This window comes from Ptychodera flava, chromosome 3 (genome assembly GCF_041260155.1).
Source record: "Ptychodera flava strain L36383 chromosome 3, AS_Pfla_20210202, whole genome shotgun sequence".
NCBI lineage: Eukaryota > Metazoa > Hemichordata > Enteropneusta > Ptychoderidae > Ptychodera > Ptychodera flava.
In genome coordinates, this window is record NC_091930.1 from 3,331,224 (window position 1) to 3,403,312 (window position 72,089).

At 38.7% G+C, this 72,089-nt stretch overlaps 3 protein-coding genes across 3 annotated transcripts; 1 reads left to right on the forward strand and 2 right to left on the reverse strand.

The window, feature by feature from the left end:
- Positions 1-1,210: 1,210 nt before the first annotated feature.
- Positions 1,211-5,041, reverse strand: LOC139129435 (uncharacterized). The gene is made up of 2 exons (XM_070695067.1): positions 4,863-5,041; positions 1,211-3,422 (listed from the first exon to the last, which is right to left on the reverse strand). The coding sequence occupies exon 2, from the start codon at positions 3,413-3,415 to the stop codon at positions 1,976-1,978; it is 1,440 nt and encodes a 479-aa protein (XP_070551168.1). The 5' UTR covers positions 3,416-3,422; positions 4,863-5,041; the 3' UTR covers positions 1,211-1,975.
- Positions 5,042-15,841: 10,800 nt separating this feature from the next.
- LOC139130286 (uncharacterized) lies at positions 15,842-20,422 on the forward strand. Its single transcript, XM_070696039.1, has 5 exons — positions 15,842-15,912; positions 16,073-16,459; positions 17,731-18,018; positions 18,297-18,689; positions 19,438-20,422. Exons 2-5 carry the CDS (start codon positions 16,078-16,080, stop codon positions 20,232-20,234), a joined length of 1,860 nt encoding a protein of 619 aa, XP_070552140.1. The 5' UTR covers positions 15,842-15,912; positions 16,073-16,077; the 3' UTR covers positions 20,235-20,422.
- A 9,965-nt stretch (positions 20,423-30,387) lies between these two features.
- On the reverse strand, positions 30,388-42,255 carry LOC139129436 (zinc finger and SCAN domain-containing protein 2-like). Its single transcript, XM_070695068.1, has 2 exons — positions 42,137-42,255; positions 30,388-33,992 (listed from the first exon to the last, which is right to left on the reverse strand). The coding sequence occupies exon 2, from the start codon at positions 33,969-33,971 to the stop codon at positions 32,727-32,729; it is 1,245 nt and encodes a 414-aa protein (XP_070551169.1). The 5' UTR covers positions 33,972-33,992; positions 42,137-42,255; the 3' UTR covers positions 30,388-32,726.
- Between the last annotated feature and the right edge of the window lie 29,834 nt (positions 42,256-72,089).

Consider the following 72,089-nt stretch of genomic DNA (forward strand, 5'->3'; position numbering starts at 1 on the left):
GTTTTACGAACAACAAAACGATATGAGATGGCATTCGGAATGAAACCCTGTCGAGTGCATTGATATAACACGCTATCTCGTCGAAACTTCATTCTGGCACACTGCGCGTCTTTTCTGCGCATACACAATCTTCGCATGTATTGGAAATCGAAATCTGATATCTTTTACGACAAAATTACAGAAATGGTACGATAATATTGCCACAGTCATTTTATTTCGCGGCTTTGTGTACACGGACGCAACGCCCTCTGGGAGAAAATACTGGAATCCGATGGACATTTGAGGAATTTGATGTATTTCCATTGCAAATCCTGAGATAAAAGAAGGATAATTCACAAATCGATTTGATTCGAAATTAAAATATGAAATCTAATTTGCTCTGTGTATGGATCATCTATATCTTTGACGATGACATTCACGGAGAGGTCAATGTAAGGTTATGTCAATTACGTCATCTCATAACATTGACCATTCATTGGACCATAGAGTTTCCAAGAGGGAGAAAAGAACAGTAAATATTGCCATATTGCTGAAATTCCGGTTTCAACACACGGGTTTTGAGCGGGTTTATCTTTAAGCATAGCATGGGTTAGATTCATCAACGAGATTGCAAAATATGAATTTTTATCGATGAAATAAATGAATAGCTGAATAAAAAAAAATCAAAGTATTAGACTCAGACTGACCCTGCGTGCAAAAAGAATGCGTTATAAACGTGTTATGGAAGCAAAAATAACAAGAAAGGTGTTTATCCACGCTTGTGTATGCTATACACAAACTTGTGGATGCGCCTTTTCATGTTTAGGCCGAACAAAAAAATGTGCTGTTCCGATAATCCGAGCTACCCTTTTTTTACCTGCTGACCCTAAACCTTTTAGAGCTACGTACACACGGAAGTAAAAAAAAAACAACAAAAAACACCGTAAAATCACGTGACGCGTTCGTTACTTGGCATTTGATTTTTACTTGAAGGAGGATGTCTTTATGGTTTTTTTCCTTGTATATGTATGAGACATTTTTCTGGAAATAATGTGGCTAGTGTTCGATCGTCCTGAACCCCTGAAAAAAGCATATTTAAAAATAAAAATATTAAAAAACATTCCTGCCGACCTGCCTACCCTATTTTTTAAAACCATGTTATCGGAACAGCACAATTTATATTTTTGGTCTTATAATGTTTTAGGTCTGCACAGATCATTCATCAATGTACTTGTTCATATTCAGAGTATTCATATTTAATATTTGACCGAGTTGTATATACATATGCAAATAAACCAATTATGATATGTCTCACTCATCAAACTCCCAGCATGACGAAATGTAAGTATAATGTAGACATAACACGCTCACTACACTTCCCGCATAAGCAAAAGCACGTATGTCAAATGTACTTTGGAATTAAGATCAAATCCACCCCATTTTATTTTGTTCATGGCCTTATTACAGAAATATGGACCATTATGGTACGTCATACATACCCATCAACTTCCAGCATGACAAGTGAGTATAGCTGCTGTAGCTTAGAAGTCTGATCAAATTCAGTACACTCACATTTGACATATAGTCTGATTAAAGAATTTCATTAAATATGCAAATAAGTTACAAGTCATCAAACTTCTACCATAAATAAATCTAAGAATGACAAATGCTGTACAATCAGGCCTTGTTACAGAATTTCATTAAATATGCAAATAAGGTATAAATTAGAATGTCATTGTCATCAATCAATAACATAGAGACGGATGACCTTGAATTTAGGTGTTTTTTTTCTATTTTTTTCATTTTCCATTCAATTTGGATTTCATAGCACTAAGAAAACTGCCAATAGTTTCATTTGCCATGTATGATAATCAAGCAGCACTCTGGTTTCTCTTGGTTTCTATGATGCGAATTTCAATGTACATGTACACACGAAAGTTATCTATGCATCTATTAAAAGCGTTCAAACATGGGAGCAGTGCCATTGACCCTATTTTTACATCAAGATACACTCTGGGCCATGGCACTCTTCTTGGTGGCTGCTGAGAACGGAATCATCTGCAAATATTCTTCCGCAGTTTTCACAGATATGAAGGCTGTCAGAGTTGTCATCTGGCGTCTCTTCATCATGTACAGTATCGCTAGCAGGGTCTTCATCAGTAGGTTCTGTATTGGCCAGAGCTACCAACATCTCGCCCACTGCTTGCCATCCTGTTTTTCCAGTGGCTCCCTCTTCATTACCAGAGCCACGTTCCCTCGGCTGACCCTTGCAAGACGCGGCATGCATTACCAGAACTATTGGGTTATCAAACGTTGCCTTGCACAGTACACATGTAAATTGAGATTCTGCATCCTCTGACTTGGTGGTCGTAGTTTTAGTATCTGTGTGTCTACCATGGGATCCAACCCGGGCGCTTGCATATGATGATGTCTCCACAGGGTTGGTTCTCGGAGAATCACCTTCTCTGTCGCTGTAGACGCTTCTCTCCATTGATGATCTCCCACCGCCATTGACCCTGTTTGGGTTATTGTGAATAGCTGATGGTACATAATGCCTCGATGGTTTCGGTCCACGTCCTGCTGACCGTGGCCGTTGATCCCTACGACCTGAAAATCTTTGAGACCAGTGTCTGTTGTAGCGCCTTGGTGATTGTGGGAATGCCTTGTCATCCGGAATACATTCGTCAACGTGCGATTGTAGCGTTTTCAAATCGGGGAAAGGTCGCTCACATCGAGGGCATACATACTCGTCGATACTTGGAACACTATCGTAAGGGGATGAATTCGCTGCAGAGGCAATCCGATGCGTAGTAGGCACAGCCCTTCTCCCGCCACCATTTATCTGAGCTTGACTGACGCTCGGTGTTGTTGCGTTGGAAGGGTCAGGTTCACACATCATGGTGTGTACTTCAAGGGTGTCCAAGTCTGGGAATGAGAACCCACATATTGGACAAGTGTGCTGATCAGAGAATGAGTTGACGCCTTGCCGCCGATCTTCTGCCACATCTACAGGTGCAAAACCGCCGGTGTCATTGTACCTCGTGCTTCTCGTATCATCCGGAGTTTGATATCCAGCCATTCGGCGATTAGAACCGTCTCGAGGACCTTGCATTTGTGTGTGTTTTTCTCTCGTTGTGTTTGGTGTACCAACCTGACGACGTTCCCTCTTTTCAACCATATCAAGAAGAGATTTTGTCACGTGGCTGTCGGGTAGGGTACTGACATCGTTTCCCTGCATGTTGGGGAAGTTTTCTTTGCGGCAAAGTGGACACTTCAGAGAACGACCGGACAGGCATCCCCCGAGACAGTCTTCGCAGACAATATGACCGCAGCTTGGCAGCACCTTTGGTCTGACGTATCGTCCAAAACACACCGGACACTGCAAACATTGGTCGTCGATGTCTCGGCAAATACTCGGTAAACCCTCGTCGCCCATGCTGCACCTGCGAAAGAGAAATGTTGAAAAAAATGCTAGGAGATGATGCATCAAGAATTATGGAACACCATGATAAACAATGACAGTGTTTGATTGATTGATTGATTGATTGAGAGAGAGAGAGAGAGAGAGAGAGAGAGAGAGAGAGAGAGCAGACAGACAGACAGAGACAGAGACAGACAGACAGACAGACAGACAGACAGAGAGGGGGTGATCAGGAGAAAAAAACCTGCAATTTTCTAAAATATTATTCCGGCATAGTCGCTATTTGGACTTTAAGCCCACTGTGCCATCTTGTATACGTTTCACTACGATTTTTTGCAGACGATGCACAGACGTTTGTGACTTTCTAAAATAAGTACTCAATCAACTGTTCGTAAGTAACTTACATATTTTTAACATATATAAAATAATGTGTTCTTTGCGAAACATTCTGATTTCATCCATCCAAACATTGTGTCTATCTTTTGAGCGTTGAGCAGTACATTGTGCCTGGTACAGGCCATACCTACACGTATAATTTATTTGCTTGACAAACCAACGATAGGTGACGCACAGCATTGAGATTGAGGACTGTTCCTTCCAGCAACCGAACAATGCATTGTCATGTCGGTGATTTTAATATGTACATTATAGGTCAACGCTGTTCTTGTTTTGTGGCCTCTGTACTGATAAGGGTCGTACGGTAATCATCAAACAACCCAGTGTCTGAGGCTAATCAGTATGTTGATCTACCAGTGAGGGCGCTCTCTCGGCTCAGTCGACATTATAACCCAATACCGTGCTTTCGCTTTCGATTTTGATTTAAAGCGAACTAAACGTAGCCAGCTCTTTAAATCTGTTTTTACCGTATTGTTCACTTGGTGGCATAAAATGATCTCCTTAATGTTCATGAACAGGATCATTAGGAGATTGATAGCATTATTTGGAAAGGAATGTTAGTATGACTAGAGCATAACGTCTGAGCTAGTACAACGTCACAAATATGAATGCGAGGGTGCCAATTTTCTTAGCCTTGTCGCGTTTAAAAGAGGAAGGATTGACTCACGAACGTTTTCAATGTCCTATAACATTCACAATAAATAGACTGCAAAATCTATGGTATGTGTCCAGTTAATGTCGGCCAAGTGGGTTACCCCAGAGGCGGTCACCATTATACATTTACATAACAGAATACTGTTCCCAGACTAAAACCAACGTAGAGTTTCCAAGGAAAATATCTCACGGATATATTCCTCCGGTGAATTTGTCATCCAGTCTTCAAAAATTGGAAAGCCGATCATGCGGACGAAAAACTTGCAGTCACTTCTCCTTCAAAGTATTGCAGTCACTTCTCCTTCAAAGTATTCTAATTTACTGCTTAACCTGGTCAAAACAGAGATTAAAACACGCCTACCAAAAACATGTCCACACCAAATCAAACGACAATATATGTATATTTTCTTACCTGCTTGTCGTATGTTTTGCTACAGCGATGCTTTATGTCAAAAGAGTCTATCCCCACTTGATAAAATGAAAACTAGAAATGCCTATGGTATGCCGATAAATTCCCCGTTTGTGTACATATTCCTACAGTAGTTGTGATTCATACGCACAAGTGTAGTTTCCCACTTCTAGGTTGACGTCATAAACTTTACGCTTTATGCAAATTACAAGGTCGGTGATAAGGCTACGTCACAGGTCAGTCTTCCACGCTGCGTCACATGACTGGACTCAGTACAGTCCAATCTGGTCTCTTGTCCCATTTCTACCGCTGGCTGCGCTGCTCACGAAAATAGGTAGTCTAGTCCCCTGCCCATTTATACCGCTGGCCGCGCTGCTCACGAAAATAGGTAGTCTAGTCCCCTGCCCATTTATACCGCTGGCTGTGCTGCTCACGAAAAAAGCGAGATGGGGCAGGGGACCAGACAAGACTCAGCCAGAACAAGGTTGAGTATAAGTACTGTGTGAGCATGTTAGTTCAATCTGCATACGGAGGCTCAAGCAGAGACAAAATTTCTTTTCTAGTCTTACACGATCTCTGGCTATTTTGCTAAATTAGAATCTTTAAGTTCAAAAATTACAACAAGAAATTCGCCTATAGTTTACCTATCAATAGACCCAAATTATCCTAAAACTAAAATTAATATTTCATGACGACTGTCAGTACCTCTTTCCAGGCCAAGGAATACGGACTGTTTTAATTAACATGGCACCTCTTTTAAAACGTAACGCCCTCAAACGTTGTCAACATGTAAGAAAAGTAGATGAAGTAGGGGAAAATATCGTTTATTTTGATTTTTGCGTCATCGATCTCTGACAGCCTATTGTAGAATAACAAAATCTTAAAGTGGGAATCTTTTTCCTATTTCGATTAAACCAATTTTAGTATTACTTTACGCAATGCGAATAATTATTTGACGAAAAATCAAGAAAATATGCATTTTATCATGTCTGCACATATCCATATTCAACACATTTGCGCAGAATGTAAAAGTTTGCGGATAAAAATATCGCGTATAGCCAACACGTGGCGAAACGCGACATATATTTGTTGTCGGTCTGTTCAAAGGTCAGTGGTATAAGCATTCTATGTGTCAGGATGACAATACAGCTGTTAGTGACGGCATAACAAATGACTCATGACGTAGTTCAGGGGTCATATGCGCTATATCAAGAACGGCTAAACTGCATCCGCCTTGCATTTCTACCACTTCTCGATTTGACGGTGAGTACTATTTTGTTCACGATTATTGAGTGTTCGAACTTCCCTATATGATGGAAACAACCTACTGCACTGATATAGATTTTGAGCTCGTTATCACATGACGGGGAGTCTGAAAATCTTTGATATCCTTGAGTTACCGATTGCCAGTCAGTTTGTCTTCCTCTCTCCCCCGGAATGGTTATTTTCAGTCTCGGGTAATGTATCTATGTAGGGTTTGCTGTAGTTTAGAAGGGATTACTTTATATGACACGAGTACGTGTTTAGTTTCACTTCTGCCAATCTACAGCGAACACCAATGATACCGATAGAATCAGAAAACGGGGCTAATCGCCTATATCTGATAAAATCAGACCAAACAATTCCAAAAACCTTAAATATTAATGCTGTGACGTAGGCCTATTTAAATATCAGACCGTGCTCTTAACATATGCTAGTCAAGACTCAGAATCAAACAAAAATAAGCTAAAGGTATATCACATTAGAGTATATATTTAAATTCTGGCGGGAAGTCGTCGGAAAAGGGATTTTCTCTGAATGAGGGCTAGTTTGTGTTCGAGCTTTGCTATATATATGGCAAGTATAGCACTTAACTAAATGACCAATTAGATTGCTCTAGTTGGGCTATCATTCAATAATAATGCTAGTATCACAGTTGACGGTGTTTTTTGTCTAGCCAGCAAGGATGGATTGCCTGACTCGGCTGAACAATAGGCATACTTCGCAAATAACTGAATGCCATAAATACTGACTGAACGCTACACATGCAAACGGACCCACGCCCTATTTAAAGTATGCTTCGATTCTATTGATTGCAAAGTCCAACCCTTATAATGCCTTTCTCGTGTAAGAAAACAAGTGGGTGCTCGCATCCACAAATTATACATTTAAGTAGGCAAGACCGGTGTATTCAATGAAAAAAACCGAAAGGGGGCTGATATGTCTCAACAACGTCACATATCTTAGATATCTGAGGGCGCTGGTCTATCGGTATCGGGCCAGCGGCCAAATGTGTAGTCTTGTTTTCTTTATTAGCAGAATCGTCAATATTGATAATAGACACTACAATGATCATCCAAAAAGCGTTCCTCAATGCTATTTGTGAATTAAATCTTATTATAATAGACATATACCTTTTTTTGCCATACAACTTTTCACCTCACCAACTGAGCGATTAGTATCTATAAAAATTAATAATGCGCCCGGGCATTTATCAACAACCCTGGCAACATGTAGCGTTTGGATGGTTTCCAAAGTGTAACGTTAAATTATCTATTGCATTAATCAAATTTAAATACAATGATATATGTCGCTGTTTTGTTCTGTTGGACGCAGTAACAGTGAAGATAGGCAATTTTTAGTATAGGAAACACTACGGTCACGCAAATAGGAGCGAAAAAGATGAGAGGAATTCAGCTCTACGCGCCAAAGGCTTTGCCACGGTTCGAAAGGTTTCCGATGGCGTTTGTCGTTCTTGCTTGAAACATCAAAGGGGTCACTGCTCCGAGGATCTTTGGTATTAATATTACAACAATGCCGCATGATTTTTGTATACAACTGAGAATTTACTTAAAATGCCCTTATCTTGTTTAATCGAGTCATTAGTCCATAGGTTGAACTCGCTTCCCAGTTAAAATGCTTGTGTAGTTCGAGAGATATGAGGAAATGTTATTGTTTCATATGTATTAATGTTGGTACCACTAACGTAACCGGACCCACTGGAGACAATAAATCCTGATCTATTGTTTCTAAACTAGTAAAATTAGACAGACAAGGCGTTAACCCTAGTCCTATCCGTATTTCGCTATGTGGAGGCACAATTTTGTCATAGAAAACCATGGGGGTCGGGATTAACTATGATGGCGAAAGGTTCGACAAACAATGAATTTCACTTCAAACGACAATCCTAGGCCGTCTCGCCACCGTCTCTTGTAATGTAAGCCTAGTCTCGGTTACCCAGGCTGCTCTGCGGGGCTTTTTCTGGCTGGGGGCGCGCTGCCCCCACGGGCCGGAAGAGAACCCAGAGCAGTCTGGGTAATCGAGACCATCGTAAACCTAACTCTCACTCGTTGCTTTATTACAGATACACTTGCTATGGGTGACGGGGGTTTGCCGAGTATTTGCCTCGAAATCGATGACCAGTGTCTGCAGTGTCCGGTGTGTTTTGGACGATACGTCAGACCAAAGGTATTGCCAAGCTGTGGCCACATAGTCTGTGAAGACTGTCTCAAGGGCTGCGTGGCTAGTGGTCGTCGGTCGCTGAAATGCCCGGTGTGTCGAAAAGAAAATCAATCCAGTAAGAGAGAACCCAGCGACGTGAGTTCGTTGCCTGACAGTCACGTGACTAAGTCCATCATGGCAATGGTTGAAAAGAGGGAGCGCAGAGTCGAGAGAGGCAGGCGAACCGACTTGCAGCCGAATTCATCAGGCCGAGATGACGCAGCTGATAGAAGGCATCGGGGACATGGGGAGTCGACGGCATTGAGGGCACCGCAGTCGACCGCGACATCAACCCGATCGGGAAGCCGCTGGTGCAGCTTCTTCAAGTGATCTACAGACCGATGACGTCGAGGGATCGTCAGATTCCCACAATCATTTTTGTCCGTTCTGTGGATTTCCATTCCCGGATGAGGGTACCTTAGAGTTACACGCTGCTATTGTATTCCCGATGAATCTGCATCCCTTCCAACCATTTCGTGAGTTGAAGGACAATATATATCTACTTTTAAAACAAGGAAGATACTAGTACGAAATGTAAAAATTCAACCTCTGTTTGAACTTTCATAGGTTTACTTCTGCAATGGCAGTGCCGGTATCGGTTATTCAAAAGGACTGATGTGATATATGGCCTGCAGTATTGGATTACGTACAGCGTCAGTAAATTGAACGTTTTAGGAGTGACCCCACAGAACTGAATATAGTAAATCGGTACAAGCTTATCGACGGATGCCCTCGTTGCCAATCCATCATGGTGTAAGTTTAGAAATTACGATCGCAACAATCAAAGCCTTTTACGTCGACTGAAGAAAGAATACTATCACAGCTATGCAGTAGGACCTATGCAAGAAACGCATCCGTACACAAGGATTATATTGTTTTCGCACCTACCACGAATTTTTCGTGCAAATGGAGGATGCAAGATTTCTATATCACCTTTGTCTGTCTGTTTTTCTGTCTGTCCCCTTCTCTCTCAAAGGTCATGTTTCCAAATGACAGAAAGGACTTTTAAGACTATGAAAGTTCGCGTCTTTACAAGAATACTTTTACTAAAACACAGTCCCTGCACCCACGTGGAGGAACTCTGACTAAAACAACAACTCCGTACTATTATTTACATTTCAGAAAGAAAAAAAAACATTAGCATTAATATTCCATATAATCGAGCTTAAAAGAAAACGAATAGCGCAAGTTTGAAGCTATAGAATGACTTTTGAGGTTTCAGTTTAATTACCTGCATTGTTAATCGGATTCCAGTTATTCTATTATGTCTATTAAACCAATCACGTTGTACTTGTTATGTTATCTTTATTTATTAAAGTGTCATGTGTGGACTTATATAATGCCACACCCAGCCCCTAGGGCTTACAAGACACTGGAGTAATACAGTTCTTTAAGTTATGAATAAATAAGCGTAAACATGCTTAAACATTATACATAAATTCGTTTCTCTTACAAAAAGCATTACTTACAAAGTTTGCTAGGTCTGCAGGCATGACTTTCATTAAAAATTCTAGATTTTCTTCGTCGCCCTTTATATCAAAATGTGGGGATATTTCCCTTGCTTTTGAAAACAAAGACTCTCGAAGTTCACGATACAATCCACAATGAAAAAGAAAATGTATCTCATCTTCAACTGCGTCTTTACAGAAATCGCATATTCTTTCCTCCCTATCTATATTTAAAAATCTACCTGTTTCAATTTTTAAAGGAAGAATACCTAGTCTGAATTGCGCTAAAAGTGATCTTTTACAACGTGACAAATTACCTGTAAAGTAATTTTCCAGACCATAATGTTTCTTGAATGTAATGTATGTTTTTAACTTAGGTTTGTACTACTTCGAAAAATCATGTTGACAAGCGCATGCGCAGTGTGAAACTTGTTACAGCCTGCATCACAATAGTCTTGCTGCTGAGCGATATGTACGCAGTCGATAAACAGTACAGTGAGATCGAAACAGAGGTATGCGCCCTCAGCATGGTTGCGTATGTCGCCTTTTCATTTGCTTGCCCTCTTTTTCTGTCAGTGCACACCTATTAAGTCTGTTTATTGATGCAACGATCGTAAACACAGTGAGTGCGCATGCTTGTATCCGGTGTGTGACCCTCGGCCTTTATTTTCATCCTCGACCATAGCGTGATATTTAACGCTATCGTTGCAACTTCTGACCATCAGTCTGAACTAGAATTGGTTCGTTGAAAATCACACGGCAGTGTTTTCCATTGCCTCTGCTTTGTGTGTCAGCGCGACCAAGGGCGAAGACCTATAAAATAATTATTTTTCGAGAAAGACATGTTGAAAATATAATCAAAAGTGACAGTGTCATTTTACTTGACACAATATTGAAAGAACAGCTTTGTATCGAGGTCTACTGCTGGCAAGGTAAGTCTTATTCTGAACAAGTGGTAAGTTTTGGCTTCAGCCCCATGCAGGTTTCCATGGTTATGGTTATGGGCATTACTTTTTCGTTGCCGTTCAATCATCTAACATCTTTGTACAGACCAATTGGGTATGAGGTTTTCGGTAATCTAGATTTTCCCGAGTCCGCAGGCTTATCGCAATCAGTGTGGGAATTGTAGGCTGCGACAAATGTGTACAACAGGTGAGGATTTATTGCCCGACCGGTGTTTTAAACACAGCGCCTTTATTTATATTTGTTTACTTTTTTTAAAAATTTGTCGTGTTTGATTTATCAAATTGTCTCAAGATATTATTTAATGCTTGATCATAACACTTTCTAGTTCTCTCCTTTAGATGGAGCTCGCCGTCACATAACATTCTGACACCTAAGCGGGTCTACGCCCTAGCCTTTTCCAACTTTTGCGTTCATTGTTACGTCTTAAGAGTTGCAAAAGAAAATAAAGTAGCTAAGGGCACGATGCAAACAGGGCCAGTTAAAACAGAAAGGTGGAAAGGATTCCGCTTTTCGAAGTATTGAATACTGCTTGACCTTATTTCGACTGTGGTTCTTGTTAAGTACTGGATAGTCTTTTGTGTCCCCATGAATGAATGCATGGCGAAGACGACATGAAAGCACTCTATTGTATGACCCGATGAGTTCGTCCGGCAATTTTTTGGCGGGGGTGTGCTGCTCGTATTCCTGAATATGAACCGCTTTGAAATCTCTGTTTTGATGTTTACTGACCGTGCTCTTATAAACTTACCGCATTTTGAGCCAATGCTTTGTTCCCTGTGTCGAAGATCGCCGTAAAGAAAGTAGATAAAAGTGAGGTATAAATCGAGTTCTCGAGTCACACGTAGCTGCCACCCCAGCCCCCGGTGCAACTTGCACTGACTTACACGTCTCACTTCATACAATCGAGAGCGCATCACTTTTACCTTGTACTGCTCGGTCATTTTATCAAAGTTTATCGCCGCCATGTTGAGTACATCAGATCGTAGTCCGAGGGAAACTACGGATGCTGACATTGACAGCGATGTCAGTGACGATGAATACAATGATAGTGATCGTCAGCGAATGGCTGCTGAGACGGACGCCGCCATTGCAGACGTTCGTGCCATGCCCCCGTCTGCATTTGCCACCGGTCACCTGCCCGACGTTGTCGACGATGAAGTCACGCCTGATGAAGACCATCGTAGAGAAACAGCTAGCAGTACCGGCAGTAGAAATACATTTGAGTCTAAATGCACCACCCCACCTGAGGCTGAAAAAGAGGCCAAGTTGAAGTAAGTGTGCAAATCACAACGTATGCTAAAATAAATGAATAATGGTCAGCCCCACCGTTTGTTGAACCGCCAACAAAAGTACACAACCGAATGTTTGAATGTAATCACTCGTGCATCACGTCATGCATGTTTGTGATCCAAGGACAATAGTGAAACCTGGTTCAATACGAGTTGTTTACACTCAGGCTAAAATCGTAATACCTAATTGTGTGCTATAAACGACAAACTATGTATATACGTTTGAGAACCTTTACTGTTTTCAACACTTTGCAATAGGTGTCCTACCCAACATGATTCGTGAGGCTTTGTCTATCCGACATGACAGATCACGGGGACCGGTCAACCAAACTGATTGGAATGACAATATCATGTTCTCAATATAAAAGGTTATGCACATCGTTATTTACGAGCAACTGCAAAGATGTGAACAGCTTTTTTGCAGAGTAAATTAAATTAATATTCCAAAAATATCATGCTCAATACATAAATTTTATTTATATTGACAGAAGCTAAATAGTGACAATGGAAGATAGAGTCAAATCATGCATAAAAAAGCGGGAAAGCATCGGGTTACTTTATTACTTTTGTCCAACGATTTAATATAATGATTTAGAGCTCACGATGGCAACTACGACGGGACATGGCCTTGCAGTCCGAACTCTTACTTTATCTATAGCTACAAAACTTGGGATAATGATATCAGAAATGGAGAGGATGGCATGATTCAATCTTTAAAGAACGAGTAGAAGACAACTTTAGCGAGCTCACCCCTCCATAAAAAAACAGTAGAACATTATATTTCTGTGTCCCACATTGATATTATCATGGCCGGATTCTCCACCATGCACTCTTCAAATATCAGTGTAGGTTAAAGAATAGGTAATTTGTAAAGCTGTAATAAATTTATACTTTGTTATATCATACGTCACTGATTCCTAAGCAATTTGGGGACATCGTCGCACCCATGTTGTTTGAAAGAATTATTGCTCAAGTTTTTTTCTTTCCTGGAAACAAAATTCATTGTCTTCTTGTTAAATCTCACGTAAAAGTCGATTACTTTGATTAAGTCGCTTGAAAAAGAAATATACTCCAATGTGCATACTGAAATGTCCATATAGATGACACATTACAAAGTTCTTTATGTCACACTAACATTCATATATACCTTCAAGCTTGCATTCATTCGATGTGCACAATTGTTTGATATCCGCCACAGTAAAATTCGATCTATTCAGCCTGTTTTGAATTCGAAAAATATTATACTACAAAATACTCATATGTATTCTATACTCAAAAAAGCATATTTATTCTAAGGCTATCAGGGTATCACTATCGAATCATGTTTTGTTTCGCTAAATTGTATACATTTCAACAAATTTAAAATATGAAACATTTCGAAGTCTCAGCAATTTTCGTTAAGATATTCCGTAAACGTAAAAACCACCATATCAATAGCATCTTGATGTGGTCGCCCTTCATTAAACCATACTACCCGTCATAACTCCCCCATGTTGCTATCAATTATGGGTAACCTATAGCTTACAGCAGATTTTATCAATAAATTTTGTCTCCCCGAGTCTTATAATGCGCAAGCAGTCTTTGATCACTAAAAGTTACTCACCATGCCAGAACCAACATCAGCAAAAGTTATGATTCATTGTAATGACCTAATGGGAAAATTTAAAAGGGGTGCCCTTACTCAAAGTCAAATCTTTCCATACTGACTATCGTACTACCTACGTACCAACCCGACTACCCACCCACCCACCAATCTACCCATCCACCTACCTACCTGCCTGTCTGCCTACCTACCCACCTACCCATGCACTTCAGCAAAATTGTGCCTACCTGTGCATAGTGCGTTAACAAAAGGTGCTGGTTGCAATGGCATTCACTGGATTGACTACAGCATTGTGAGCATTATGTAAATCTGTGTTAGCATAAATATACTAGTATTGTACGGCGTAATTTTTCATGGATAATGCTCGTGATACGTTCAGATAGCAGAACATATTGATTACACTTTATTCTAACCTTACATGCACAATGTGCTTTAGAGTAACTACTTGCTAATGACAAACTAAGTTTTGTTTTTGACGTTAAAGGTAATTCACAACATTAATCACTGTCAATTGTTACTATTTCGCATAGGAAGAATATGGGAAACAAGGCCTTGATTGTTAGCTATAGCTGGGGGAGTTCAATTAAAGGCGGGGTGACCGATTCAGTTCATCTGTTATCACGCTTACTACGTGAATTTGGAATGTCAGTTTACTGTACCACATTACGAGCTACGGAAGAAGAAATCAAGGAAGCCAGAGAATATGGAGTCGAGCTCATACCCCCATCACCAATTCGAAAATTCAAGGTCAGAGGTGAAACACCTGATGCTGATTGGCTTTATCGCCACAAAAATTACTTTTCTGATTTGAAAGATTTGGCCAATGTCAGATTCGTTTTTGGAATTGGAATGGTAACATCCGAGGCTGCCTTCGAAATCGAACGAGACGTCTTCCCCAGAGCAGCATTCTACTTGATAAACCTGTACGACAGTGATCTTATAACCCCTGTTATTGCGGATTGTGTTCATTCGGAGCTTGAGTTTCGTCGAGAAGAGTTGTTGAAAGAAGGCCAGGATGCCAACTCTGTCTTTTCTGTCGGAGGCAGTGTCTTTAGGAAATACAAAAAGCTGTATCGCTCAGCGGACAAAAAAATAAAACACGACAGATTATCACCAATGGTGGATGAAGAGAACTTCAAGCTTCCTTCTCCAGAACCTCTCGACGAAGATGAAAACTTCCAAATCTTGTCCCTGTTCCAAGAGCACGAACTTGGCAACCTTAAAAGCGACAGTGTTATAGTAAAGGCTATGAATTCTGTTGCAGACTTATTTTATAATCACAGAAGATCACCGCCAACATGGAAAATTCTCGGAGTTCCAAAGCGATGTGAATCCGACCTTCTGGACCGTTTAAATCTACACTCCAAATTAGATGTCGTACTTGCTCGAATGCCTTCAGACAAACGTCTTAAAGACGAGCTTTGTCAGTGCCATCTCGTTCTTGTTCCACCATCTTCTGACCATTACGTCAATTTAACGCTTGCATCCATGTGTGCTGCTGTACCAATAATTATTCCCTGGAGATCTCAGAGCCACGAGCTAATTCAGCGACATCTTCGTCGTCATGAAATTTGGCTCGTTGTCGACATGAGTGAGGCTGAACCGCTAAGAGAAGGTATCATGAGATACCTATGCAACTACAAGGTCGCCCTGAAAAAGGCCAAGGACATTAGGAATGATGTGCGGAATCAAGTTAGGCAGGAGTTGGAAAACATCAACGACACTTTCTTTGAAGTGGTTAAAGAAGACGCGGATGTCATACACGGACTTATCTTACAAAGACAGAAGTCACCGGGGAAAAGCAACAAGGTATTTACAATTCTCCTTGTTTCCCTTTCACAATCATGAAAAATCTTGGTGATTGATTACTGGGGAGTTTAATTGTTTCCTTAGGCATTGATGTGGGCTAAAAGAGTGAAATATCAAATAAACTTTCTGCAGCTGTTTGTGTTTTTATTGTACATTTAGGTGCTATGCTGATGATTTTCTGTTACTTTAACATCCAGTGGCATTTTTTATGTAATACTTGTATCTGTTCATCGCATTTCATTTCAATATCGTTCAATCTGTCACTATATATATATATATTTTGAGCTTCTGTCGTTGAGGGCATAATGCATCATATCTCGGGAAAATATACAGGAATGTGAAGGAAAGTTGACCGTTAATTGTTATTTTACAGATAATGAAGACGATAAGAAAACGAAGGAATGACGAAGGAGTCTAGCAAAAGCTCAAGAAAAGGAAATGGCAGGGACGAGATCCAGGTACCGGTACACTTGAAATTTCACATTCGTTACTCTTGATTATGAATTTCTGACCAAATCTATATTTAATGTATGATTATCGTTGTTGTATCGTGAAAAGGCGCCTCAACGTGAATACTACTCACATAACTATTATGTAATTTCTATCTTACCTTTGCAGGTGTAATGAAAGTGAAGGTACAAGTGAGTGAAGTTGTTCCAGAGAGTGGAAGAACGGTTGAGGAGGTTGAGAGAGGTTTCTATGAAAGTCAGGAAGTCAAGGAGAAGACTGAGGAAGTTGGTCAGATGCTTGATGGGCAGCGTGATGGCATGAAAGTGAAGGATATTGGTCATGAAAGTATTTCCTATACAATGGCGTGCCAATCGCTAGATGCACTGGAATGCCTAATGAGGAAATATGAGAATGGGAAAATACAGGATCTGATGGAAGATGAATTCCTATCTGATAAACTCCTGGATAAAATTGGGGCGTATTACCTAGCGATTGATGTAACAATCGACTATGAGGAGTATTTGATGTGCAGGAAGGAGCTAATCCAGATGTATGGTGAGCAGTTATTTTTAACATAAGGTGTCTGCATTCTTACACGGAAAACATATACCTTATAATATTACCGTGTCTATAGAGGGCAGGCAACAACTACTTGCAATGCGTCTGTTTGATGGTCATGTTTGGGCCTTGAAACGGCAAGTGTTTACGTCTGGGATGCACGTGATATCTCAATATTCTATGTTATTCATCCATCCGAATAGGGCATAAGATCAAAGAACCAGCTAGCTTAGTTTCCAGCTTGCTACGCGTCTTCCTTACTATACGGAAGGATAATATGATACAAAATTCTGCAGTCTTTTCTGATTTATTTTCACACCTAGGCCTTTTGTAGAGAGCATTCACTGGGATCGGATGGTATATAAGCGTTTTGAATTTAGCCCTCTAAAATATAACTACATCTTTGTTTACAGGAACACATCACTAGTAATTCTGTATATTACCGCTCCATAAATGAGCTGAACAGGTGTTCAAAATTGTTGTTCTGTTGCGTAAATCTTTGCTTAGTCTGCGGCCATGTTATACGGAGACGACGTCAACTCAGAAGACGGATGTTGTCGCTGCTTTTTAAAAGACGCGTCAACACTTCAAAGTAACACGACTGAAAATCAAATTACCTCACTTTGGGTTATATTAAATTCGAAAATGCTTTTTAACCTTTTCTTGCCCGTATTTCACCTAAGGAAACTCTAAAGCTAGTACCCTTCATAATAAAATACTAATCATAGGACATTAACGAACGGAGAATGACAAACAGATTGTACATTATTTCAAAATATACAAGAATTGGAAATTGCCGGAACTCGTAGTGGTAACGGTTTGGTAAAATCAAAGCTTTTGATTTCGGAGATCATATATAACTCGGAAGTGTTTTTAAACTCAATAACCTAACATAACAATAAAGCTAGTAACTTCAATGATCTAATTTGACAGACATACTGTATATTATTTCAAATATACAACAATTCGAAATTGCCGCCCCTCTTAGAGGTAACTGTTCGGGAAAAACCAGCAGTTTCAACTGTCTCTAAATCGCCCTTTCCTGTCGCCCCTCCAAATATTACCTTTATCAACTGGGTAAAAAGTATTTTCCACCCATACCATTTTTTCATTTATCATTTCTGTTTTGTAATCATTCTAACTCCGTCGGGTAAATCTGTTTTTTGTCGAGAATGCAAGTATGTTTGTGTGCCTGTTTGGAGTACCTTACTTTCATGCTGTAATGTTTCTACCATTCACATCTTTTTGAACGTTTTCTTTCATTAAAGGGGAACCCGTGAATGATGGTCAACAGGAACGGGATATTCAATCTATGGGAGAAAGCCATGAGTCAGAAACCTCGCAAGAGAAGATTGACGGTTCAGCCAGAAGAGTGAATAGAGCCAGATACCTCCTGAAGTCGTTCGAGAAGGAGGGCGGTAAAGTGACGGAGAACCAGATAAATATGCTTGACCAACTTTTGAAAGAAAAGGAAGAGAAGAGACAGTTAGTGCATAAGCGGTCTCTGCAAGCATCTTGGGTGGAAGAAATTGTCCATGGGGAGCATATTCAAAGAGGTGCCAAATATAACTTATAATATTTCTTTCAGGTTGACTATTTTAATTGAATAAATGCGATTACAATTTTCCAATCTCACATATGGATATATGACATACATCTTTTTTTACTTGGGCACAATTGCTCCCAGTCAAATATCACTATACTCAAGATTCAGGCTGGCTTGATACTTTCAACCACTTGTGATGGTACATTAACAGGCGAGTGAAGTGTCAAGTAAGCCTGTTAAACATTTGAAAAGTATTATGTGAACCTTTTTATTTTATTTTCTTCTCAGGGTCTTCTGGCATATTACGACTGCACGACTCCGACTTACATCAACTGACTGAAGACCAGATCACCGAATTGAATGAAGGTCTCAAGTCTGAGATTGCCAAACAAACTCATGATGGCAGAGTGGCGAGGGCAATGCATAGAGAACGTGGACGCGGAAGGGATATATTGAGATCATCTCTGGTCGAAGGAAAGAAAGTAACCGAACGAGAATTCAACCCTCTTTTTAGTGAGTTTATTCAAGTAAAGACAGACATGCGAGAGCTGGAGACAAATCGGCCCGAGGCAACGATTAAAAACGAGAAGCTATTGGCTGATGTTGAGGCTATTGTACAAGACGCCGATATCGCTGAAGAAATGAAAGAGCTATACATTGAAAAAAGAAGGATTGACAAGGGTAAGTTGCACTCTGACCCCTTGCCATAGATTCATTAGTAGATATTAATGAAGGTACACTTTCAATACAATTTGAAACAGGACTACTCTGAAGAAACTTACATGCGTTTCATGGAGAAAAATTACATCACGAATTGAAGATGGCTCTTTCAGTTTCTCTTGAATGCAATGTGTTGGGAAAAGTATACTTTACATGATTATCAGGTGTTCAGGCTCATCGGACAATCTCTTTGTTTGCAATGTTTTGACCGGTATTAATGCTTCTTTATATCAAATTTGTGACTTTTGAAATGAAAAGTCGAATTCCTTCATATTTTGAAGTGAGTTTCAATATGAGTACCTAGCAATTAAAATGCACTATATCCAGTCAGAGCGAATGATATATCTACCCAAACGTAAGCAACAAAAACAAACCTATAGCAGAAAAGGAAAGAGTGCATGTACTCATGCCTAGGTCATTGATGTCTAACTTTTAGAACAATTAGTTTTGATGTAATCTTTTTTTAGAAAAGTTGAAATTCAATATCTCTAGAGCTAAAACATAGAACGCAGCCTCAGTTTTAAATGGTAAACAAGAAATTTGCTTGTCGTAATTTTCTGGCCTCTGCTTTCTTTATTGTGATCTTTAATTTTCCTTATTGATTATCAATTAAAGATAATACTTTACTGTAGCATGACAAAATGAGACGTACACAAGTCATTTTTGCCTTCAGTTTTTGTGTTACCTTTGACCCAATTTCTTATTATAGGGATTCCAATTCAAAATACTGTCCGGAAGATATCGCGATATGGTAATGGTCCAGGAGAAGTCTGTAGACCATGGGCATTGGTTATAAATAAGAATGGAGAGGTAGTTGTTTGTGACAAAGGACCCGATGAAGGACCCGTTGACCAGCCTGGCAGCGTGAAGACCATAGCACCGGACACTGCTCAAGTTCTATCAATTATAACATTTCACTGCTTACCGGAAACGTTCAGGCCAACAGGAGTAGCAATAGATGATCAGGGTGTGTACTACATTGCAGACGACGGCAACCAATGCATTGTAGTGTGCGATGCTCTGGGAAAATTCGAACAAACTATAGACTTAGGAGAAGTGAGTTCGCCTGAGATATGCCTTGGTCAAGGCAATGATATTTTCGTAGCAGATTATAATGGACATGTGATGAAATACAACAAATCTGGCCAAAAGATAGCGACTAGGGAGCTTACTTCGCCCTGGTCTCCGACGATGAATAGTAAAAACCAACTCTTAGTGTCAGGCAGTAGTGATGGATGTGTCTATGTTTTAGACGATGATCTTAAGATATTGTACACATTTGGAGAGGAGGAACTGACTGAGCCAATGGGGCTCAGTGTCGATGCGATGGGAGAGAATGTTTACGTAGCAAATTATTCCTCAGTGGCGGTCTTCAGTGCACAGGGTGAGCATTTAAAATATGTTAAAGTTGAGGGCATCCCTGAAAAATTAGCAGTATTTGCAGATGGTAGAATTGTTTACGTTGATTCTAGTGATTCCAACGAGTTGTGTCTGAAGGTTATTTAAATAACCTCTTCTTGCCATTAAGGCAAGTGAAAACATGAATTTGTACATCACAGAATGAACACACGACTATTTATCTAGCATAGCATAGTACGGGACTTAATTGAATCGTTTGTACATTTTGCTCCCTCTAGAGGTTCAGTTCAATGATCAGTGATTGGTAAGTTTTTGTAGAACAACTCTTCAACAAATAAATTGAATGTGTTATGTATTTCATAATAAAAAAATGATTTCATAGCTTTAGGACATCAGATCTTCCAAGTGAAAGATGAAATCGTTGGTTGAAATTGTGTACTTTTATGCATATGTTTGAAATTAACTTTTGACTAAGAGAATGTAATTTTCATATTCTTGAGTGGTGCTAGTATTTTCATTCTCGTGTTACCGATTACGGTTTTTATTATTATACACAGACCAGCATCCCAACATTACCAAATCAGAGAAAAAATGCTATTTATTGCATTGTTTGTGTTTTACAAGTTTGAGTTTGCATGACTGGATAGTTTTATTCTCGAAGAATTTTAGAAGCACATTCTAATATGTAACGATTTCTATGTAATTCAACATTGTCCCTCGAACATCCTGCTGCTGCTTAAAGTGATTAAATCATGTTTCAATGTTATTTGAAATGACTAGCCTGTTAGTATATTAAGACTGTATACAAGGGAGCCTGCTGTAAGTGCTTAGGCGTGTTGAAATTTTCCACTTATTAATTTGTGAACTTGGTTTCCAGTCCAAGCCCAGGGATATAAGTTGATCGTTCTTGATGCGATGAATACAATGATTATCAATATGAATATTAGTAAATCTTTTACTCTTAAAGAAATCATTCACATTCACATGTTTCAGGTGTTACGATTGTAATTTTAAAGTAAAAGTATTACAGGAAATATGTACAATTTTGTTGAACTCTTAACGAACGTTCATTGGGATAGACAATTTCACACGGTACAACGTGGAGGGTCTTTTCTTTTGCTTACAGAAGTATCATTACCGGTAGTTCTTTTATTAACTTAAGTACCGATGTGTTAATTAACATACAATGCCACTACCGGTCAGTCAAATACGAACAAAAGATGTTTACTGACATTGACATTGATACTGGTACTCGATGGACATTAAGCTAAAACAATGAAGTGTGACACCGATATGGTTACGTCATTTTGGTCATCACTTAATTGACTTTGGTATAAAACAATAGCTCATACATACATAATCAAATTCTGGCTCCACAAATCTTGACCATGCAACGTTAGTAACTTTTATATTTAGAAGTCGGCATTTGTCAAAAGAACATTATAAATATTAAGAGGCGTTGGTTGGGATGCCAACTCAGCAGAATAATTATGTATATCTTTAAAACATTCTTCCAATCAAGTAATTGTGATTTCATTTCTTATCCAATCACTGTACTTGTCATACTTTTCAACAAATGCACGTAAACTCCTGTGATGTATTTTACATGTTCAGGTTACTCCCTTAAAAATGTCTATTTAATGTGAAGTTTCATGTGTATAGGTAGATTTTAGATCTTCAGATTTGCAGAGTTTCCGATTTTCGGAGTATATCAGATTGGACTCTAGACTTTAGATTCAAGACTTTGTGGGGAGGCTTAGACTTTTGTCGGTCTAGGCTTCCCCTGGCCTCGGCATGACTTTCTGATGTAAGAGCATGACTTTCTGGTCGGTCAAGCTGACAGCGTTTGCAATAAACATCATCCACTTCAACTTACGACGTCTCTGTGTAGTAGCATCCTGTGTTACCTCTCAGCGAGTTAATTCCCTAGCTGAAGTTATCAACCGTTAAAACAGCCGGCAACACAGGTTATGTAGTGAAAAGGACATAACGAGAGACAAACAGATATTTCGGCTTCAATATGGATGAAGAATTGTGAAACATGCTCATGTTTGAACAATACAGTTCCATTACAGAATAACCTTATAACGCCAAAAGATTATCCTGCGAAGGACCTTTCGATATATTAAGTTATTTTTCTGACTGTTGCTTTCTGTCATATTGTATCGCCAAAGTTGGGAAAGTGTAGACATTTTATCTCGAAGCGTTCTTCACGTGGCCAAGGTGTGTGAAGGTTGGTTCAAGATCGTACTATAAGGAGATAGGAGATAGCGTCATACTTTTAATTAATTATTTATAAACGTTGAATGAGAACAATCAAGAACAGGGTATTCTATGGTGTAATCTCGTTTAATCTTAAGAAACAATCAAATACACGCGGGAAATTTCCACGTGGTGACCATTGTATGAAGATGATAATTTTGTAGTTATGTAAGTTTAGAAATGTCTTTCACTTTGTAATGAATTTACACCAGATACATTCAGAGTGAGACCTAAGACGCTGAACGTTACGTTTGTCATCTCGTAATAAAGTTCAAAGTTGTGCTACAATCTACATCTTGGTGTGTCAGCTTCAGTTACTGAAAGCATTACGATCCAGACTGGTACCTCAACTCGTAATTCCCCTAACTACGAACGTGTCAAATTGGTGTGAGAATCCGGGTATACTGAAGCAGGACGAATATATGATTCTTAGATCTGGTGGTGGTGTCAATGAGGGGCGTGTACGAGAGATGGCAGACCCGGCTGATAGATCACTGACCAGTAGCGCGATCGAATATATGGTGATATGTGACGGCGCATCGCAGATATACCTCAGCGGACATCAGACGTCCGAGGTAGGCAGTGTGACATTATTAGTGTTGGTGCTAACGTCATGTCTCGAAGACACACTGGGCGAGAGAGAGGTTGTCTACAGAAACGGCTGAAGAAGTTTGAAATGTTTGTGAGTCTAGAACAAGTACAACCATCCAATGTCAACGATATCATAAGTCGAAATCGGGATATTCCATGCAGTGATCTTGTTTATTCTTAGGAAACAAAGACAGGTTGGAAAATTTCCACGTGGTAACCGTTGTATAATGATGATAATTTTGTTGTTATGTAAGATTAAAAACGTATATAACTTTGTGACAGCATGTACACAAGGGACAGATGCACGATCAGAATGGGAGACCTGGCGTGTTACGGTTGCCATCTCGAATAAAGATCTAAGGTTGTGCTACAATCTACATCTTGGTGTGTCAGCTTCAGTCACTGAAAGCATTACGATCCAGACTCGTACCTCAACTCGTAATCCCCTGACTACGAGCGTGACAGAGTGTTGTCTTAGTTTATTGTTGTATGATGGGGTACGCGTACATGTTGTTTTGTTGTTTCTCTCCTCAGTCGGCAAGTAATGACTGTACTTGAGATCCGTAAGTGAATGCACTTGTCCTGTTTGAATTGAGTTTTGGATATGTAGCGATATTGAGGTTTATCGCATTTATTTTGGTGTTTATTTGTAAAATTTCTTGATTATATTTTTGTGTCGATGTTTTGCTTTTGTTGTTTTCTTTTCAAGATTTTTGGAAATAGAGCCTCGCAAATTGTACATAGGTTGCTATTGCTGCAATCAAGTGATACCTATCTGTTGTTGCTATGGTTATTCCTAAGCCTTTGACCATGACATCAGAATACACCTAACAGATTTACGTCATCCTTATCAACATCCGCCACCTTACAGTTATCAACAAATCACTCATCTTGCAGACAAATTAAACAATATAAATGTTGTAATTTTTTGCTGATTTCATTTTATTTTTGTAGGTAGAGAAGCTGCACTTTGAGTTTGTAATTCCATGTATTTCATGTACGTTTATTAGTCTTTCTGTAAATATCTTAAATGCGTTAATGTCAGTCAGCAATTTTCAATATAAAAGAATTTATCATGACACTTCGTGCTAACTTGTAAAATATGTGATTTACGTGTGAAAATATATGTCAAGTGCAAATGTCACTTGTTGATCAGAGTAACCTCCATAATCCTCTTACATACTAGAACAAAGGCGATCCCAGGGATAAACCGTACATAAAAGGGTACGTATCATGGCACACGTGGTAGTATCACCTGGTCAAATCGGCACAAATTGTCATTTTACAGTTTAACTCATTCGGCAGATAATTTAAGATGCCTGGGCCATGACCATTGAAACGCCAGAACTGTTGCATCTCGGCCCGATTCAAAATACAGTTTTTGAAGTTTCTCCGACTTATAAGAGGACGCCTGGTAGCATTTTATAGGAGGTCAAATGAAGCCTCCAATTATTTGTAAGTGACGAAATATTAAAGAGGCACTCCCATTTGTTAACATTTTTAAAACACATTTTTTTAATGCCAACGGTCGATATTTGACCTGGCGACTCCGCGCGGATCGCGAGATATCGATAAAACCATGTCATTTCCCGAGCTTATTTTTCACATCCCGAAGTTTTACGATCGTTTCTGGTTATGACCAGAAATCCCCCGAAAGTGTGTTGTTGTGCTGATTGACGATATTCTAAGGAGTCCAAAAACGTTCGAATGACGCAATTAATTTACCTCCTACTGCGATGACTTTATATACATCATTATCAATGCCCTTACCTCTGGTAATTCTTTTTTAAAACTTCTCCTTAGTTTTTTTCGTTTTCATTATTTTCGATCAGTTGTATTAATTTTTTAAACAATACCACATAGATATCAGTTTTTACATGTAAAATATTAGTTGCCTCTGATGACTACATTTTGTCGTCTGCCACACAGTTACGCGTGGTTCGATACATAGCGGCCGCTGGGTGTTGTATGCGCGCATACCAGGCGGCGGCCGCTATGCATACTATGTATCAACCGCACCTATCTGTGCTCGTCACCTATGCGAATTCTGGTTGAATCTGCAAACTTTGTTTTTCGGGGTTTTTTGCCGAGTCAGTAGGACTCGGCTTTCTCCCGAGGGACATGACCGCTCACCGACGCGAGTGGTACTGCTGTGGCGTACAGCAGCGTCAGCGTAGACTCGTACTCCATAGCTTAGTTGACAATGGCCCTAGTGCCGAACGTTCTATGTTCGGAAGCTGAATTCAGGTGGGCCACCGGAATTCAAACTTTAACTTTTTTGAGGACATGTTATTATCGATATCTCGCGATCCGCGCGCAGTCGCCATGTCAAATATCGACCGTTGGCATTAAAAAATGTGTTTTTAAAAATGTTACCAAGTGGGAGTGCCTCTTTAAGTAGGTTATGTCAATATTTTTTCGAATGCTCAGTTTACGAATAAAGGTCTCTGCACATTTAGGTAGAGAGAGCTATAACGCAATGGGCTTTCATTGGAGGTACGTCATCGGTCTCGGGAATTGGAATAACTGTATCAATATTAAAGATGTACTTCTGGACACACTTTAAGAGCGAAATTATAATTTTCTGTTAAAATGGGATTGTCGCCTTACCTTTTCAAAATCGTACCAGAAACAGAATGGCATTGTTACAACGCATGATTACCCCGACCTAACTTGCAGTTTCTTTTTAGTTGAATTATTTCTGGTAAGTGTCAGCAAGCGGCAACATGCCGAGGACAGAGCGTGTTTACATTTGTTTCGACTTTGGATTTAGCTGACGGAGTGTTGTGCTTCTAGCATTCGTCGCAGAAAGTAGTCCAAGTCTGATAACTGACACAAGACATATCACATGGTGACACATGCCGTAAATAGGAATTACAAGTAATTTTAAGAAATGAACATCTGTTCGTTCAAATTGTTCTACTTTCTTAAGGCATTAACTTACTCTTTCATTGAAAGCCGACGGATCCGCATTCTTCTGTCGCTGACTGGCAGCCGTCGTACTTCGGGTGAGCCATGCCATTGTTCGTCGGAATGACCGCACTGACTGCCGGTAAAATGCGTCGATACGTTGGTATTTAACTCGATCCTGTTAGACATTTCCGTTCACTTTTAGGTTACCTGACAACGACACCATTTTGTGTCAAATAAATCAACGTGAATGATTATAGCAGCCATTAATCACGGAAAACAGATTTAGCGCGTGCCCCTCTGTGTATGTGTGTCTCTGTCTGTGTGGGGAGACAGAGACAGAGACAGACAGAGAGACAGACAGAGATAGCCAGAGACAGAGAGACGGAGGCAGACAGTCCTTAATAAGCTTGAATACCAAAATTGATTCAGAGTAATTTGTAGGGAGACAACATACATCCATGTACTGTGTTATAATGTTAGTTGTACTGTACTAGTAGTATGCCAGCTTGCCATGTGAGGGCGGTCTTCCTTGATCTCGGGTAAGGGTGAGGCCACGCGTGGTAGATAGCACGTCACACACAAAACGCGACGACCTTTACTCAATAACATTTGTACCTTGAACGAGATATCTCTATCTCGATTCAGACTGCAATGTTGTATTGTTGTTGCAGGGCGTTCTTCGTTTGCCTTCAGTACAGTCATTTTGTGTCTGCTTCTCTCTGACGCTACACGATTTTTTTCACGTGAATCCATTTGGCTAAAAAATAGTAGGCATATATCCTGTAAAGAATCAACGTGGAGTTTTTTCTTTTTTATACATAGTAATCGTGTTTAAATGTGTATTTTCGTGTATACACGAGTTCTGACATAAAACAGAAAGATATCAAACAGAGCAGGAATGCTTATACCCCAAAGGTAATTCTGACAGACGATGTATAGCTCGATAATCACAACTGTAAATTGTTCATGTGTTTGATCCCACAAACATCAACGGTTCATTTTTTTCGGGTAAACGCGAAGCAAAGGTTGTTGCGGCTTACACAGATCCCCGCGCAAACATGAAACATGCTTTCTTTGCTTAAGGACGAACGCGCCTCGGGGACAGATATTTGGACACTCAAATTTCTACGATTCTTTTCTGATCTACCACTTGTGGATGGCTTATTTAAAAGCTCTTGGAGAAAGAAAAAAATTCACTGTCTTAGTTTTTCGAAAATCCAAACTTTCATTTTTCCCAAAGATTGAATATATGGATGGTGGCCATTTTAAATTTCAGATATCTCAAAAATGTTAGGTAATTTGTTTCTCTAGTTTGAAACTTTGCACGATGAACCCCGAATTGTATTGATTTTGTAAGAGAATGGTTGAAAGTTTCATTGAAGAAAATTTGAGAAAAAGTTTAAATCTTTCACTTTCGAGGTGCATACTACCTTAAAACCCAGATATATTTTTCATTAGTGTAAACAAAAAGAAAATAAACAAACAAACCAAATACATGGGTAAGAAATATGAGGTGTCCTTGGTCATAGAAACACAAAAGACATTCTGTTTCGTGCTGTAGCCGTAAGGTCCCTGACATGGCTACCAACTCGATGCCTGAACACGATAAATACGCCTTTGCAAGTGTGCAGGCCTGCCCTCCTCGTAAATTGTAAAAGAGAGGGAGTCCATAAATGATGTACGATGTCTCCGCCCCTCTTATAGCGACCACTTTGCGGACTAAGCTTATAGGTTATCAATTGAAGCGCACAAAGAGTGGCATTGTAGGAGGCAGCGTGGCATCGACGGAGAGATTCACAGCGTTTGATCTTGGGCTCCCGTGTCTTGCCGTTTGCGCGTTAGTTGAGGTTGAGTGGTTTGTCGGGACTTCTACTCTTGGTTAGAAATTGACACTTATATTGACTGTTCGATTGAAAATGTCGGATTTTCCTTCGTTTGCAAACTAATATCAGGGGAGAACCATTCGATTTCAAGTAGAGAGGCTGGAGGATTTGGGGGGAAAAATTGTCGACGCGTGAGGTAGAAAAAATGATCCAGTAATGTTTTCATGTCCAGTAATGACAGAAAATAGAAAAAAATTGCTGCCACAATGGCGCGAAAAAAATGCTGCCATGCCCATTTCCTCCCGCCCCTCGAAATAAAATGGTTCTCCCTAATGAAGACTGTCACTGTGGAACGTGTAGACATTCATTTCACCGGTGCCGCCTGAGATCTTAAAGCGTGATCCAATTTGTTGCGTAGATTGATATAAAACTTGGGCCCTCAACTATCGGCGAAATTGACAAATACGATGGCAGCTGCTGATATGTTACACAGGGGTCACAATCCCGTTCAATACATCCCGATACTTTTCTCTGTAAAACTTATTACATACATCTAAACAAACTTTGTAATGTTTGCAACGACACTCAGTGTCGGTAAGTGCAATTTGCCCACTGCAGAGTTAAGCATACAAAATATTTATGGTTTTTTTTTGGTCAACTGGAAACATGAATTGTAGCACAGTATTTCCATCTACTTCGCCGCGACTCGAAGATGCCAAGGCTTAAAATAGGCAAGTCTGAGACCATTAACTCTATTTCGATGACATCCGCAGGGTATATGTACAAGCAAGCATGGCATGGGAAGACAGGCAACTGACTAGTCCCATGCGGCGGTGCTTAGAGTCGGCGCTATTAGGGTCCTGACCCCATGACGGATTCAGTGCAAATAGCAAATAGGAGGAACCGACGGAGTGAATGGTCACCAGAACAATAGCTGATTGTTCTCAGGCGTTCGGTCCCCACTTCACTGTAGGCGCGAAGGCCATGGCACTTTTTTGTTGAAATCCCAGCCTCCACTTATCTGATAAGGTCGTTAAAATGTCACCATATGTTACCAATGTATCCCGGTTTCGTGAGTGATGTTGTGTTATCGGCTCGTAATCTTTTTGTAAACTGAACACTCCATTCTGCGAGTCAAGGTATCGAATTTACGACGCAGGGCAGGCCAATCCATTTTGCAAGAGATCCATGACCTCTTCCCGCCCCGTCCCCGCTCTGCAGACGACAGTTTTACACTTGTTGCAACATGATGAATGTGGGTCGCGCACCGTTGGCAGACGAGTTTATGCCCACATGTTGTAGATATTCACAGCGTCCCCACTGATAAGGAAGCAGTAACGATAACAACTGCAGAATTCACAGATGCTAACCTCGATGATTTTAAAAGTCGTTTTTGGTTGAAAGTTAAAAGGACGCACGGGCCTGGACCTTGCAAAATATGGCGCAGCACACACTGTGAATATACACGATTCAATAAAAAGCAAAAAAGAGACAAGGCTGGACTCATTAAATGCATGAATATAAGTGAATACTAACAAACAAATAAATAAACATATATATATATATATATATATATATATATATATATATATATATATATAAACATATATATATATATGATCATATATATAAGATCAAAGCAGTATTATATATTCATATATGATCAAAAGCAGTATTATATATATATATATATATATATATATATATATATATATATATATATATATATATATATATATATATATATATATATGACAAAAAGTAGTTGTGACGTTACATTTTCTACCACTTTCCGCGCAACTGGAGTCACGACTGTATCAAGTCGTCGACAGCAAGAGCCATCGATAATAGATAGGAGCTTTATAAATAGAAATGCATCGATAAACTTTGTAAGCCAACAGATAGGCAGAGGACTGTGCCATCGGTCTCCTCAAATCAATGACTCGGGGGTGTTGACCTCCACCCCCTTCCCAAGGCGATAAACGCAATGCAGCTTCAGTGCGTGGCCCGCGCCAACCATATGGTTCACCTACCAGCGTAGTAAAACGTTCACTGATTTAGTACATACGCGCTTATTTTTCAAGATGAAAGAGTCCCGAACAAAAAAGAACTTTACGCTTGACGGTTTATTTTATCCCCCTGACGAGGTACACCGGGTCAAAATGGCAGCCATAGAAAATCCCAGTACGGCGTCCTCTTTGTATCGCTGGATGGTTGAAGATTAGCATATGAATAAAGTTAAAATCTCCCTAAACCCGACTGTATTTATATTTCTTCAGCAAAACGAAAATATAAGGTACAGTGAATAAAAAAACACTGGGAACAATGTGTCCTTTGTCGTCGGAGAGATTTGGTGTTTGTCGTGGTGGTTTTATTGGGTACTCCATTTGACAGATGACTTGTGAACACGTCATTGCAGTACCGGTATTCGAATGGTTCACACAATACTCGTTGAGTGGACGACTTAATTTCTGTGTGAATTGGCCAGAACCTCTCACAAGGAGAACCCCGATGCAGGTCTGGCTGAATGATCTGATTGACAGCATATACATACATTTCTTTTCAATTTTGTTGAATCTGGTACCTGCATGGTTTCATGAAGGGTCATGTTTGCATAATGGGACAGCGACATGATTGTATTTGTCCGGTGGATAAACATTTTATCTAGAAATTTTGCTTCAACTTTCGACAAACATGCCGATACTGAGATGTAAAATTGTGACAGACGTGACTTTAATGTATGATATCTTAAATTCTCCAACATACTGAGTTTAATTTTGTTTATAATGTGTTTCTGCCCATAACAACACCGATATTACTTTCAGTGAAAAAACCCCAACTTACAACAACAATTGAATATAAAATAGTCGCATTTTCAAAATAATCGAAAACCTGTGGATGATAATTCTCTCTGGCATTTCACTGGTTATTTGAGGCACTGAAAAGTGCATGTACATCACGTATATCTATGTCTAACACTTTAGGAGTATTAGGACAATAGGTAACTTGCAAATATTTGGTACACGTCTTTTGAGGCTCTGCCAAGACTGGCTGATGTCTCAATTCAAAACATATAAAGGTTCTTTTAGATGTTACAACAATAGTACCAGATACCATTTGTACACCCAAATTCAGTGAAATGGTCCCTTATTCAACTTTTTACAAACAACATGGATATTTTTTTTAATATGGGACAGTTTGATGGTGGAGTTAAATACAACAACAAAATCATAAAAGTATAACATAACACTTTATCACCGACACCAAAATATGAGCTTCAGTCTGGTTAATAGTGATATCCCTTTGTAAAGACAAACTGAAAACACAATCTTTTACTATAAGATTAATATTGATAATGGAATTGCTGTTTGGTTAAATATATAATTTAGAATATAGAAATATTTTGATTCTGTGTCGAGAACCGATTTCTTTAGAAACAAAGCAATAATTATACAGCATACTTGCTGTATTAGGCAATTCAATTCATATGCTATCTCAGCTGACCTGTTCAAAGGTCAATTATTATTATGATTGTTATTATTGTTGTTGTTATTGTTGTTAATATTGTTGCTGTTGCTACTGCTGCTACTGTTGAAGCAATAATTTACTCCCTCCTGGCCGATAATGGACGAAAGCAAACTTTGCATTCCGTAATGAACGAGGCAACTTGAAGCCGAGTACATTATGGAGTGCAAAGTTCGCTTGAGATAAATATTGTCAAGGAGGTGTTACATTATTGCTATCATTTTATGAATTTGTAGACGTAGAAAATCTCTTGGGGCACAATGCTTGATAACTGGATACATTATCAGTAATGATCTCAGGGTAAGATGTCTCAAAATTCACTGGTATTGAAAAAAATATTGTGTACTTTGGTATTAAGCAAAATCTTCGTCTAGTGCATTTTCTTGCATTATGAAATACAGCATATCTGCGCAGGTCACATGAAGAGATAAGCGTCTTGTCAAGCCGAGATAAATAATGTTTCCGATAACCTGACCTACCCTATTTGACCTTCAGACCCTTAACATTTGATTTGGAAAATAGGGAAAATTGTGCAGTATGGAAGGGTAATTCGTCCAAGATTTGTGCTTTTTGAGGGTTCGAAGACCTTACAAGGTTATACAAAAGTGTTTCTAAACCCACCTACCCTGTAAATAGAAGCGATATTTCTTCTTTTTTGCCCCTTGTGATAGAGGACAGACCTTGACAACAAAGACTTCATAAAACACACTTGTTGACAATTTTAATGTACATTATTTTTAAATTGTCGAGCTTCGTGGGATTCGTCAAACAACGAACTGATCGTTTTGACACAATAAATACTTTAGAGTCGGCAGAATATAAAACATGCCTGTAGGAATGAACTGATTATATGAAACTTGTGCGAGTTGGGTCATTTTATTTATATTATTATTATTATTATTATTATTATTATTATTATTATTATTGTTGTTGTTGTTGTTGTTGTTGTTGTTGTTACTGTCTTTGGTCACTGTTGTTGATACTGTCGTTTGTTGTGCTGCTGTTTTCACAGGCATTGTGTTATTCTACAATGTGCGTTCCTGCTCTTCTTTTAGAGCAATTCTGGTCAATACAACAGAGATATTAAATGCCGGCTACTTGCAGCATGTGAAAGAAATTGAACAAAATATCTTCCAAACACATGTAACCATAAATAAACCCTTGCTGCATACACACACCTTTATCTAGTTGTGATGTGTTGCAATATATACACTATGTAAATAGAATATGATATTTAGTATATGTTATATCTCAAGAATGTTTCTTCTTTGTATTATTGTAATACAATGTGAGAGCCCTGAACCGGCCATATAGATACATAACGCAGCTGCACAAAGTGCTGCCTGTGACATAAAGGGGTTTAAAAGCTACAATATTGTGCATAATTTACGGCGCCTTGTTCTATCTTCCGTGCAGCTAGTCACGTGGGATTGGAAGGCGTTGAAATCCAGAAATGAAACTCTGCACCGTTCACACTCGTGCCAAAAAGCGAAGTCATCCTCGCCCGTGTTGTCCAAGTTCACCGCTACGTTTCCTGCGAGAGGGCGGCAGCATCGTCCGGAGAACACCGCGGTATGTGCGACTGATAGCTAGCACTATTGGCGAAGGTTTGGCGACAATCCGGGCACGTGTTCGGCGGAAATCCACTAAGGTTGGCCTGCGAGAAGGCGGATGAATCTTCCGGAGTGCACTGCGGTATGTGCGACAGATAACACGCAGTATCGGCGAAGGTCAGGCGACAAGCAGGGCAAGTGTTCAGCGCAAACTCGCCAAGGTTGACGGTGTCTGCTGCCCGCACTTGAAATTCGCTGACCGCCGCCGTCGCCTCGTCCCGTCCAGCGCGCGTTTCACGAGAACACCCATGGCTGCAATGGGCCTTGTGGTCCGCTAGTTCGTCCATGCTTGAAAAGACGCTTTCGCATAATGGACACAGGTACGACGGTCTCGGAGACGAAGGCGCAGACAGTCCGCCGTTAAGCTCACCAGCGCCCCTCATCCCTGGTGAGTTCGAAGTGACGACGTCCGTGGGTTCGTCCGACAGACAGGAATCTACGTGCGCATGGAGTATTCCTTCATCGTCAAACTGTAACTGGCATATCGGACATGTGTAAGGTGTCGTTAAGTCCGAGCTCTCTGCCGACTGCAGACACATATCGACGTGGATGTGAAGGGAGCTTTCATCTTGACATTCCACTTGACACACGGGGCAAGAGTACGATGGACTGTCGTCCGCATTTGTGTGACGAGGCGCAGACGACAGAATGCTGGCATTTTCTAGCAGACATTGTTCCATGTGGCATTGCAATGTGCGCGAGTCGTTGAAGTCACGGGCGCACACAAAACACATATACTGATGCGGTATCGCCGTCGTGGAATTACTGGCGGCTGTGTCTGGCGACGTATAAGCCTCAACAATAGGGAAGTCCGAAAGGCCGCTATCCAGTCCGTTCGCCTTTAACTGATTCGCCTCCAGCCCCTGCGTTTGCTGTATCACCGCCGTGCTCACAAGCTCGATGAGCGACTTGGCCAGGTGACTGTCGGGGAGCCTCTCGATGTTGCCGTCCCGGACAGAGCTGGTGTTGTCGGTCCGGCAGATCGGGCATATCAACATTTCGTCGCCGTTGGCTCGCAGCACTCCGCTCAGGCAGCCTTTGCAGAATATGTGCCCACATTTTGGCAGCACCTTTGGGTGGACAAAGCGGTCCACACAGATGGAACACTGCAGGAACTGCTCGTCGATGACAGCTTGGTCGATTGTCCCCGTTGCCATGGTAAAATTGGTGTCGACCGCCTGCAAATAATGGCAAGAAATTAACCAATGAAGCAGAAATGTAGATAAATTTGTAACCTATTTCCACGGCCGCCAGACGTCCTTCGGTTCACAAGGACCGGACCGTGTACAGAGACACTCAACAAAAAGTACAATGCAGGCCTACTTAAACTTTTACAAGAAATATTGTGTTAAACCACACTTGTCATACGATACGAGCAAAGTGAACCATAACCTCATATATTTGGCAATATTAGTTTGGCAGGACAAAGCCGACTTTTTACAACGTCTTTCACTGTGGCTCGCACAGAATTGTTTTTTCCCATGGAGCGACGCTACGATGATTCGCGTTTGCCCTTCAGCAGTGCCGTTAATAGCTCGATGCGGTCGCTGACTTGTCACATCGGGCTTGGCTTCCTGCCGTATCGCCTGTCATCGGTCGACGATGACTCGTCCACCGGTGCGTGATACGTGACCGCTAGTTAGTGTAGCGAGTAACCCAATCCGTTGACCTAACAACTTACACACGGTGGCAGAATTCCATTAGTCGATATTCGAATGACACTGACAGACTTCAGTTACTATAATTAAAGCACCATGGCTTTTAATTATCATGTTAACGTTCCGCCTATAAAATCACACGGTTCAAATTTCTAATGTAAAATCAGGTCAAAATACACACCATTTTCAGCCTGCAAACAATGGTCCGGACTATTATTAACTTATTAACAACTATGTTTTCGTCAAAATATCCCACCCGAAGTTTGAATTAAATTTTAGCACTAAGTTAGTCCATCCATTTTATTCATGAAAGCATTGATTGAATAAAAATACAAAAATATACAGTATACAAATCAGTTGTCCGATGATAAAACGCCACAAAAACACAAGCAGGGATAAAAATAACATGCTGAAAGTTCAGAGATTTCAATAAGTTAAAAAAAACCCACATAATGTAATATGTTTTGATGTATTGGCGGAAATGAATGAGTGACTGTGCGCTTTCGGAATGACATGAGTGTTGTATGGATCACAGGGGTAATGTCTATTATATCAACAAGATCTTAGAGAAGGATTAGAACATGTATTTTGCTTTATACGACACACATGAAAACATCGAATGCTGCAGCTTTTAGGCCTTTATATTTATTGCCCATATATATATATATTATATATATATATATATATATATATATATATATAATATATATATATATATATATATATATTATTATATACATACATACACATACACACACACACACACACACACATATATTACATATATAATATATATATATATATATATATATATATATATATATATATATATATATATATATAAAAGACTGCATACACCATACAAATGTTATTTGAAACAACAAAAACAAAACTATGCACACTATATAACGGACACATGATTCTTTCAATATTAAATAAATACTTTGTAAAGAAATGAGGTCAGTGTGGGTATTATTTTGCAAAACAAACAATTCATATAACGTAATTAGAGAAAAGTGACACAAAAATGCTAGGACATTAAAGGTCACTACCTTGACCGATTTATTATTTAGGATATTCCAAATGTCAAACCATCCCAACAAATATTTCAAATCGCTGTAAACTCTTGACCTCGTGTCAGCGTGATGGAGACTAGATCGATAAATCTTTGCACGTAATTCGCTAAATCAAATCGCATTCTGTCGTCTGCCCGTAGGTAGAGGAATGTCCTAATGTCCAATTGTTTTACACGTCCACGTCGTCCAGACAACACACGGGGGAGTGACGCGAAGCTAAGGGAACAGCGCAACAGGATTTTGACTCACAACATCGAATAATGCAATTATTGTATTAAGCGGCGGAAATGCCGATAAAATAAACACGATTCGTTCCACAGTCAGCTGCCGTTTTGTTTTACTGTTAAACACGAGTTTGGAAATTTTGAAAAGTCACTCACAGCTCTGTCGTCCTGTCCTCGTGTAATGACAGGCAATTTATATATACCACAGTTTTCTTAATTATTATCAATGTTGTGCAACTTTTGTCAATAATTTCATTTCAAAAGGTGTGGTTTCCGTGGCTGCAGTACGCTTTACTTAAGAGCTGTCCTTAACCTCATTACTGGCACGGTGCTTCAATGCACCAAATCAGATTACTGACCCTGGACCGACCTCAAAACTAAAACCACGGGACCGTTAAAAATCTGTTCGTAAATTGATAATGAGCCAGACGATAGCGCTTCTACAAGTTTCAGAGCCCGCACTTCCCATTTCTTTCGACAAAAGTTTGACAGAAATTGCAGTGACTGTACCACTTTATGCTTCGGATCAGATCGCCTGCCATGACAAGAGTGCATGTCATGATTGTCAAATTTGTGTCACAAAATTCTCTTTTGGGGAAAAACGTCACATGCCTGTGGTATACTGTGACCTTGACTTTCGTGGATTCGCAATCGTCTGGTGAAGATTGGAGGTAAAACACAGATGTCAGTTACGTACGCTGTACATAGTGTATTGTCACTCTGCCTTCCAAACTTTGAAAATAAAGGCGAATTCATTTTCTTTTGTTGTAATGCATTGACAAGTGTCTGCCAGTTCGTAGTTTGAAGGTATCTATACCGTGTTTGTCATACCGCGTGTGACGACATCGACAATACGGCGACATGCGGTGTACGCCGATATAAAAGCGAACAATTACAAGTTCCTACCTTGTCCAATCGGACCCCTTTCACACTTGTACACGGTGTTTATCGTCGAAAACACCTGGCGAGGCTCTCCAATCAACACTTGCCGCCGCAGCCTGGTCGCTGTTGATGTCGATTGGTGTCTTTCAAATGAACTACGACAGGGAGGGCCAAAGTTCCAGCTGTGACGTCACATCATGGCAACAGGACAGTGACCTCGCCGCCAGGCAGAGCTGCCCTCAATTGAACGAGGCATCGGGAAGGCCGTAGAAAACGTTACCGCTTTACGGATTCGAATATCAATCATCCATATTTTAAAAATTTCTTTGCTCTATCTGTTTAAATTTCTAGAATGATACGATTCATTCCGGACCCATGGTACTGAAAACAACAACAACAACAACAACAACAAAACCAGTAAACGCAACATGGAGCAAGAATTAAAACAATAACGATGTGCAGTCTAGACTCATATACTCATCGTGTTTGCTTCAAAAAATTGATTAAACAAGTAGATAATTTGAGGTACTTAACGGATGATAAAGAACCACATTTTACCTGCTGTCACTGAGTGGTACATTAAAGTAGGGTGAACGTTCTGTCAAGTGGTGGGCTACGTTTTGTTGAACGTGTGAAAAAAACACAACACTACCATCCGGTAACTCCCATAACGAGTAAATTTATTAGAGGATATTTACATATTGAACTCTATCTTTCAGAATTTGCATCTGGTTTAAGTGTGGAGCGACGCAGTGTGTGTCTCTCCGTCTTTCTGTACGATTGTATTTCAGCGTGTCTTATTGATGTATTCAACTTCCATGAGTAAACATATGATTAAGATTGTACTCATTTTAGTATCAGTATGGTTATTTTATTTATTTACTTTCTCCCTGATAACTGATACAGGGACAACTGTTACACATAAATAGTATAATAGACAGTGAATATAAAGGGTGCGATGCTGAGAGTGTTTAGCGGAAGCGAAAGTCGGCTGATATTATCACTCCTAAACATGCATTATGGAGTATGAGTGGTTGCACACAGTGACGGAAAGTTGGCAACCTAGTTTTATGGACGAAATAATGGTAAAGAGACAATCTCTTGAGAGAGAGAGAGAGAGAGAGAGAGAAGAGAGAGAGAGAGAGAGAGAGAGAGAGAGAGAGAGAGGACTGTTTTAACTAAAAGGCGGTGCTTCAATTACACATACTTATTACTTAAAAGAATGCATCCAAGGTCAATAAAGCTCTTGATCTACAATTTCCATGTCACAATTTATAACTGACATATAAAAACCATGTTCATTCATCAAGTTGAAGATGACAAACATAGTCGTAAAACAAAATCAGGTACTAAATTAAGTCACTCATTGACACCGTACCCATGGTTGTAAATCCCCGGCTGCCTTTCCAGATATTGCCAGCTTTGTATGCAAATTAACCTATAATTTAGATTTCGGTGTTTCAATTAGCAATATTGGTGCGTCAGCAACCACTAGATGTATGGACGGTTGTGTAAAATGTTGAGAAAATCTTAGGAATGAATTACCTATGTGCACGTGACATCACAAAAGTTGAAATAGTGTCACTGTTGCCAGTCGAGTGCATCGTAAAGACATCACTTTGTGGCAAACCAGTGCCAACCCTTCTATAGCTACATGGAGTCAAAATACAGTTATCTTCAACTGCGCATGCGCCACAAAGGGAAACTTTGGTTAACTTTCTTATTTCTCGTGCTCACAAGCATTCATCTATATAGACAAGTCACGCCTGCCCCTTTTTGAATACCAGACCCCAAACAAACGAAGACAAAAGTGACTCAGCGCGTGCGCTACCGTGACGTATGGTAGAAGTCAGCACGCTTTTAGGCACACATTTATCCTTTCTACAGCTCTGAACTTTGAACTAATTATTATCGGCTTGCTTCCACAGTGCGAAATTATTTTTGTTTCGTTGCCTTTATATCAGAAGTTGACCTCGCATAAAGGACAAGGAACGTGAGAAAAAGGAAAACAAAACCCCAAAATAGAATAAATATTCGACCTATATCGTCACGTGCAGAGAAACAAACATTTCGACTATGTCGGAGGCGATACCGCAAGCGAGGCTATACATTTATGTACAATCATAGCTTGCGAAAGTTTGGTAAAAAAGTAAAGTTTTAAGATAGACTCTTTCCTTTGGCCCATGTCAAGATCGTGTACCACTCAACACTGCCTTAGGTGGTCTTTTTGTCTTTATTCACCATGGCAGGCATCCTTATTCATGAACTGATTTGTTTCTTATGATTGAGGATATGTTCCTGTGTTTATTTCCTGTTTTTAACCTGACAAAAGTTGTATAGTGGCGGCGGGGCTTACTGTCTGGCTGTGCCTGAGCACGAAATTGACTTTACAGAGACTGTAAGAACATATGACACAAACTAAGGTGTACAAAAATAAACTATTCCGAAATATTCGTACTATCTTTCTTCATAGACGTATCGGGTAATGTGGCAATTTTTCGAGGCTGTTTTGTCTATGACAGTATTTCGCTCACCAAAACGTTTAAAGCCCCTTTACAATTGTTTTCTCTCGGATGTTTCACATTTCACGTCTTCATTGTCAAGTTAAACAGGCATAGCTGCAGGTCGGAAAACTAGGACTCGGGTACTGCTTCCTAACGGTCTATCTGCGCGGGTAACCAAATCACTGCTCATTGTTGTTGTTTATCAAAGTTTGCAAACAAACGAGCATGCTACAATATCTACGGAAAGAATCAGTCTTCTGGCAGCTATCGCCGAACCAGTGAGATGTATTGCAACATAGAAAAAAATGAATGGCTATTCTTAATCAGGCATTACCTTCGCTCTGTTCTTGTACAAGTTACACCACAACAAAATGCGTAGCTTGACCAACCACCCTAGCGGTATTCCTCATTTAAATTTCTTCGCCCTCTTACCTGACCTTTCGAGCCGACCCGTATTCTCCCATCATGCTCTTCAAACGGTAAAGCAGCCTTCCGATATTATCTACTTACCTAAGGCGTAAATTTCAGTACCGTGATCACACTGCGCATTGGCGTGGGTCAAGAAGTTGGTGTTTTGTGCGATGGTTGCAGACAATCTACCAAGCTGGCTCAGCTCTGCATACTTGTTCATGTAAGCTTGCGTTTGAAGAGTTTGGTATGTTTGAGGTAAGTTGGAAAATCACAATTGAATTACAGATATACGACGAGAGGAAAGAAATTAATATTATAACCGAAAGGCTTGGTAAATGATAATTTTATAACATTTGATAACGTATTCATTATTTTTTCTATATTGTTATAATTTATTTTGCAAAGGAATTACATTTTCTTTCTGTTTTCCATAATATATTTTCCAATGGAAATATTCACAACCGATTGCACGAGGGCCTATGTTTTGGCAATAACGTTACGCGACGAAAGTTTGCAACAAAAAATCTCTGGGTTAACAATACCGATAACTCTCAAACCCCGAAATATGATGGAAAGTGGAATCTCGACTTATTATGCAACCATACGCTGTCAAAACATTTGAGAGTTTACCATAAAATGTCATATTTTTCTCATTTATTTTCCCGACTGTCGCATTCGATAAAACAGGAAGTGTGCAATCATTTGATTAACTGGGCGTTTCCGCTTTCTGTTAAGTTGCCAGAGATTGTTCACAGAGCCGATATTGCTGAAAGCCTTTATGATGATTTATCTTTTCAATATAAAAAAATACATTATTTGTCAGAAAACAAATCAAGCTCACGTTTAACAAAATACTGAGGTCTTTTACACCGCTCCCCTCTACATACAATGATCTCGTTGTAAAACATAGACCGTTCCTTAAATGGCCAATGGAATGCTCCGCCCTCAATCTAAGCATTGGAATCTCTTTATGGTACGTGTTCAGGACGGTGTTTTGCCCAAAACGTTTGCAACGGCAGGCAAATCCGCGATTTATGGATCGACAATTTTTGCCGCCAAGCCAAGTACCAAGCCAGCGGTACAGCAGAAGGCAATGTCACATTTAAAATAGGAACAGCGTGCCATAAGCAAAACTGAAGTGGTTCGCCTAAAAACAAACTGACGCTGTCCCCGTTTCATTGTCACTATCTTGACAGTTGTGGAATACTTATCAATCTACATCCTTAAAGGTCGGGCAATCTTCAGAAAGACAGAAAAAGTAGCCAGGTCAAACTTCTAGAATAGTCAAATTTCACACATATATTCTTCAATTCTCCCTGAAACGCTTGCAATATTACCAATTAACGACCGCGAAAAATGAACGGAAAGACTTCTTTAGGGACTCCTCCCGACCTTCTCCTTTTTGGAGAGGAAATAGTGTGCTTTCTATCGAAGTTGACCCTAAAAATAGCTTTAACCTTGACAAGATGGATATGACGCGTTTCTCTGATGAAGGACCCCCAAATAAACTGATATCATGTAAGGGGTCCGAGGGCCCTAAAAGGGAGTCTTACCACCATGAGTGATCCTAACGTTTATGTGTACACCATTTTATTGGCAATTTAACGGTGAAATATTTCATAACGGCTAGTTGATGCGTTAGAGTCAGTTTTGCTCCGATTTAACAATGCTACCTTCTGCGTGAGATGGAATGTGAACATGGTAAGGGTATACAAGACTGTAAAAATATATTCACATTTTGATATAGTAAACTTTAAATGTCCTCTCTTCCTACGGTGTTTCACTTGAATGCCAAATGAACGAATTGCACTGTATTTTGTAAAAATGAAACCATACACAAAAAGAACGTCGTTCAAATTACTTGTTCTGTAAGTAAAATACCGAGTACTTTTAAAAAATTGCCATAAAACCAGAAAACGAAGGTAGAAATGATAAGTTCATTTATACATGTTCAACCAAATACACGATTGGAACTAATTTGGGATAATTGGATTATCATACTTTTCAAATTTACCAAAAAACGTCAGGTTCCCTATAGCTGAATGTTGTGATATTACCAATTGCCCCTAAAAACACGTGTATGTATTAGTAACTTAAAAAGAAAAGCAGATGAGTTTACATTTGCAGATCAAATAGATATTACTTCACCATCCAATTATTCCAAATTAGTTTCAATCGTGTTCAAAATACAACTTTATGTTGTAACTATTTAATTTTTCTTAGGAATGAAATCATTAACGATTCAATCACCAGAAGGCAGAAAGAAAGCAGTTTTCCGGGAGCTAAAAGACAAATCGCAATCGTCTTGTATAGACCATGAGGTAAAACACAAATTTTCAGTTACGTACGCTGTACATAATGTATTGTCACTCTGTCTGCCAAATTTTGACAAAAAAGGCGAATTCATTTTCTTTTGTTGTAATGCATTGACAAGTGTCTGCCAGTTCGTATTTACCGTGTGTGTCATACCATGTTTCATGGTCATACTGCGTGTGACGACATCGACAATCACTAAGGCGACATGCGGTGTACGCTGATTTAAAAAACGAACAATTATAAGTTCCTACCTCGTCCAATCGGACCCCTTTCACACTTGTACACGGTGTTTATCGTCGAAAAACACCTGGCGAGGCTCTCCAATCAACACTTGCCGTTGCAGCCTGGTCGCTGTTGATGTCGATTGGTGTCTTGAAAATGAACTACGACAGAAAGGGCCAAAGTTCCAGCTGTGACGTCACAGCATGGCAACAGGACAGTGACCCTGCTTTAGTATCAGGCCTGAGCTTCCCTCACACACACGGACGTTGTATTTGGAATGTCGTGGTAGCTTAACGGCTCATGTGATTCCATAAAAAATGTTTTTGCTCTATTTTGTAATTGTTGTAACAAACCGTTTCTGTGCAATAGAGAGCTGATGATTATAGGGATGACAGTTCGGATCTCGAGCAAAATAATAATTTTGTGATCATAGTCGTAAAAGCAAGAGTGCCATGTCAGGAATTTTAACCAATTATATGTTTACGTACTTATGTGAAGATGATTTTGCCAGGTTGCCGTGTAAAGCCTATTTTGGTGATGTAAATCAAATACATGATCAACTACTAACTGTTTTTAATCAGTAAATGTTTATGATTTGTAATCAATAAAGAATATTGCCGTTGATTAGTGTTCAAAACAGTGCACAAACATTTCACGATCGATGAAACGCGAATTTACTAGGAAAACATGTTTCTTCACACTTTTAAATATTTATGTGCAAGTTTGAAAGAAAGATTTGCAAACTTAATTTTTTGGGCGATATTTACTTTCATTTTCTGGTTATAAACTTGTTCTAATCTCTTTAGAGTTGCTGAATTGGCTATTAATGTAAACGCAAATATGCATTCATACCAACGAAATTTTTCATCTTATCCCTCGGTGCAGTATTGAAACCAACCGTTAAGTTTAATTTGTTTCAAAAGTTTCATTGTAACAGCGGTAATGCGAATGTTTGTGCACTACCTAGTTTGATCCTTCAGATATTGACAAATTTCTCGAGTGCGCCTCGCTCGTTGACGTTATTTTTTTAAAACTTACATCTTTTCAAAAAATGCGAGAAAAATGGTTAACGCGACTGCTCTATAACGACAGGCCTGATAGTGCGAATTTTTTGTAAATATGGAAATGCGACGAAGACCATCATTAAACTTTTATAATATACGATGGTTTCAATCGGGTTCGAACTTACAACATACGGTACCCAATCACCTCGCGGAGAAAGCTACAGACAATGAGGCTAATGAGGCCTACCGAACACAGCACAATTTGCGAGTCGCTGCTGCGACAGGGACCAGACTTCTTTATTGTAGGAAAGAACTTGCTAGTTTTGTGCCGAAAATTACCTGGTGCTCAGTTACAACAAGCTCATATTCCTCTTTACTACGATTTCGGTTGATTGTAGTGTTGATTTTTGCCATACTTAGAGGAATTTTTCCCGCCGCCGGTTATGTACCTTGGATATTTTGCACTTGGAGGGAACAATCCATAATTTAATGTCAAAATAATTGCATGCTTCTCCTTACAACAAGTTATGTTTAAAAAATTAGCCCTTGAGCTTTTCTGATCGAATTGCCTTTCAGCATGCTATTGGCTTGAAAGTCTAGGTTTCCATTCTTTACGGTCAGAGCAACAGTGCAAGTTGTGTCTCCTCGAGAAGTGCTACTATATGAAGATGTTGCATGTTGGATGCCTCCATTAGTGAAGGGACTGTGATAGAGCGCACATACAAATGGAAAGAACAAGGATTGACATTCGGCGAATGGAGTCTTCTCGATAAAGATGCCACTTAAATTTCCATACAAAGGTAGAATCCTTAACTACTTTTGTAATTCTGTGGATATTGTTATAATTCTCGTAAATGTAACATACATATAAGAATTGCCCGTTTTACTCTGCAAAGACGTTAACTTAACGAGCTGGGATTCAAAGCTCGCGTATCATATAAATTTCCAGAAATAATTCATGAATAATGAACGATCAAATTATTGCGTGAAGCGAAGGTCTTTATTAATTGTCACCAATCTGGGATACATAACACATACACAACGAAAAGGAAATGCTAAAATTAAGACTCTAGAAACGGATTGCGAGGCGTCAAGAGGAGATGATCTCAGTCCCTCGCACATCATTACAAGTGTTGAACGTCAACGGAATGTGGTTTTGACATACAGCAAATGTATTTGCAAAAATTGATGATACTCGTAATCAGAGTATTCCGTGGCGCTGAGGCTTAGGGTTATGAGGTTACCACATACCAAACTCACACGAGCAAGCCCCTTTGTCTCTGGTTAAACTTTTTATTTCACCAACATTTTGACCACACACAGAATTTCTTCATTAGGGTCTAAGATATTAAAAACGATATGATAAAAACATCGTCAATGGTCCAAACGTTGGTAAAATAAAATTTTAACCGTAGACACGGGACTTGCACTTTATATCAAATTCTCTTATTATCTTAAGACTGTGATGACTCAGCAAAACTAAATGAACGATACGCAAAATACGCGAGCGGGTGTTTAGAAAACAAAGCATAATAAACAAAAATCCCTTTAAACCTCGAATGTATTCAGATGAAACAACGAACAATATAATAGCAGTGAAAATCTCATTAATTAAACTGTGTACGATACAATATGACAAAATGACAAACGAATATAACCTTGCACAGTGTTTCGAACGATATAAAAACATTTGCGTTAAAATATAGCGAAAGACTCTTTCGAACAGACGATTGAGTTCTATTTTGTAAACAACAAAAGTAACTATGTTCAATTTTACGACGACAAGATTAACACGGTTAAGATCACAATAATAACACGTGCGTTCATTAAACGCGAGCCTAAGAAATATAACCAGGCTTATAATATAGAAACAATGGGCAACACCCTGACCATTAACGTTTATTTATGGGCAAGGGCGAGAGGAAAGCCAACGGGCGAGGCAAGCGGCCAAGGCTTGCCTCGCCCTTTAATTTTTGGCTTTCCTCTCGCCCTTGCCCCATGGATAAACGTCAATGGTTAGGGCAGAGTCTATTATTTCCATTATATTATCAACGAAACCCAAAACCGTCAAAATTTACGGAAATTTACCACGCAAAAGACAACGGGCCCAGAACTTGTGTGGTACGTTACGCGCGCTGTAAAAAATGCAAACCAGGAGATTTTTTTGGAAAAAGTGTATAAACGTGGCTCACAAGCGCTTTGATTTGTTTTGTGATTGATTGTGATATTTGTACAAACACAAGTTAAATTTGAGCAGTAAAGTTACTATGTTTACGATATTATTCATATTCACGGGCATGTAAACAAACCATTACCGTGTATTTGTTGTTAGTCACGTGGTTCAGCTCAAAAATTAAATGCTGCTGACAGGGTATGGTAATATAATGTCTAATAATATCTATCTGCATATGTATATAGTAGTTTCTGCTTGAAAGCTGATTAATCGTATATGATAAAATAACAATCGAGGCTAGATAACATGCTAGTGTGACGGTTTGTTTCTCTAATAAATATCATATTTACGAAAATAGTAGAAAAGGGTAGTTCTTCAAAAGCAATGCATTACAGTCAAATTGTCAACAAGAACATTCCTAGTTTCCACACTTCCACATTAGCGTTGGTTCCTGGCTGAAAATGTAACGTAACAATTATATGACGACAAAAAGTTGATTCGATCTTTCTGAAGAGAAAATGAGATCCCCAGTTTCCTACTCCACGTCGGCAATGATCACAATATGTTACATCGTCTCTTTATTTTCGTATACGTTGATTCTCGCTGACCTTGCAACTGCTCATGTCTGGACATATGTCTCATCATACTTCGCATGTCACCCGAAGTAAATTCACAGCTTGGACAGACGAAGCTGTCCTGGTTTTGTGCATTGTCACTGACGATTAACACGTTAGGATTGCAAACGTTCAGATGTGCCTGTACTGTGTGTGAGTTCTCTACGGCAACGGCACAGTGACATTGTGGACAAATGAAATAGTCCACAGTACCACAGCCTGCGTGGAGCTTCGTCGAGGAAAATTTGATAACAGATTGGATACCACCAATTCGAAGGCTCGGTATTTGCGTTATGAGCTTCCAGGTTGCGAAACAAAGTCAGTCGATGTCTACGGTGCCAGCAACGATCTCTGGACAAACACTGATGCTTTTTCACGATTTCATCCAGACGATTGATAAAATTGGCGTCTGGTAGTGAGCTTACGCCGCCCCCTTTTACTTCTGTCGAGCGGGTGTTTAGAAAACAAAGCATAATAAACAAAATCCCTTTAAACCTCGAATGTATTCAGATGAAACAACGAACAATATAATAGCAGTGAAAATCTCATTAAATTTTAAACTGTGTACGATACAATGTGACAAAATGACAAAAGAATACAGCCTTGCACAGTGTTTCGAACGATATAAAAACATTTGCGTTAAAATATAGCGAAAGACTCTTTCGAACAGACGATTGAGTTCTATTTTGTAAACAACAAAAAATAACTATGTTCAATTTTACGACGACAAGATTAACACTGTTAAGATCACAATAATAACACGTGCGTTCATTAAACGCGAGCCTAAGAAAATATAACCAGGCTTATAATATAGAAACAATGGGCAACACCCTGACCATTAACGTTTATTTATGGGCAAGGGCGAGAGGAAAGCCAACGGGCGAGGCAAGCGGCCAAGGCTTGCCTCGCCCTTTAATTTTTGGCTTTCCTCTCGCCCTTGCCCCATGGATAAACGTCAATGGTTAGGGCAGAGTCTATTATTTCCATTATATTATCAACGAAACCCAAAACCGTCAAAATATACGGAAATTTACCACGTGAAAGACAACGGGCCCCAGAACTTGTGTGGTACGTTACGCGCGCTGTAAAAAAAATGCAAACCAGGAGATTTTTTTGGAAAAGTGTATAAACGTGGCTCACAAGCGCTTTGATTTGTTTTGTGATTGATTGTGATATTTGTACAAATCACAAGTTAAATTTGAGCAGTAAAGTTACTATGTTTACGATATTATTCATATTCACGGGCATGTAAACACACCATTACCGTGTATTTGTGGTCAGTCACGTGGTTCAGCTCAAAAATTAAATGCTGCGGACAGGGTATGGTAATATAATGTCTAATAATATCTATCTGCATATGTATATAGTAGTTTCTGCTTGAAAGCTGATTAATCGTATATGATAAAATAACAATCGAGGCTAGATAACATGCTAGTGTGACGGTTTGTTTCTCTAATAAATATCATATTTACGAAAATAGTAGAAAAGGGTAGTTCTTCAAAAGCAATGCATTACAGTCAAATTGTCAACAAGAAACATTCCTAGTTTCCACACTTCCACATTAGCGTTGGTTCCTGGCTGAAAATGAAACGTAACGATTATATGACGACAAAAAGTTGATTCGATCTTCTGAAAGAGAAAATGAGATCCCAGTTTCCTACTCCACGTCGGCAATGATCACAATATGTTACATCGTCTCTTTATTTTCGTATACGTTGATTCTCGCTGACCTTGCAACTGCTCATGTCTGGACATATGTCTCATCATACTTCGCATGTCACCCGAAGTAAATTCACAGCTTGGACAGACGAAGCTGTCCTGGTTTTGTGCATTGTCACTGACGATTAACACGTTAGGATTGCAAACGTTCAGATGTGCCTGTACTGTATGTGAGTTCTCTACGGCAACGGCACAGTGACATTGTGGACAAATGAAATAGTCCACAGTACCACAGCCTGCGTGCAGCTTCGTCGAGGAAAATTTGATAACAGATTGGACAAAAATCCCTTAAAACCTCGAATGTATTCAGATGAAACAACGAACAATATAATAGCAGTGAAAATCTCATTAAATTTAAACTGTGTACGATACAATATGACAAAATGACAAACGAATATAACCTTGCACAGTGTTTCGAACGATATAAAGACATTTGCGTTAAAATATAGCGAAAGACTCTTTCGAACAGACGATTGAGTTCTATTTTGTAAACAACAAAAATAACTATGTTCATTTTACGACGACAAGATTAACACTGTTAAGATCACAATAATAACACGTGCGTTCATTAAACGCGAGCCTAAGAAAATATAACCAGGCTTATAATATAGAAACAATGGGCAACACCCTGACCATTAACGTTTATTTATGGGCAAGGGCGAGAGGAAAGCCAACGGGCGAGGCAAGCGGCCAAGGCTTGCCTCGCCCTTTAATTTTTGGCTTTCCTCTCGCCCTTGCCCCATGGATAAACGTCAATGGTTAGGGCAGAGTCTATTATTTCCATTATATTATCAACGAAACCCAAAACCGTCAAAATTTACGGAAATTTACCACGCAAAAGACAACGGGCCCCAGAACTTGTGCGGTACGTTACGCGCGCTGTAAAAAATGCAAACCAGGAGATTTTTTCGAAAAAGTGTATAAACGTGGCTCACAAGCGCTTTGATTTGTTATGTGATTGATTGTGATATTTGTACAAATCACAAGTTAAATTTGAGCAGTAAAGTTACTATGTTTACGATATTATTCATATTCACGGGCATGTAAACAAATCATTACCGTGTATTTGTTGTTAGTCACGTGGTTCAGCTCAAAAATTAAATGCTGCTGACAGGGTATGGTAATATAATGTCTAATAATATCTATCTGCATATGTATATAGTAGTTTCTGCTTGAAAGCTGATTAATCGTATATGATGAAATAGCAATCGAGGCTAGATAACATGCTAGTGTGACGGTTTGTTTCTCTAATAAATATCATATTTACGAAAATAGTAGAAAGGGTAGCTCTTCAAAAGCAATGCATTACAGTGTCCTTTGGAGTCGAATTGTCAACAAGAAACATTCCTAATTTCCACACTTCCACAATAGCGTTGGTTCCTGGCTGAAAATGAAACGTAACGATTATATGATGGCAAAAAATTGATTCGATCATTCTGAAAGAGCAAATGAGACCCCGAGTTTTCTACTCCACATCGGCAATGATCACTGTATGTTACATCGTCTCTTTATTTTCGTATACGTTGATTCTCGCTGACCTTGCAACTGCTCATGTCTGGACATATGTCTCATCATACTTCGCATGTCACCCGAAGTAAATTCACAGCTTGGACAGACGAAGCTGTCCTGGTTTTGTGCATTGTCACTGACGATTAACACGTTAGGATTGCAAACGTTCAGATGTGCCTGTACTGTGTGTGAGTTCTCTACGGCAACGGCACAGTGACATTGTGGACAAATGAAATACTCCACAGTACCACAGCCTGCAACGTGCGATTCGAGTGCAGCTTCGTCCAGGAAAATTTGATAACAGATTGGACACGACCAATTCGAAGGCTCCGCACTTGCGTTATGAGCATCTAGGTTGCGAGACAAAGTTAGTCGATGTCTACGGTGCCTGCGACGATCTGTTGACAAACGCCTATGCTTTTTCACGATCTCGTCCAGACGATTGATGAAATGGGCGTCTGGTAGTGAGCTTACGCCGCCCCCTCTTATATCTGTTGTGTTGTCAACTCTACACACGGGACATCTGAGTTGTCCGTGCGATGTGGATACGAGCGACTGTAAACAGCTCCTGCAGCACGCATGGCAACAACGGGGCAAAACCTTGGCATTATTACGATATTGACTTCTGCATATAGGACATTGCAGCATTGCGTCGAGGAGTTCACTACGCATATCAGAAGAACCCGGCATATTGATTTGCGCAGTCCTCGTTGACATCAGCTCCTTGAATAACAAACATTAAAAAAATTAGAATTCCAACTAATAAAAATATGTATGTATGTATGTAGTATGTATGTATGTATGTATGTATGTATGTATGTATGTATGTATGTATGTATGTATGTACCTATGTATGTACACAGAGAAAATATCGAATAAGAACGTAATAGTGGCATTTAGTGTTCATAGTAGTAGTAGTAGTATAGTAGTAGTAGTAGTAGTAGTAGTAGTAGTAGTAGTAGTAGTAGTATTAGTAGTAGTAGTAATTGTTTATTATTGTAACTTGCAACTCTATGAGTTGCCTAGCCCAATGGGCTTATAAGTCACCATTCAATTAACTTCATAATTGTCATCGCAATATACATATTCAATGGAAATCTATGGTCCTGGAGTTATCATTGTAAATACTTTGGAACAATCTTCGTGTTTTCAGTAAAATTAGAAGACATTAATCTTAAATCTAGAAAAGACATAAATTGATGGTAATGTATTGTTGTTTTCATGAAAAAAAGTTCTGTAAATTAAAAACTATTATCTAAAAATGCAATAATCTTATTTCACGCATATAGACTTTCAGTTTAATGCAAACTTTGATAGACGGAGGGATACCTAAATGGAAAAAAACCTCTCTCCTAGCGAAGCGTTGTGAAATACTCGATCCTGATTTCATATGATGGACGAACTTTTGTACCTTTGTCAACATTTTAAGACAGATCGTGGAAGAATAAGTCTCAAATATCTGCAACAGACACCTTCCTTACTACGAAGAAAACTGACATATAGCTACAAGTTAAGTTGTTCAACAATAGACTTTCAAGTAAAGAAACTAAACAGATTTATTTGCTTTGAAATATTGAAGTCCCTGTATAATTAGAATCAGTCTTTCATCTGTGCCAAAACGCCTGAACAAAATATTGGGCATATCTTTAAGCGTCAAACACACAAAACGACAAGGATGACACAAAATTTCGTCTAGTTCACAATAGCTGTTGTATGTACGGAGTGTAATTGAGGTCAAAGGTCAACCTGGGTACGTGGCATTTTGTCTCGAAAGTTTGCTCTCTTACTTATCTCAACTCATTGCTTATATAATTTTCCGAAACTTTTACATGGGCCAGAGGCCTTTGAAGGCAATAAACTATTCATTCACCTTACTTATCACTGTATACCAGAAATCAGATTTCTAGCTCTATGGCTGGACCAGAATTAGACATGTGCATAATTAATGAGGAAGGGATGATATGAGGGTCAAACTCATGAGGGTACCCCAAAATTTACGTGTTATATATGATCCCATACTGGTCAATGTTCAACAGACACCAGTCCCCAAAGACTCTTATACAGGCTAGAATAATATATGGCCATAGCTTACCTGCAAAGGTATAGGGCATATCAAAGTCACAGAGATTTCTGAAAAAAATAGTTTAAAGATCTTCTCAAAATTGACTGGGCCGTTGACCTCAAAATTTGGCTCATGAGAACTTGGTCCAATGGTCTACAAAGTGTCTGTTCAGAATGCCGCAATATTAATAAACACAAACTACAAACAAAATCCACCAACAATCTCAGAGTCATAAAAAATCTATCATCACACAATCAAACTAACACAGAAAGAAATGCACTCAATAAAGGGCTCAAATTTATTCCAACACCAAAACGTCCAAAAAGAATCAATCTGTTGAAAGACGCAAACAAGTACATTCGAAGAATGAGACTCCAATACATCATGCGCCATAAACAAACCAAGAAACATCAGTTCAAACACAAATCAACATGGGTCCCACCAGCAACTGATAACACAAACCTGGAAAATTATCTAGAAGCTACTTAACTAGCGCTAGTTGAAATTCCATTCTTCAACACAAAAGACAACATGACACGTGCCGAACGCATAGCAATCAAAACACTATCAAGAAACACAAAACTCACTATTAAGCCATTTGACAAGGGAAGAGGGACAGCAGTCATGAATACAATAGATTACATAAGAGAGTGTGAAAGACAACTCGGCGACCCAAACTACTATACAAAATTAGCAACAGATGACGCAAAACAAACAGTAGAAAAAATACACCAACTTACAACAGAAATATACAAGAAAAAACACATCGACTACCATACTTATAAATATATAAATCCATCCAACACTAATACGTGAGGTATCTTCTACCAAAATTACACAAAGCGCCACCAACAGACACAGAATTCGCAGGTCGCCCGATTATATGCGAATGCTCAAGTCCAACATACCTCCTATCGGAATTCCTAGACCATTTTCTCAAACAAATGGTCAAAAAAAACCAACATATATAAAAGACATTCAGATTTCATCCGGAAAATGGACTCAGTCCAGGTTCCGAGCAATGCTATTTTATCCACAGTAGGGACTGGACACAAATTATTAGTGGGCCGGTGATTGTTGGGGTGGGTCGCCATTTTTCGCACAAACATTTTTGAAGGGTCATAAATTTTGTGCAAGCCTATGGGGGAGGGTCACCTTTTTTATGCATCAAAGCTGAAATTGCATGTGCACGTATTGAAGAATATGGAATACTGAAAAAAGAAAAATACCTCCTGGCACTTTCATTTTCTGTCATTTCCATTTTCCGTGCGCCCTTCGGGCGCAAGTTTAAGAGTATAATAAACAATGTATTGATGATCCAAGCAGCCACATTGATTTAAGTTGTCATGATATCTACTTATCCAACTCCTCTATTGTGCATATAAACTGTTCTATAATGACGCTTTCAATAACAATTTGGGAGATCACTTATTTGATATCATTCTCCCTTTGACAATACATTGGGTATAGGTCAGTGTCAAATGTTCATGTCACTGTATGTACATTTTTTATTTTTGAGGACATTGACAGAATACAAACTATTCAGAATAGTGCAAAATACCATCAATAACAACTGGAAGCTTCAGGTGGAACAACTTTTGAATAAAAATTTAGGATCAGATAACCTATGAGTTATTTGTAGATGCCTCATAGCCTACAATGTATAGTGAATCAACATTGCGGTGAAATTCCACAATCAAATTTCTTGCACAGCTATAGACTTGAAACCACTCTAGTCTAGTCATGAACATTAATACTAATAATTAGTTGTACATAAATGCACAGATTTACCTAGTTTTGTATTGAAAAAAATATTCATAGTTTCATCATAGGCTGCCATGCATAGTGAATCGACATTTCAGTGAAATTCCAAAAGCAAATTTCTTGCACAACCAATGACTTGAAACCACTCTAGTCTAGTCATGAACATTAATACTAATAATTAGGTGTACATAAATGCACAGATTTACCTAGTTTTGTATTGGAAAAAATATTCATAGTTTCATCATAGGCTGCCATGCATATTGAATTGACATTTCAGTGAAATTCCAAAATCAAATTTCTTGCACAACCAATGACTTGAAACCACTGTAGTCTAGTCATGAACATTAATACTAATAATTAGGTGTACATAAATGTACAGATTTACCTAGTTTTGTATTGGAAAAAAAATCATAGTTTCATCATAGGCTGCCATGCATAGTGAATCATCATTTCAGTGAAATTCCAAATCAAATTTCTTGCACAACCAATGACTTGAAACCACTCTAGTCTAGTCATGAACATTAATACTAATAATTAGGTGTACATAAATGCACAGATTTACCTAGTCTTGTATTGGAAAAAAATATTCATAGTTTCATCATAGGCTGCCATGCATAGTTAGTTGACATTTCAGTGAAATTCCACAATCAAATTTCTTGCACAACCATTGACTTGAAACCACTCTAGTCTAATCATGAACATTAATACTAATAATTAGGTGTACATAAATGCACAATTTACCTAGTTTTGTATTGGAAACAAATTATTCATACATTCATCATAGACTGCCATGTATAGTTAATCGACATTTCAGTGATGTGCCAAAATCAAATTTCTTGCACAACCATTGACTTGATTCCACTGTAGTCTATCATGAATATTAATACCAATAATCGAGTGTACATAAATGGACAGATTTTCCTATTTTTGGATTGGATAAAAATTATTCATAGGGTTTCATTATAGACTGCCATATAGTTAATCAACATTTTGGTGAAATTCCAAAATCAATTTTTTTGCACATACATCGACTTGTAATCACTCTAGTCTAATCAAGAACATAATATCAATAATCAAGCATACATAAATACACAGATTTGCCAAGTTTTGTATTTTAAGAAAATTATAGTTTCGTAATAGAAAACAATTTATAATGGATCAACATTTTATGTGAAATTCCAAGAACAAATTTCTTGTACACAGATGCATGTGTTACCACCCTCTTCTAATCAAGTACAATTATATCAATTATTCAGGGTCCATATATGCACAAATAGCGCATAATTTTAATTATGAAAATTTTTTTTTACAGTTTTGTCATAGACTCCCATGTATAGTGGATCAACACTTTGAGCAAAATTCCAAAATCAAATATCTTGTTCACATGAGCACTTGTAAACAACCCATGCTAAACAAGTATATTTATATCAGTTATTAAACATCTATAGATGAACAGATATTGCTGGTTTTATATTGGAAATTATATCATTACAATATATTGATGGTGCAAACACAGCGATATGATTGGTCGAGACGCGAAAAGAGCCGTGGTATATTGGCGATATACCACGGCTGGCATGCGCACTAGCTCTCAGCTTGAGGAAAAGTCCTTTTTATGACGTTCCACGCCAGAATTTCAATATACTGTTATGATATAAGAGCAAAAAATCACACCCAGCGACGTTATACCACTCGATTTTGACCATTTCACTTCATATATGCATTCGCTATCGCTCGTGCATATGTATGTCGTGAACTGGTCAAAATCTCGTGGTATACCATCGCTGGGTGTGCTTTATTGCTTAAATACACATTCATAGTTTTCTTATAGTCGACTACCATGTATGTGAATCAACATTATCAATGAAATCTAAAAATTACATTTTTTGTACACGCATGCACTTTTTACCTGCCACTTCAAGCAAAGTACATTTATATGAATTATAACACACATATGATTTGATATTTTTTTGGACAAAGCGTTATATCGGCCACATTTTGACTTCCTTTTGGGGGGGACTTCAAACGTATAGCAAGTCAGAAGGAGGTCTTGAACACATTGCGGGTTTGTTGGGGGGTGGGTATTGAGTAACAGGGGAGGGTCACTTATTTCCATGCACGGATAAGGGGGAGGGTCACTAATATTTGTGCATGAACTTTTGAAGGGTCACTATTTTTGATGCAGCGATGTTTCAAAAAACACCGGCCCATCCCCTGTAATTTATGTCCAGTCCCTTAGACATAATTTCTATGTAAACAAACACACAACAAGATGACGCCATGTGGGCATTTGGCAAAGCACTAAAAAGCGAAACGCAAACAAACAGTGAACAAACAAATATTCATAAGCCACCAACAGAGTATTGTTTGCTTTGCTTAACATTATTTTGCAAAACACACATTCGAATTTAACAACGAACAAACAAACAAACATGTTGGTGTCGCATAGGATCGCCTGCTTCAACCGAAATTGTCTACATCACGTTTCACGAATTATAAATGAAAATCACAATGAAACCGATCATCTCATACAAAAGAAATCAAAACATCATAAACACACTCATAAATGCCAAAGTACACAATCTTACAGAAAGGAGCGAACAAAATGAAACACAACAAACTGACCCAAATATAAATATTCTGCCTCTTTTATACCGGATGAACATAACACTGACAACATTTAAAACACAAACAGTGAAACAAAAATCCAAGGAGAGCAAGTACCAAGAAGTGACCGAGGAAGAGACCGCACACTGGTTTCGAAACGTAGCATCAAAGGATCACGTTGTTATTTGACAGCCAGGTTACGGCTACATCTCGCCATGGCTTATATCTACACCAATAGCCAAACACAAAAAACAAATATGAACACAAAGAACGACAAAAAGAGTATAGGCGATGAATGGGGCCGCTTTCCCTCTATTACATTGATTTATGAAGCTTTATGCAAATGAGATGGATTTTAAAGTCTAAATCCAGTTTTTTTTAAATCTGAGATTACCGTCAGTTCAATAATATTGACATCGATTTATAAACTAAGCTGGACTTCTGTTTACCATGGCTGTCGTAGGCAGTGCATGGTATTAGCACCGTCCTTTACCAAACGTGCAGATCTACATTGAGCTGCAGCAGACCGGTTTCAGAGCTGTGGCAGTTCAAAGCAGCTCTAATGCAGATCTGCACAGAATGTTTGGAGCTGTCAGATGTCTGCTGCAGACTCAGGAGTGGAATTGCAGACACGTGCAGCTCTTGGCAGCTCAGTTTACAGCTATCATGCAGCTCAAATGTTGAGTCAGTAAAAGTTTGTTTACACGAAGAGTATCATCCAGCTCAAAGGCTAGTACAACAGCTCAATGGCAGCTCAGATAGAAGTCAGCAGCTCAATGTACTTTAGTTCCCTAGCACGCAGCATGGAGATGGGCATTTGGGACAAACAATTTTCAATTTAGCCAGTCCATGTGCAATACACACAAAATGTAAAATGTAAGAATTTTATACTAGTCTGTAATTAACTGTTGATTGCATTCACTCTACACTGTATACTCAAGCAATTTGACCTTGTGTTGCCTTTGACCCATTTCAAAGAGTTTTGTATGTAAAACTTACAATAGCAAAAAACAAATATACTCTATATAATGCATTTATTCAATTCATATGCTTAGCTCACTTTTACAAGACTGTGATCTGGATAAGCAACATCAACACACTCTTGTTTAATACTCCAACTGTGAGTTGCTCTTATGCACTTGCAGGTACATGTAAGGTGGAAGTTCACTATGTTTTTTTTGCATAAGATTCATATATGACTCTGTATAGGAGCTTTGTTTAAATGTACTTCTATAGGATGAAGAGTGAGAGATAGTAGATCCTACTTGTACTTCTTTACTGTTCTACTTGGTGGTGCATTACATAATTATATGATATTGTCATTTCATAGGAGGCAGAAATTGCAATCAATCTCTCTCTTTAAGATTTAGGAAGTGACCAACAAAACAAAACTCTTTTATATCTGTAAACTTCATGTAAAATATTTTGCTTTAATATTTGCTAAGGAGACACAAGCCACTTCATTTGACTTGCTAACAACAGACAGATGAAATCCTGCTGCATTTGTCACATCATCTTTTACTAGAGTCACTTCTTTTTAACAGGTACATGTAGCTTTTTATAATTGCATAATTTTGGACATCACATGTACAACTAGCCATGTTTTCACAAAAGCATGAAGTCCTCACTTGGAAAAAGAAATTAATATGGCCATACTCAAAATGATCATTGAATTTATGTATGACTGTGTATGAATTTTGTTTATATGCTCTTCTATAGGATGAAGAGTGATAGATAGTAGATCCTATTTTAAGTCGCTGGTTCTTCAATGGTGCTTGGTCAATGACACTTAACAGAGCATTGAATTCCATGTCCTCAAAGATCACTCTCCTCAGAAGAACCTATGGCATAAATGTTCTGTTGTAACTGTACTAAATTACCTTTCTCTAACTTGTTTTATTTCTTATAAAAATTCATTGCTTCTTGACTGGCCTCTAAACATTGTACAAGATCGGGTAGATTTTGAAGGAGAGATACAGCACTCAAAATTTGAAACTGAACATTCTGAGTACCATGAATGAGTTTAAGAAGAAAACCATTTGTATCTTCGAAATGGAAGCAACTATTGGTCAACATGGGGCCAAATTGTCAAATGCAAGAGGGAATGTACATTATGGGTTATGTACCGTTCCCCATACAAACCGGCGAAAAGCAAACAAAGGTTATCTGCTAATTCATTATTTGCATCAAAGTTGCAATCAAAAAAGGAATGATAAATTTCTGTATGTTCACTCAAGTCCATTCCTGAGCATGGTGGTTGATTAGTTGACTGCAATGTTTCACTATATTTGTTTTTAATGCTGACATAGTTGTCAGTGTCATGTGTTTCATTGCTCAAAGTTCTGCACGGTAGCTGTCAGTTGTGGTATCTCTTCTTCCTTGAGAGGGTGAATCCCAGTCAACATTGCAATTACTCTCATCAATAGGCTGAAGAAAGTTTCCACTCGTACTGGGGTCCCATTCATCCATTTAGTAAGATGGCCCTGATGCTGTCAGCCTGCCTCGTCAGGTACTAGATGCCCAGGTGACGGTACTATATCCTGGTGTTGCAAGGCAACTTCTCCAATTCGATGTTGTTCTGTGTTATTTGAAAAAAAATAAATTTACTGTCAATAATGAGTTTGTTTTTTGTAAGATAACAGTCATTAAATAACCAGTATTACTAAAAATATTGAGGGATTATTATAATCTGTGCGCACATTCACATAGGGTAATATTCACAAATTTGAAGATGTAGGGTTATTGGCAATTTAGAAATATTTCAATCACAGAATTACAGCTTTTAAGCTGCGAAATATAGAAATGCCATCCAATTCTTTTTTATGCTTTACTTACAACAATTAAATTTGTTTGGAATGCATGGGCTAAGCAAGGATTTGGATAATCAAGTCCTATTGCAGCATTGCAGCTGTTTTTGGATTCATTTGATAAGTCTTCCACAGTTAAGACCAGATTTTCATTATGAATAATTGCCTATGTAAGTTTGGAGGGACCGTGGTCTGTCGTTGCATATGTCTTTACATATTACATACCACAGGTAGTACATGTGTCTAGCGGTTTGGGGACATCTTCAGTCCATGGTTTTGTCATCTGTTAGTGTAGGCCAGCAACTTATACTTACTTACATCGAAATCGTAGTTTATGTCATATTAAAAAAATGCGCACTACAGTAGTAGTGGCAAAACAAAAACAAAAACAAACAAACAAGAAAAACACATGTGTGCACCCACTGAACCTCTTTGTTGATTTGAAACACTATCAGCAATATCATTTGATCGTTCAATTGTATGTGCTTCTTTGGGAGAGTATAGTTTTATTTCGGATCAGTACTGGTATTGACAACGAGCCACTGGTGCAGGCGAGAGGATAAGGTCCCCGCCAAAATACGCCACAAAGAGTATCCCCCGTTTTTGTGATGTTGGATCACATGAACTTGAAGCAATATCGGAATCACTGCTAATAGTATACTGTGAAGGACCGTACGTGTCACCGTCAAAACGAGCGAGTAAGCCGCAATAGAATAGGCCCCTGGGGGGTACATGCTCTGAGAAGTGGTAGGGGTGTGCGGCCGCACGTAAAAAACCCGGGGCCCATTTTAGACCTAAAATCTCGTTAGTTTAGGACCCCATTTTAGACCTTATGACCTTTGACCCAGGTCAAAATATGGACTTCTGACCAATTAGTGACAGTGTTTTAAAACAAAGTCTGTATTTACTTTGGCTAAAGCCAGGGGGTCTCTTTAATGGTTCCCCTGCCACACAAAAAGATATCAATGCTTATTGAGTGCAGATCAAAACCCTGCTAGGAAGACGGGAACTGACAGTTGGAATTTGTTCTTGTGTGGCACTCAAAAATCGACCCCATTTTAGACCCTGGTTTACTGTGAATTGATACCCCCATTTTAGACCAAGTTGCTGAAATACCCACCCCATTGGGCGGCACGTATACATATCGGCAAGTAATGGAAGTACCCCCCCTCCGGGAGAATAGCACAGGTATAACAATAACAAGCATTTTGCAAACTTCATTACTCACCTAGAAGAGACTTAACTGTGCTTCTAGTCCTCTTATAGTCTCGAGCCGCGAAATCGCTGCCTCTTTTCGACATATTGTGCTTATATAAAGTGCGTTGATAGCAAAATCGTCTTGTCGTAAGTTTCTGGATTACAAGGCGAAGAGTGTGTTTCAACAACCAACCTGCAGACCGGGTCATTGCACATGCGCAATAGCGCATTACGTCACATGATGAATATTAGCCAATCACTTAACTGCAATAAACGCGCCTTTATCAAATAGCGGTATTTTTCATCGCCATTGTGAAGACTCGACAGCCAAAGGTCATCTTTTCATATACAGATCTCCTAAAGTCGACTTCTTTTGTCCTTCATTGCTCTTGTCACAACATTTAAAAATGGATGAGTGGATGTTGGTGTATTTTGCCGAAGACAAGACATACTGTTCCCTACCCTGCCGCGACATAGTCGATGGTGAGTTTGTAGAAAGAGTACCATCGATCAGCGTTAAATGGAGAAATTTTGACGTTTTGACCTGTGCAAATACACGGCTCAGATCGTGAAAATCGGTAAGTTACGATTTTGAAAATGAAGATTAATCTGTATTTTCGCAGTTAATTCTTATAGTGCTATTGAGTCGTGGAGAAATTATCATTATGGGCTTTTTAAAAACTTCATTGACATCGAGCATATTAGATAATTTCAACAATGATTCAAGCATTGTATCTGTGCTACTTGTACACTGTTTTCTTTGTATGTGGACACAAACTACATGTACTTATCACCAGGCGCATCTTCCTTTAGCTGTCTGCTTTCATGTCATTATATTTTCCTTCAATTTAAGTCATGATGAACATTAGATTGATTCTGAATGCCGTATTTCGTCCTTGAAGTTCAAAGGTTAGCAAAATAAATATGTAATATTTGACATAAAGCAGAACAAATTAATCATGTGATGAGCGTGAGCATCCACAATAGAATATTTCAGTTCATCATGCCAGGAATAGCTATAGCTGAAAGAGTTTGAGTTTTCAAGCTTGATATTAAATGCATAAAATTGATGTTTGCATGAGCATGGCTGTACAAAAATAATGTTTGTACATCCATGGCCTACTATGACCTTTATTTGGCCGAACAAAAAAAAAGGGCCGAACAAAAAATTGTGCTGTTCTGATAACCCAGCCTACCCCATTTTTACATGCCAACCCTAAACTTTTTAGAGCTACGTAAACACGGAAGTAAAAGAGAAAAAAAAAAACCCGTAAAATCACATGAGTCGTCATTTGGCATTTGATTTTGCTTGAACAAGGATGTCTTTTAGGTTTTTTTTCCTTTTATGTGTATGATACATGCATGTATGAAAACTTTCACGTACACTTGTATAGTCTCTTAAATATTGAAATGAAGTGCACTTATTGCTTTTCTATTATCTTTAGGGTCCAACATTGTATACTGTTCCCAGTCAAGATTGCAAGTTCAAGTCAGTATCTCCAGATGACATGAAATGTGCGGCATCAAGCAAAACAAATTATGAAAGTGTAAGTACTTATCATTTAAAGGTATACAAGGTATACACATATACAAATCGGGTCCCAGACACTGCAAATCCATATACCAACATTAAGTGATATCCCGACTCTTCCAAGATGGTCATCATGATATTATACATACCTATTGAACCTTTTGTCATGAAATAGTACATTGCACTGACTGCAGAAAGTAGTGTCTCTCACATGTACGTGTGATATTTCAATATTCAACATGTGACTACCGGTATATGTTATTCTTTTGTATTTTATATTCTCTATATACAGACAATGATCAAACTGGTACCTGACAGCAATGTACATGTGCAGTGTGTAGTCTTAAATGGACTATTAGCTGAATGCCATAAAGATTCTATTGGTTATTATGTATACTGAGGTATGATGTGAACAATTTATAATAATTTACAGCATTTACCAAAACTCTTGTCACATATTTATACGAACCCTCAAAAAAGTGAGAAACAGCTGCTTACTTACAACGGTTTTAATGCTCAAAACAATATCTCTTGCAAAATTTTCAGATGATAATAGAATATTTTGTCCTTTTGTAACTTTTCATGATATTTATACTAGTCTATTTATTTTACAAATTTACTTGTGACTTCAAACTTACATTTTCATAAACTTGTGACAAAAATGCAATATTTTAAGGTGATCTTTGTATTTCATAAAACAATTTTTCTCATCGTAACTTTTTCATGATATTTGTAGTCAACTTTTTAAAAATGTACTTGTGACTTTAATGTTACATTTTCATGAACTTGTGACAAAAATATATTTCAAGGTGATCTTTGTATTTCATTGAATGCAAATTTATGATACCAAAATACAAGTGGCTAAAGATAGTAAATTATATCTATATTTTATGTGATGCCAAAATATTCTGTTATTGTAACTTTTTCATGATATTTACAGTCTGTTTTTACAAAGCACTTGTGAGCTCAAAACTTACACTTTTGTTACCATGTTACCAAGATATATTTTAAGATTTTTCTTGGTGTTTCATAGAACACCATTTACCAAAACAGTGTACATTTTATTGCTGTGAAATCAGCATTCACACTATTGAGCTATTGCAATACAAGTGGCACGATTTACAAAAAGATTCTTTTACTGTCAATACCTTTATGTGAAAAGAATATTTCAATGTACCAGGTTATTATTGCAAGTCCAAGCTTGATACTCTCAATGTAATACTCAAGCAACAATATTTGAGTTTGAATTAACATTGCAAAGCAAGCAAATATTGATGTGTGGAACAGCTGGATACTTGGTATTTTGATAGGCTGATGTACAAGGTATTGTTGACACTCAACGAAAATGCTAATTATGTTGCCAAAAATCAATGTAACTGTTGGCTAATGTAACCATATTGTTTGGCAATTTTTCCAGTAGCTTGTATTCAATATTCATGGTCTAATCTGGGTAGCATACTAAATATCAAGTATTTGGTGTTTCATAGTGTCATTTTTTCAATGACTCTGCAAATGTTATTATATTTTCTATATTTTACAATTGTTTGTTTTACTTTTTATCAAAAAATAGAAAGTTTATATTACTTTTCATGTGCATACCATAAAATAACTATTTGTATTTTAAATACCTTTCTTTTTTTATTACAGAATAGAAATCGTTATTGCATAAATAATTGCTCTACTATGCTTGTCTTCATTTCTTGGTACTTGGGCAGGCCTACATGTACACGCATTCATCATAGCTATCCTTGTTATGGGACCTGTAATCCATGGTGCTAAATCAAAACAATAGCCATGAAATAAATGCTGTAAGCCCCCTGGCTAAGGTTGGTTCATTGACCAAGACTGAGGTGAGGTTGTTACGTTTAGACTGATTACTTTGGGAGTTGCTAGTACAAGAAAGTATAGCGCATATGCTAAATGCACACAACCTACCAAAATCCATATTATAAAACCTTTATAGTTTCAAATGGATGACCTTAGGGGCAATTATGCACACAAGAGTGTCAATACTTATTGGAAGAAAAGTGTTTATTACAGTTATCATCTTTTAACCCTGCATTGTGTGTGTAATCCTTATATGGGCCATGGATTGTACATCCCACGTGATCTATTCAAGGAGGTTGAAGTCAGTAAATGCTATGGCTAGCACCTGTATCTAGCTGCCAATATTTTCACTGTCTAGTATGCAAACTGGAAACTAACACACTTACTCTTTGGTCTGAATTACGTACAGAAGACATCACAAAGTAAGCTTGGGATATTCATTGATTGTGCTGCATGAAGGTTTAGTCACCGTATGGTAGAGCTGCTGTGTGACTGCAGGTCACTTTGAGCTGTCATACATCTGCAGGTCACTTTCTTCAAGCTGTCATTCATCTGCAGGTCACTTCTTGAGCTGCTATATATCTGCAGGTCACTTTTTTTTGAGCTGTCAGACATCTGCAGGTCACTTTTTTGAGCTGTCTATCTGACTTACAGATTGATATATGGCGGGTGCCACATGTAGGGCAGGATGCGCTTACTATTTTCGAAACACCTGACATCACTTCTTGGTCTTTTGGCCAAAGGTCCATATATCTTTCTTTCATGAATTTGACTTTGTTTGTGTACCGTCTATTTACTGTCTGTTCTGGGCTGTTTTGTGTGTATGTTTACAACTATTGTCTTACAAATTTTGACCTAGTATTATTGGATTATGGATTGGTATGATTGCGATATTATACATCTGCAGGTCACTTTCTTTGAGCTGTTAGTTGTCTGCAGGTCACTAGCTTTGACCTCCACTTGAGCTGCCATGAGCTGCTGTTTGCAGCTCAAAGCTAATTATATATGCACCAAATCAGACCAAATGCAGATGTCTGCAAGTAGTCTGATATAGCTGAGCTGCGTAGATCTGCAACAGCCTCCAGGAAGCTCAATGCAGATCTGCAGATTCGGTAAGGGGTGTCATGTCATTGGACTCGAGAATCCCTGCACTGCGGCTGCTGACAGTTGGTTACAACTTGGCTCGAGGTATGAAGATGGGGATTTGTTCAAATCAAGTTGATCCAATTAATCTAACCGGAATTATAGATTTTTGAATGATTATTTTGTGTATTTTTGTGGACCGTTTTCTGCCAAGTCACTTGACTCTTTTGGACTGTACCATTACGAAAATAACGCCACTGTAAAGACGGGTAGGTAAGCTATATTTTAGAGGGTTTAACCTAAAAACAAGCCAAGAATTATGGAAATGGGGGTAAGACTCATACTTTGTTTGAGTGTTTTTTAATCAAAAACAATAAATATTTTCTCATTAAAGGCTTGATTATGAAAATTGATCACACTAGACTCAATATCATATGATGTTTGGATGATAGAATGCACATGATCAGTGCGGAAAGCTCGATTTTAAAATAGTACAGGCCAAGGCTGATTAAGTGCACCTACTCTGCTCTGAGCTAGCTGCCAGTTAAGGTAGCCATTTAATATTAGCAGGTATTAGGGTTTCGAGACCACAGAGTTTTAGAGTTTTGTTTTCCTGATTTTTCAAGAACCTTTGACCTCCCTTAGGGAGCGTTCAGTTTTTACGGCTGGGGGGGGGGCAGCAAATCTTGTCGCCGGTGTTGAAAAAAATATAGACCCCCCCTGCATTTTTCGTGGAAAAAAGATGACCCCCCTTTGTCAGACGAAAAAATTGATGACCCCCCCCCCCCCGCTTAAAAATAACTAAAACCCATACGTCAAATTTACCCGCATGGTTTGGATTTGAACTCCGGTACGCCGGCCGCGCACTTTATTGTGTAGCAAAGATGCCAGTGCACAAACTTCTCAGCCACATCCATTGAAACGTCTGTTAATTAGGACGACTGTAAGGCAATTTTTAACTTCATTTCAATAGACAACTCATGTCCATGGACATTGTATAAAGTGAACTTTATTGGAGTGGTTCGCCAAAGGCAGCCCTCCGGTTAAGAGGGTCATGGGCCATTACGTAAAGTCAACTTTATTCTAGTGGGCCACCGGTACCACCGGTAAAGAGGGTCGATCATGGCCATTGCATGAAGTAAACCTAATTGGAGTGGGCCGCCAAAGGCGTCTGCCTGTTAAGAGGGTCATGGGTAATACATAATGTATATTTATTGTAGTGGGCCCCCGAAGGCGGCCCGCCGGTAAAGGGGGTCGATCATGGCAATGGCATAAAGTGAACTTTATTGTTGGTATTATGTTTTGAAAATGTGGTGACCCCCCCTTTCTTACCAGTGAAAAAGCGATGACCCCCTTTGCGGATTCCAAAATTTGATGACCCCCCCTGGATTTTGCCGGCCCCCGGCCGTAAAAAACTGAACGGTACCTTATACGTATGGGGCTAAGCTATGGCAATGATTGGCCTATGTATGTATGTAAGAGTCTGAGAGGGCTTGTGTCTATTGAAAATGACCGAAAGGGGCCAATTTACACAACAAAATTTTTAGGGATATCCCTTGACCTTTGACCTTAGCATCATCCCTTATCTTTTAAATATGCACATATCTCATTATGGGCTTGCAAATAGAGCAAGAGGTCTGATGGTATACAAGGGTAAGTATGGGAACAAAGCTTTTGGCCGACATGTCACATGATCAGCCACTTCCTGTACCTCATCAATTATGCACACATCTAAGTTTTGGCTTGCTTATAGAACTAGAGTCTGAATTTTGGTACACAGGGATAACTAGGGTAAAATTGTTTTGACAAAATGTCACGTGACCTCGATGACCTTTGACCATAAATATACATATGTGTCCATAACTCAGTAACCACAAGTGCTACAACCTTTCTTATTTGGTATGTTTGAAGACCTTATGACACCACATCCTGAACCTCATTATTTATGAGCATATCTATTTCTCAGCTAGTCAATAGAGCTAGAGGTCTGATTTTCGGTACACAGGGTAAACTATGGGATACAATTTTTGACAAAGTGTCGCGTGACGTCGATGACCTTTGACTTCAAAATACATTTATATATATAAATCAGGAACCACAAGTGCTACAACAAGCTTAATATTTGGTATGATGGGACACCTTATAATGAAACATCCTGCAACTCACTAATTATGCACATATCTAACTCTGAGCTAGCTAAAGGAACTAGAGGTCTGATTTTTTTTGTACACAGAGATAACCATAGGATAATTATTTTTGACAAAATGTCATTTGACGTTGACGACTTTTTTACCTCAAATATACATATATGTCCATACTCAGTAACCACAAGTGCTACACCCTTCATATTTAGTATGATGGGAGACCTTATGACTCAACTGACCGAACGCGATCAATAAGCCACACTACTTCTGCATAACCAAAGTTACGAGTAGATGTGATATGTTCATGTAGTTTTATATCTGAAGGCCTTGTGTTTAAAAATAAGAGTGGTCAAATGCAAATACATGACCTTGGTACTTGAGCGTGTCGGAGTTGGTTTGTGCCTGGACAATAGGCATGGCTACGGGATTTTGATTGGGCTAGCTCTCACATATGTCAGATCGCTTTGTTGCAAATCTTGGTTATGTTCTAGCCATAAATGCACCCTCAATTACGGGCAGTCATGGTTCAGCGACATTGACGCTATTTTTGGGTGACATGGCGAGTGTGGCTCTGGTAACTAGTCCTGCAGTACCTACACCATGTTGTGCGATGCCCGACCGATGCAATGGCTACGGTTCGAATTTTTCTTTCATACCTGAATTTTTTTATACCTGTAATGTTTATTTCATGCCTGTAATTTTTTTAAGTTTGTGACCTTTAAACCTACCGGTACCGTTTGCTGTCAGCCTTGGTCAAAAGCCTACTTTCGCCTCAAATATGTCATCGTTGAACCCAACAAATGTCCCTATTTACATGCTCTACTCAGTTGCCCTTAGAATCGATGTTTTATTCACTTCACGCTGGCAACGCTTGCTTTCCGCACCATGCTACATAGTCGATGGGTGCCACAAGACATATATCATGAGCTGTCGTCATCACCCCTTTTTCAGCAACTTTTCCATTGCAGGCATGAAGTGGGTCAATTCTGAGTGTGTTTGAGTAGTGCATGTAGACAGAGATACTTGTTGGAGTCAAGAATGCTAAAGTTTTACAGGCATGAAAAAAATACAGCAATGAAAAAAATTACAGGCATGAAAAAAATTACAGGCATGAAATAAAAATTACATGTATGAAAGAAAAAATAAAAAAATTACAGCTATGAAATAAAAAATGCTGGAATGAAATAAAAACTACAGGCATGAAAAAATTACAGGTATGAAATAAAAAAATACAGGTATGAAATATAAAATTACACCTGTGGCCTCATTAACCACCGTAGCAGCAATTCTGAAACGTTGGGCCTTTTGTTTTCTGCCACGTAACGTGACTCGTGGGCTGTACCATTACGAAAATAACGCCACTGTAAAGATGGGTAGGTAGCTCCATTCGGAGGGATGTAACGTAAAAATAGGCCAAGAATTATAGAAATGGGGATAAGACTCATACTTTGTTTGAGTGTTTGTAATCAAAAATAATAAAATATTTTCCTATTAAAGGCTTGATTATGAAAACTGACAAACCTAGACTCAATATAATATGGTATTTGGATGATAGAATGCACATCATCAATTCCGAAAGCTAGATTTTAAAATGTTATAGGCCAAGGCTGATGGTGTTTGTAAACATGATGTGCACAGTACAATAAATTACCCACAATTCTCTTTGATTTGTATCCTCGAAGGTTGCTTTTCTAAAAACTTTTTCAGTTCTGTATGCAAGCAATAATGTGTAGCATCAGAATAATTGATAAATAATATCAAGTAAAAGTACGTTTAGAAATTTCAGGGACAGTTTCCAAATAATCATTAAACAACCATGGAAGTAACATGCTGTAGGTACTACAAATGCCATACTTTTTAGGCAGCAAGTTATGACGAACTGAAGGGGTCATTCTCTGAGAAAACTTAGAGTGCAAACTTCTTTTGTCATTTCCAATGGAAAAAATCAATATCCCTTTGTTTAAAAAAACAGGTGCAACTAGTCTCCCTACTTTCCACCACATTATTCTGTATGGCTGAAGACACCATCAGTGGAAAATTTTACAAAAATGCTATCTCCTCTCTCAATCTTGCATAATTTTTCAAATAATTTAAAATGAGAATTGAGAAAATGGTGTTCTGAAAAGTACGTTTTCAGAATTTTAAAAACTAGTCTAGGAATTTGTCTACACATGGGAGACCTGGTAGACTTCTCTGGGGAATCTCTTAGGATACAAATCATGATGAATTATGGGAAATCTACAGTCCTGTGATGTGCAGCTAAGCTGACTCGATCAGCCAGGCCAAACAGCCAAGGGTTCATTTGCATGTACTTTGGATTTTGTTTCCTACCGCGCAGTCATTCTGACAGTGTGAATTGGACCGGAAAACGTGGTCATTTTCCTCGCATGATTTTGAAAGGTTTTACAGGTTGTGCATCGCTGATTTTTTACAAGTCGAAGGTTACTACTTGAAAGGCATACCAAAAATGGATTCGTGAAATTCTGGCAACATTTTCTGTTGTTTGCTATAATACCACCGATGTTGTTTTTGATCTCGCTCGACAACCTCGACTTTATTTTTTGAAATGAGCTCTAAAATTTTGACCTATAATGGAAGAAGATACTTCAATGAGTATGCACTGAAAATTGTGATCTGCAAAAGGGGGAATACGTCTATCCAGTAAAAGGTCTTGTCTAATTGTGTGCATATTCTCTGAAAAAGAGGTTTTCTCTACATGTTTTGTCCTCTACACTCGTTTCATGACTTCATAAATAGAAGTCAGTCACCTGCTTCGTTAACTACGTTCTTAGAATGAAACGCACATTCATTCACGTTTAGAAATAAATTTGATGAATCTGTAAATACAAAACTACTCGCAGATACGATATTTCCCCTTCAATATACATATAAACTCACCTATCAAACTAGCTACCGAGCCAGCTACCTGGCTACTCTACAGACAGCAGGGTACACAATCGTAGATACATACGTACATACATACATGCATGCATGCATGCATGCATACATACATACATACATACACACACACACACATACATATATACATACATACATACATACATACATACATACATACATACATACATACATACATACATACATACATACATACATACATACATACATACATACATACATACATACATACACACACACACACACACACACACACATACATACCATGTGTACCCATGTATTCATGCATGCATGGGTATGACAAGGCTTTGTGAGTGATAAAATCTAACATAAAATTGTTTTAGTTATTAAAATATGTTAAGAGTTTGGATTAGGCGTTTGAACGGAAGACTTATAGAGTCACGGACTAGCAGTTCTCCTTGTCTGTGATTGAGTCGATCAATGATCAGTTTTGTACTACACTCTGTGGTCAAGGTAACTTAAATGCGGAGATTGCCGTCCTTGATAGTCTGAACCATACTTGAGGAGTGTCTGACAAGAGTTTTATTGGTGATGGGCAATAATGTCATATTATTTGTCATAAATAAGAGTGTATAGATGGTAATGAGGTTGTTATGCAGGGTATTTATGATGATTACCATTTTGCTTTCCCAATATTAGGTTAGTATATGCCATGTGTAAACATACTGATCTCATTCTTTGCAACGAATTTTGCCGACAATTTCATGGGTTTAAACAAAAGTTTAATTATATTTACAGTCTATCGTCAATTATACCTGTTTCCTTGGGTATTAAAGGTGTGCAAGTATTCACATCAAATGACTAGAAAATTCACTTCATGGGCAGAATCTTGTGAAGTAGCCTTTTCTTGTCTGGTTAGGCCAAAAAAATAAATTGCGCTGTTCCGATTACATGGTTTCAAATATATGGTAGGTTGATAGGCAGGATTTTTTTCAAAATATTTTTATTTTTAATATTCATTTTCAAGGGTTCGGGCGGTCAAACACTGGCCACAACATTTCCAGAAAAATTTATCATACATATGAAAGGGAAAAAAACATAAAATACATCCTCGTTCAAGGAAAAATGAAATCTACGCGTGATTTTACTGGTTTTTTCTTCCTTTTTTACTTCCGTGTTTACGATGCTCTAAAAACCTTAGGGTCGGAAGGTAAAAATATGGTAGGTCGGGTTATTGGAACAGCACATTTGTTTTGTTCGGCCTTAACGAAAAAATATACCCCTGAACTAAAATATGCATGGGCTACAAGCCATTGTCACCGGACTACCAACTTCAGAAAATGGTAGCCCAAGTGGACTACCAGGAAAAAGTTAATTTCGAGCCCTGCATTACCATTAATTACCATGACTGTATCTGTAATTTGCAGAGTGTATTTGCCAGCGTGACCAAGGGAGGAAGAACATGCTTGAATGTTAACATCTGTCTTGCTAACAATAACAATGTTTCTAGAAATACTTTTGCAAAGTCCTCACTGATGTCCTTGTGAAACTGGCCGGATTCTTTGCAGCTTGCTAACCTACACGAGTACTCTATCTCATCTCAAAGAAGGTGCACATAATCATTTAAAAAATACATTCACTCCAATTTATAGGTCATTGCACAAACAGTTCGAACAGAGCTTATCTAAAAATTTTATCTGCGTCAGGTGCTTGGTTTAACTCAAGAATGTTCTTTTACAATATGGGTGTGTCTCGTGTGATGCAAAACCACTTCCGATCGTTACCGAACAAGCCGATGAGTGGTGCTGTCCTGAGGGGTTGTAAAACAAGTACTGCATTCCACGGTGGAATTTTAATGACCAGAAATGATAGCGGCAGTCACACTTTATAGAACTAAATTATATGCTCATACATACTCATACGAAATAGGTGATTTTTGAAAGCACCGAATATTAACCCGTATTATGGAAATTCATATGCTCTGTCGTAGTCAGGGCTGAAACCCAGAATGTTTCTCTGAACCCATCAAAAATGCAGAGGATCTCTAAGATATTGGGTGATTTTTTATGCCTTGTTTGAATATATGGATCCTATGCTTTGCAACAAATTTCGTGGACACTTTAAGGGTGTAAAAACAGTATTGAATATATTTAGGTCTGAAATACCATGTTTGCCTGTAATTTGCAGAGTGTCATTCCCATGTGATAGCTATATTCCTTGCCAAATTAGAAAACAAAATTAATGTTTACATCTGTCTTGCTGATTTTGCGCCATACGGCCGCGATTTCTTTATAATTATTAGGTGTATCATCATTCTTTAGAAAAACTGTTAATAGCAAAAGTACCCTGGCAATGTGCTGAATTATGAAATTATGAAATTGGTCAGATTATTTTCAGTTCGCTGACAAATGTGATTAAATAAACAAACTTAATCATATAAAAAATACATTCACTCCAATGTATAGGTCATTGCACAAATAGTTCGAACAGAGCTTACCTAAAATTTTATATGCGTCAGGTGCTTGGTTCAACTCAAGAATGTTCTTTTTCAATATCGGTGTGTCTCGTGTGATGCAATACCACTTCCGATTGTTACCGAACAAAGCCCATAAGTTAGCGACCGATCGGTGCTGCCCTGAAGTGACCAGAAATGATAGTGGCAGTCACACTTTACAGAACGATAATGTATATGCTCATCGTGAAATTGGTCAGATTAATTTCAGTTCGCTGACAATGTGGTTAAATAAAACAAACATATTTTTTATAAAAATACAAAAAGTTTGGAACAAAGCTTACCTCAAATTTTTACTAACGTCAGGTGATGCTTTTTTCAGCATGGGCGTGTCTCGCCTTATGCAAGACCAACGACAGTGCTTCCGATTGTTACCGAACAAAGCCGATTACTAACCGAATGTTCGGTGCTGCCCTGAAGTGTTTTCCGGGGTGAAAAATGTAATGGTCAGTAATAATAGTGGCAGTAAAACTTTACAGAACAAAATGAATATGTTCATAAATACTCATTCGAAATAGGCATCAAGTGATTTTTGAAGCATCGAACATA

Excerpts from the sequence above, each read along its gene's own strand:
- LOC139129435 (XM_070695067.1), bottom strand. The coding sequence starts at position 3,415 with ATGGGCGACGAGGGTTTACCGAGTATTTGCCGAGACATCGACGACCAA.
- LOC139130286 (XM_070696039.1), top strand. The coding sequence starts at position 16,078 with ATGAAAGTGAAGGTACAAGTGAGTGAAGTTGTTCCAGAGAGTGGAAGA. Across the intron at positions 16,460-17,730 it reads GGAGCTAATCCAGATGTATG|GGGAACCCGTGAATGATGGT; the intron begins GTGAGCAGTTAT and ends CTTTCATTAAAG. Across the intron at positions 18,690-19,437 it reads AAAAAGAAGGATTGACAAGG|GGATTCCAATTCAAAATACT; the intron begins GTAAGTTGCACT and ends TTCTTATTATAG.
- LOC139129436 (XM_070695068.1), bottom strand. The coding sequence starts at position 33,971 with ATGGCAACGGGGACAATCGACCAAGCTGTCATCGACGAGCAGTTCCTG.